The sequence below is a fragment of the Pecten maximus genome, chromosome 7, assembly GCF_902652985.1.
Source record: "Pecten maximus chromosome 7, xPecMax1.1, whole genome shotgun sequence".
Classification (NCBI taxonomy): domain Eukaryota; kingdom Metazoa; phylum Mollusca; class Bivalvia; order Pectinida; family Pectinidae; genus Pecten; species Pecten maximus.
In genome coordinates, this window is record NC_047021.1 from 7,700,127 (window position 1) to 7,772,215 (window position 72,089).

Sequence of the window (72,089 nt, forward strand, 5' to 3'; positions counted from 1 at the left end):
ATGTTGTATTCCTGTGTAGGAGGACTGTTTTTATGCACTCGCCCAGGTGTGGATATATCTACTTTGTATGTTTGTATTCCCTGTAGGACTGGTTTTAGGCTCCGCCCAGGTGTGATATATCTACTTTGTATGTTTGTATTCCCTGTAGGACTGTTTTAGATTCCTCGCCCAGGGTGATATCTCTTAACTTTGTATGTTTGTATTCCCTGTAGACTGTTTTGATTAGCCTGGGCCCAGGGTCTGATATATCTTACTTTGTATGTTTGTATTCCCATGTAGGGCTGTTTTTAGTCCTGGGCCCAGGGGTGATATATCTACTTTGTATGTTTGTATTCCCTGTAGAACTGTTTAGTCCTGGGCCACAGGTCTTGATAGATCTACTTTGTATGTTTGTATTCCCTGTAGGCTGTTTTAGTCCTGGGCCCAGGTTGTTATATATCTACTTTGTATGTTTGTATTCCCTGTAGGACTGTGTTAGTCCTGGGCCAGGTGTGTGATATATCTACTTTGTCATGTTTGTATTCCCTGGTAGGACCTGTTTTAGTCTGGCCCAGGTGTGATAATATCTACCTTTGGTATGTTTGTATTCTCCCTGTAGGACTGTTTTTAGCCTGGGCCCAGGGTGTGATATATCTACTTTGTATGTTTGTATTCCCTGTAGGACTGTTTTAGCTCTGCCCAAGTGTGACATATCTACTTTGTATGTTTGTATTCCCTGTAGGACTGTTTTAGTCTGGGCCAGGTGTGATATATCTACTTTGTATGTTTGTATTCCCTGTAGGACTGTTTTAGCCTGGGCCAGGTGTGATATATCTACTTTGTATGTTTGTATTCCCTGTAGGACTGTTTTAGCCTGGGCCAAGTCTGATATATCTACTTTGTATGTTTGTATTCCCTGTAGGACTGTTTTAGTCTGGGCCAGGTGTGATATATCTACTTTGTATGTTTGTATTCCCTGTAGGACTGTTTTAGCCTCGCCCAGGTGTGATATATCTACTTTGTATGTTTGTATTCCCTGTAGGACTGTTTTAGTCTGGCCCAGGTGTGATATATCTACTTTGTATGTTTGTATTCCCTGTAGGACTGTTTTAGTCTGGCCCAGGTGTGATATATCTACTTTGTATGTTTGTATTCCCTGTAGGACTGTTTTAGTCTGGCCCAGGTGTGATATATCTACTTTGTATGTTTGTATTCCCTGTAGAACTGTTTTAGCCTGGGCCAGGTGTGATATATCTACTTTGTATGTTTGTATTCCCTGTAGGACTGTTTTAGCCTCGCCCAGGTCTGATATATCTACTTTGTATGTTTGTATTCCCTGTAGGACTGTTTTAGTCTGGCCCAGGTGTGATACATCTACTTTGTATGTTTGTATTCCCTGTAGGACTGTTTTAGTCTGGGCCAGGTGTGATATATCTACTTTGTATGTTTGTATTCCCTGTAGGACTGTTTTAGTCTGGGCCAGGTGTGATATATCTACTTTGTATGTTTGTATTCCCTGTAGGACTGTTTTAGCTCTGCCCAAGTGTGACATATCTACTTTGTATGTTTGTATTCCCTGTAGGACTGTTTTAGCCTGGGCCAGGTGTGATATATCTACTTTGTATGTTTGTATTCCCTGTAGGACTGTTTTAGCCTGGGCCATGTCTGATATATCTACTGTGTATGTTTGTATTCCCTGTAGGACTGTTTTAGTCTGGGCCAGGTGTGATATATCTACTTTGTATGTTTGTATTCCCTGTAGAACTAATTGTTTTAGCCTGGGCCAGGTCCAACAGATCTTACACGAAGGTTAGAGATGCCTCCGGAAGGTGCTAATGTGCATCACATAATTGTCTTATAATGCAAAGCATTACAAGTTACTTAAATCAGGAGAAAATTATTACGTAACAAGTAGAAATGATTTTAGCAGTAAAATAAAATACCAATTGGATTTGGTATTTTGAAACACCATTCTATCAACATATATCAATGTATGGATTAACACAAAATAAAGCTATACATTGTTAATATAATTTAAACATTAAATACATAAACAAACAAACAAACAAACAAACATACTTTTGATATGTTCAGTTTTTGACATTGTTATAAGTAAGCAAGCATTATATAGCCTATCAATAGCATACGTAACCCTGGTAGTAAGCATAACTAGAAACCTTAACAAAATATATAAACAACATTGTGTAATCCTGTTATCTATCACACCTTTGTTTGTGACTATGTACAGCATGTGATTAAAATAGTTGTTTCAATTCTCACATCAAACTCTACACACAACAGTTACCCTCCTATGTTCTCATTTGATGATGAATACTCCAGTCATTGGTTTTGGGTAATGTGAGAGTTAAACATATACTCATAATGAGGAACAATTCAACATGACAATGTGGTGCATGGTAATAAAGGGCCATAACTGTATATATTAGAGAATACAACCCAGTATCAACATATATATATATATTAAACATAGATTAATCACTAGATATTAAGTAACAGAGTAAACGAGATACAAAATGATGTGATATTATGGATAGACTGCATCTTTATAAGGAACCATTTAAATCACAGAATACAAACATAAGTTGTTGTTTTTTTCCAGACATCTAGCCTTGAGCTAATCTAAGGATCTGAAGATAATGAAAAAACTTGTTTGGAACTTTGTCTTAATTGAAATATTCCTGTCATAGTGTTTTTCTTTCATTTGTTAAGCTGTGCAATAAGCGACACTATTAACTGGTATTTTCTATTATAGAAGATAGAATAAGCTACATAGATTATTTTGAAGAACAAATATAACATTTTTTTTCTGTCAAGAACAATGTGATTTTCACTTGAGTATTCAAATGAAGAAAAAATGCCATGATTTCCTGTTGAATTCCAGACATTTAATTTGACACTTGTGAAAGACATTTAGCAAGTCTGACACGTACCATGCCATCATTTAATGACAACAAAGTGAACCAGAAAATATACTGAGGTACATTTAAAACAATTTGTTAAGTACAACTGTTTATTTTCCAATCTCTCCTCAATAGGACCTTTTTAACATAATCAGACATGGTGCTCTGTAGTGATGAGATTTTATCAACATGTAACTTCTGGAACAATAAAAATTAGAGACATAGTTAACCATAAATAATGTTGTTATAACTGAAAAGGATAGATAATGATGTATTTCACTTAACCTATACTTAGGTATACCATTCCATCTACACCTTTTTGTATATACAATTTAAACACACAATTTACAAGAGAAATAAATTGTGGTCCTAATGATAATCCTCCCTAGCTACACAGTGTCATCCTTGTCTAACGCTAGGGGCTCTGCCTCAGGAATTGTCCTTGTCGTAGACTTGTTAAATTTACCAGCAGCACGGTAAACAGATAATGTTCCCATAAAGGACAGGCCTATCATAAAATAGAACATCCCGGACCAACCATACCACGTTGAAATCACACCAATGATTGGCCCTTCCATGAAAGTTCCAACACTTCCAAAACCTACAAGATAAGTTCAATGATTAGTGATTTTGCCTCAGACTTGTCAATAACAACAGCTGGAACATCAAGTACATTAAACCACTTACTAATTGATGGATTCTCCATTTACATGGTTTATATCAGCAGATTTGTTCAATTATTCTCTTTTAATATCACTAATTTAGAGTTACAAACAAAACTGCCATAGTTAACATTGTATCACTTTATAATTGTATATAATTTTGTACAAGTGTAGTTTTCTTACCATTAACGAGACCTATTGTGGCAGCAGCAGCATTCCTCCCATCCATCTCACCCAGCTGGGCAGGTATAGCTCCCCCTGGTGGACAGAAGTGTAAACATTATGGTGATATATAAGTAGCTCCCCCTGGTGGCAGAAGTGTAAACAGTATAGTGATATATAGGTAGCTCCCCCTGGTGGACAGAAGTGTAAACATTATGATGATATATAAGTAGGTACCCCTGGTGGACAGAAGTGTAAACATAATGGAGATATATAAGTAGCTCCCCCTGGTGGACAGAAGTGTAAACATTATGATGATATATAAGTAGCTCCCCTGGTGGACAGAAGTGTAAACATTATGGTGATATATAAGTATCTCCCCCTGGTGGACAGAAGTGTAAACATTAAACAGCATATTGTAATGTACTTTTTAGCCAGATGTTCACGCATGACTTTTTCTGGTTTTCACTCAAAATAAGGAAATAAACTTCATATGAATTAAGATTTTCTGATCTAGAGATAGCTACAATATATAGATACATTGACTTCTGCATTGATAATACAGGATAAAATAATGGATTCTAATGTAACTGTGGTGGGGATGAGGTGCTGGTATATCTCCCTCCAGTGGACATAAGAGTAAACAGTACGGTGATATATAAGTAACTCCCTGTAACTGTGGTGGGGATGAGGTGCTGGTATATCTCCCTCCAGTGGACATAAGAGTAAACAGTACGGTGATATATAAGTAACTCCCTGTAACTGTGGTGGGGATGAGGTGCTGGTATATCTCCCTCCAGTGGACATAAGAGTAAACAGTACGGTGATATATAAGTAACTCCCTGTAACTGTGGTGGGGATGAGGTGCTGGTATATCTCCCTCCAGTGGACATAAGAGTAAACAGTACGGTGATATATAAGTAACTCCCTGTAACTGTGGTGGGGATGAGGTGCTGGTATATCTCCCTCCAGTGGACATAAGAGTAAACAGTACAGTGATATATAAGTAACTCCCTGTAACTGTGGTGGGGATGAGGTGCTGGTATATCTCCCTCCAGTGGACATAAGAGTTAACAGTACGGTGATATATAAGTAACTCCCTGTAACTGTGGTAGGGATGAGGTGCTGGTATATCTCCCTCCAGTGGACATAAGAGTAAACAGTACGGTGATATATAGGTAACTCCCTGTAACTGTGGTAGGGATGAGGTGCTGGTATATCTCCCTCCAGTGGACATACAAGTAAACAGTACGGTGATATATAAGTAACTCCCTGTAACTGTGGTGGGGATGAGGTGCTGGTATATCTCCCTCCAGTGGACATAAGAGTAAACAGTACGGTGATATATAAGTAACTCCCTGTAACTGTGGTGGGGATGAGGTGCTGGTATATCTCCCTCCAGTGGACATAAGAGTAAACAGTACGGTGATATATAAGTAACTCCCTGTAACTGTGGTGGGGATGAGGTGCTGGTATATCTCCCTCCAGTGGACATAAGAGTAAACAGTACAGTGATATATAAGTAACTCCCTGTAACTGTGGTGGGGATGAGGTGCTGGTATATCTCCCTCCAGTGGACATAAGAGTAAACAGTACGGTGATATATAAGTAACTCCCTGTAACTGTGGTGGGGATGAGGTGCTGGTATATCTCCCTCCAGTGGACATAAGAGTAAACAGTACGGTGATATATAAGTAACTCCCTGTAACTGTGGTAGGGATGAGGTGCTGGTATATCTCCCTCCAGTGGACATAAGAGTAAACAGTACGGTGATATATAGGTAACTCCCTGTAACTGTGGTAGGGATGAGGTGCTGGTATATCTCCCTCCAGTGGACATACAAGTAAACAGTACGGTGATATATAAGTAACTCCCTGTAACTGTGGTGGGGATGAGGTGCTGGTATATCTCCCTCCAGTGGACATAAGAGTAAACAGTACGGTTATATATAAGTAACTCCCTGTAACTGTGGTGGGGATGAGGTGCTGGTATATCTCCCTCCAGTGGACATAAGAGTAAACAGTACGGTGATATATAAGTAACTCCCTGTAACTGTGGTGGGGATGAGGTGCTGGTATATCTCCCTCCAGTGGACATAAGAGTAAACAGTACGGTGATATATAAGTAACTCCCTGTAACTGTGGTGGGGATGAGGTGCTGGTATATCTCCCTCCAGTGGACATAAGAGTAAACAGTACGGTGATATATAAGTAACTCCCTGTAACTGTGGTGGGGATGAGGTGCTGGTATATCTCCCTCCAGTGGACATAAGAGTAAACAGTACGGTGATATATAAGTAACTCCCTGTAACTGTGGTGGGGATGAGGTGCTGGTATATCTCCCTCCAGTGGACATAAGAGTAAACAGTACGGTGATATATAAGTAACTCCCTGTAACTGTGGTGGGGATGAGGTGCTGGTATATCTCCCTCCAGTGGACATAAGAGTAAACAGTACGGTGATATATAAGTAACTCCCTGTAACTGTGGTGGGGATGAGGTGCTGGTATATCTCCCTCCAGTGGACATAAGAGTAAACAGTACGGTGATATATAAGTAACTCCCTGTAACTGTGGTGGGGATGAGGTGCTGGTATATCTCCCTCCAGTGGACATAAGAGTAAACAGTACGGTGATATATAAGTAACTCCCTGTAACTGTGGTAGGGATGAGGTGCTGGTATATCTCCCTCCAGTGGACATAAGAGTAAACAGTACGGTGATATATAGGTAACTCCCTGTAACTGTGGTAGGGGATGAGGTGCTGGTATATCTCCCTCCAGTGGACATAAGAGTAAACAGTACGGTGATATATAAGTAACTCCCTGTAACTGTGGTGGGGATGAGGTGCTGGTATATCTCCCTCCAGTGGACATAAGAGTAAACAGTACGGTGATATATAAGTAACTCCCTGTAACTGTGGTGGGGATGAGGTGCTGGTATATCTCCCTCCAGTGGACATAAGAGTAAACAGTACGGTGATATATAAGTAACTCCCTGTAACTGTGGTGGGGATGAGGTGCTGGTATATCTCCCTCCAGTGGACATAAGAGTAAACAGTACGGTGATATATAAGTAACTCCCTGTAACTGTGGTGGGGATGAGGTGCTGGTATATCTCCCTCCAGTGGACATAAGAGTAAACAGTACGGTGATATATAAGTAGCTCCCTGTAACTGTGGTGGGGATGAGGTGCTGGTATATCTCCCTCCAGTGGACATAAGAGTAAACAGTACGGTGATATATAAGTAACTCCCTGTAACTGTGGTGGGGATGAGGTGCTGGTATATCTCCCTCCAGTGGACATAAGAGTAAACAGTACGGTGATATATAAGTGAGTACGGTGATATATAAGTAACTCCCTGTAACTGTGGTGGGGATGAGGTGCTGGTATATCTCCCTCCAGTGGACATAAGAGTAAACAGTACGGTGATATATAAGTAACTCCCTGTAACTGTGGTGGGGATGAGGTGCTGGTATATCTCCCTCCAGTGGACATAAGAGTAAACAGTACGGTGATATATAAGTAACTCCCTGTAACTGTGGTGGGGATGAGGTGCTGGTATATCTCCCTCCAGTGGACATAAGAGTAAACAGTACGGTGATATATAAGTAACTCCCTGTAACTGTGGTAGGGATGATGTGCTGGTATATCTCCCTCCAGTGGACATAAGAGTAAACAGTACGGTGATATATAAGTAACTCCCTGTAACTGTGGTAGGGATGATGTGCTGGTATATCTCCCTCCAGTGGACATAAGAGTAAACAGTACGGTGATATATAAGTAACTCCCTGTAACTGTGGTAGGGATGAGGTGCTGGTATATCTCCCTCCAGTGGACATAAGAGTAAACAGTACGGTGATATTTAAGTAACTCCCTGTAACTGTGGTGGGGATGAGGTGCTGGTATATCTTCCTCCAGTGGACATAAGAGTAAGAAATATAAGGGTACAGGTAGGTAACTCTGGTGGACAGAAATGAAAATGTTACACCAAAGTGCTCTAATATTACCTAGTATACTGTCAGGTCCACAGTTGAACACTCCTGCCAGAAACAGGAAGAGACCATTGAACCAGATTCCCCACGAGCTTGTAAGGACGAAACCCAGCAAGGAGATGGCCGACAGGAGGGATGACACAGCTGACCCCGATAGTGAACGGCCCCAAAATACACTGTAAACAAAGAGTATTAATACTGTTAAAGGAATTATCAATATAATCTAGAATTCATTTACACCTAAAATGGAAAATAAAATAAAATAAAGCAAGTTTAACAGTACCATGGGTAGAACAATATACGCCCATCTAAATCCATATAGTGTTATACCAGTATACTTAAATACCATACGCCTGTCTAATACCATATAGTGTTATATACTATAGTACCATGGGGAGCAACAATACGCCTGTCTAATACCATATAGTGTTATATACTATAGTACCATGGGGAGGAACAATACGCCTGTCTAATACCATATAGTGTTATATACTATAGTACGATGGGGAGGAACAATACGCCTGTCTAATGCCACAGTGTTATATGTACTATAGTACCATGGGTAGAACAATACGCCCATCTAAATCCATATAGTGTTATACCAGTATACTTAAATACCATACGCCTGTCTCATACCATATAGTGTTATATACTATAGTACGATGGGGAGGAACAATACGCCTGTCTAATGCCACAGTGTTATATGTACTATAGTACCATGGGGAGCAACAATACGCCTGTCTAATGCCATATAGTGTTATATGCTATAGTACCACGGGGAGGAACAATACGCCTGTCTAATGCCATATAGTGTTATATACTATAGTACCACGGGGAGGAACATTACGCCTGTCTAATACCATATAGTGTTATATGCTATAGTACCACGGGGAGGAACAATACGCCTGTCTAATGCCATATTGTGTTATATGCTATAGTACCACGGGGAGGAACAATACGCCTGTCTAATGCCATATAGTGTTATACTATTGTATCGTGGGGCTGAACAATATACGCCTGTCTAATGCCATATAGTGTTATATACTATAGTACCATGGGGAGCAACAATACGCCTGTCAAATGCCATATAGTGTTATACTATTGTATCGTGGGGCTGAACAATATACGCCTGTCGAATGCCATATAGTGTTATATACTATTGTATCGCGGGGCTGAACAATATACGCCTGTCTAATATGCCATATAGTGTTATATACTATAGTACCACGGGGAGGAACAATACGCCTGTCTAATGCCATATATTGTTATATACTATAGTACCATGGGGAGGAACAATACGCCTGTCTAATGCCATATAGTGTTATATACTATAGTACCATGGGGAGCAACAATACGCCTGTCTAATGCCATATAGTGTTATATACTATAGTACCACGGGGAGCAACAATACGCCTGTCTAATGCCATATAGTGTTATATACTATAGTACCATGGGGAGGAACAATACACCTGTCTAATGCCATATAGTGTTATATACTATAGTACCACGGGGAGGAACAATACGCCTGTCTAATGCCATATAGTGTTATATGCTATAGTACCATGGGGAGGAACAATACACCTGTCTAATGCCATATAGTGTTATATACTATAGTACCACGGGGAGCAACAATACGCCTGTCTAATGCCATATAGTGTTATATACTATAGTACCATGGGGAGCAACAATACGCCTGTCTAATGCCATATAGTGTTATATACTATAGTACCATGGGGAGCAACAATACGCCTGTCTAATGCCACAGTGTTATGTACTATAGTACCATGGGGAGGAACAATACGCCTGTCTAATGCCACAGTGTTATATACTATAGTACCATGGGGAGCAACAATACGCCTGTCTAATGCCATATTGTTATATACTATAGTACCATGGGGAGGAACAATACGCCTGTCTAATGCCATAGTGTTATATACTATAGTACCATGGGGAGGAACAATACGCCTGTCTAATGCCATATAGTGTTATATACTATAGTACCACGGGGAGCAACAATACGCCTGTCTAATGCCATAGTGTTATATACTATAGTACCATGGGGAGCAACAATACCCCGGTCTAATGCCATATAGTGTTATATGCTATAGTACCACGGGGAGCAACAATACGCCTGTCTAATGCCATATAGTGTTATATACTATAGCACCATGGGGAGCAACAATACCCCGGTCTAATGCCATAGTGTTATATACTATAGTACCATGGGGAGCAACAATACGCCTGTCTAATGCCATATAGTGTTATATACTATAGTACCACGGGGAGCAACAATACGCCTGTCTAATGCCATATAGTGTTATATACTATAGCACCATGGGGAGCAACAATACCCCGGTCTAATGCCATATAGTGTTATATACTATCTTGCATTGAAATGAGATTGGTATCACATTATGAGTGGTTAAAGGTGGCATGTTTAACCCTCACATTTACAATGTCAATGATTAATTCTCTATCAGTATGAGGAATACCAGTAATCATGAGTTACTAGGTAGTCTTCTTCTCATTAAACACATCTTGATATCAGGATTATAAAGTGTACCAAGTTTCAAAGAAATCATTAAAAAAATGTAGGATCTCGGAACAAAAAATCAAACACTGATATAAATAAAGAGGAATCACTTTTGCAAAAATAATTGAAGCAAATTGCCTTTCGATCAGGGAAACACAACTTTATAAACCAGGGTTATAAAGCTTACCAGGTTTTAAAGAAATCAGTTCAGAAATGTCGGAGAAAAAAAATCAAATACCTAAATAAACAATAAGGACAATAATTTTTGCAAAAATAGTGAGACAGAGGGATCTCAACTCTCAAGGTAGGATTCTAAAGCTGCGAAATACTTGGCAAGCCTTGTGCTTGGCAACTAAGGAATTTCCCCCCACAGGTTGAGATCATCCTGCTCCCCCCCAAGGTGTGAAATTAAGGCAGAGAGGTAACCTTATCTCAAAAAACTAGCATATGAATCTGAAGTTCATATTCTATTTAAAAAGTAATTTCTGGATGATATTTACGCATCTATAACAAAACCAATGACAGCACTTCCAAAAACTCCTCCCACTTCAAAAATAGTAGAAAACATCCCAGCTTGAGCTTTTGAGTATTTTAACTGAAACAAAGAAAAGAAACAAGAATGAGTCAAAAGACAACTACAGTACATACTCAGACTACCCTTTAATTCAAATTCATTACACTTTTCAGAATTACCACATAAAAAGTAATCATTAAGATAAAAAGAAGTTGAGAGTTTACAATTAAATTAGCAGTGTTTAAAGTGCATGTATAGAAAAAACTTACATGGTCTAATAAATACAGAGGTAGCCACATGTACATACAGTAGCGGACAACCTTGAGACAAAACACAGCTACAGCTACCTCAGCCAGCATCCTAGAAAATCATAAAGAAACCCATCAGCAAAATCTCATTTGAAAATGATAGAAAAATACCACCTCAGAAATCTGACTAGGAAATAAGAAAATCAACTGAAAACTTTCTCTGTGAAATCCCATTTGTCATGTCATCTTTTAAAAAGCAGTTTTAATCACTGCTATGAAGGTTTAATATACATGTATACCCGATTCATTAACCTGAGCAATTATTATATAAAGTTCTTATTATATTTCACACTGTGAAAACATCTTAAAAATGAAATATAAATATTCATTGATTCACTCACGGAATTTTCCATAACTGCAACCAAGAAATCTTTCCAGCAGTTTTGGAAGAAGTTGCATTTGCAGCAGCTGTAAAAAAGAATTTTGGAGAGTGAACACCGTGACCTCATAATCTGTACTCATAATCCTCTTACTGTACTAATCTGTAAGCAAGACCAGCATCACTCAAATATGTTCAAAATTCAGTAATACAGGGCGGGAACTATCAATAAAGGAGCACCTCAAGACATTTGAGCTTGAACGGCCCAAAAGAACTGGAATTATTGCATGGAAACAGATTTTCTTTTCATACTCAGTGACCTAGCTTGACCTTTGGACTATTAAAAAATACAACCCCATGCAAGCACTTGTGAAAAGTAAAAACTGCATGAAAATTGAGTTTGATGGGCCAAAAGGAACATTACCTTGACCTTTGACTTTGGAGCTAAAAAGCAATCCCAAGCCAGCACTTTTTCTAAGGAAGATCTGCATAAAGTTTGATTTTGATTGCCCAAAGGGAACTTAAATGATAGCATGGAAACAAATTTTCTATTTTTAGTAACAGTGACCTTGACTTTTGACATGAAAAGCAATCCCACGTGAGCACTTTTGTTAAGAGTAATGCACAATGACATCTTCTTTGTAATATATCTTTTATTATCATTATTATTATTTTTTTTGCATTCAACGACGATATCAACTAAAATCTCTACAATCCGGAACTCTCTACAAACCGGCTTTATTTTGTGGTCCCAAAGGTGTCCGGTTTAGACAGAGTGCACTGATATAATATAATTTAGATCATTAATATGTTCCCCCGTTCTCACCTTTACCAGGTCAATATATATAGTACTATCAAAGTAATTAACATGTTCCAGTTGTCTCACCTTCTCAAGGTAAATACTTAAAGGTAATTAATATGTACTCATCTCACCTTTACCAGGTAACTATGTATACCAGGTATATACATTAGTATAATTAAGGTAATTAATATGTACTCATCTCACCTTTACTAGGTAACTATGTATACCAGGTATATACATTAGTATAATTAAGGTAATTAATATGTACTCATCTCACCTTTACTAGGTAAATATACATACCAGGTATATACATAGTATAATTAAGGTAATTAATATGTACTCATCTCACCTTTACTAGGTAACTATGTATACCAGGTATATACATTAGTATAATTAAGGTATTTAATATGTACTCATCTCACCTTTACTAGGTAAATATACATACCAGGTATATACATAGTATAATTAAGGTATTTAATATGTACTCATCTCACCTTTACTAGGTAAATATACATACCAGGTATATACATAGTATAATTAAGGTAATTAATATGTACTCATCTCACCTTTACCAGGTAAATATACATACCAGGTATATACATAGTATAATTAAGGTAATTAATATGTACCAGTTGTCTCACCTTTACCAGGTAAATATACATACCAGGTATATACATAGTATAATTAAGGTAATTAATATGTACTCATCTCACCTTTACCAGGTAAATATACATACCAGGTATATACATAGTATAATTAAGGTAATTAATATGTACCAGTTGTCTCACCTTTACCAGGTAAATATACATACCAGGTATATACATAGTATAATTAAGGTAATTAATATGTACTCATCTCACCTTTACCAGGTAACTATGTATACCAGGTATATACATTAGTATAATTAAGTTAATTAATATGTACCAGTTGTCTCACCTTTACCAGGTAAATATATATACCAGGTATATATATATATTATAATTAAGGTAATTAATATGTACCAGTTGTCTCACCTTTACCAGGTACCTCAATGCCAACTTCATCTGGTTGTTGGAAAAACAGAAGCACCAGCACACCTAAAACTCCCTATAAACACAATAATCTTCACCATTAGAACTGTGATGTACATAGACATGACGATTATCTCCAGTGTCATATTTCAAAATCTGCAGAAAATTCGGTAATTGACAAGTCTGTGACTAATGTAAAACAAAGTTATAATTAAGCAAGTCAGGACTAATGAGATTCCAGGTACTGTAACAGCTTTCTGTCCATAATGTTAAAGATTTAATTAAATTGTCTAAATGGATAAAATACAACCTGAAGCATTCCTTTGATTTTCATTTTAGAGTTATTCCCTGGCTTTCAATTAAATCAACCAATAAATTTAAAGTAACTATTAAATTGTACATGTAGGAATTATGATATTATAAATTATATACCACAAAAACTGACGGCAGAAGAAATGCACTCCTCCATCCATAAGCTGATTGCAAATACACCTATAAAATAAAAACAGTAAAATTTGTGTTTGTGGCTTAATACACATCATTATATAAATGATACATAAATAACAATAAAATCTCATTCCACTTCAAACGGAAATCAATGGTGCATGTCCTTCTGACAGTTCCTCTACAGCTGATCTTTGTTTACATGTACATACATGTAAGTAAGTAAATATGATCTTTGTTTACATGTGCATACATGTAAGTATATATATGATCTATGTTTACATGTACATACACGTATGTAAGTATATATGATCTTTGTTTATATGTACATACATGTAAGTATATATGATCTTTGTTTATATGTACATACATGTAAGTATATATGATCTTTGTTTACATGTACATACACTAAGTATATATGATCTTTGTTTACATGTACAGACACGTAAGTATATATGATCTTTGTTTACATGTACATACACGTAAGTATATATGATCTTTGTTTACATGTACATACACTAAGTATATATGATCTTTGTTTACATGTACAGACACGTAAGTATATATGATCTTTGTTTACATGTACATACACTAAGTATATATGATCTTTGTTTACATGTACATACACTAAGTATATATGATCTTTGTTTACATGTACATACACGTATTAGTATATATGATCTTTGTTTACATGTACATACATGAAAGTATATATGATCTTTGTTTACATGTACATACACGTAAGTATATATGATCTTTGTTTACATGTACATACATGTAAGTATATATGATCTTTGTTTATATGTACATACATGAAAGTATATATAATCTATGTTTACATGTACATACATGTAAGTATATATGATCTTTGTTTACATGTACATACACGTAAGTATATCAATTGGTCCTGCAATAAATTACAGCAAATCAAAGGATCTTAGTAATACGTCAGAAATATGGATTTAAGGAATGTAATCCAATCTGTGAATTGACAAGAATCATCTTATTCTAAAAGTAATGTTATTTCATAATCCAGAGTTGTAAAACCTCTGGTGCGTGCATGTTGACGAGTTAAATATAATACATTTGTATATGATGCAATCACTCACCGCCAGCCCCGTCCCCATGATACCACCAGCGAAGGCACATGTTCCAAACATTCCAAATATGGAGTTCCTGACTTTGTCTGGATACCAGGCTCCCAGAGCTTTCATGCAGTTTGGCCAGCATTGTGACTGTAGATGTAATACCCTTACTGGTACACATATATATACACCAAAACAGACTTAAAGGCCTCAAACATACATATGTACACAACCACAAAAGTGGGGTGCACTTACAATTAACTCTTTACAAGGAATGTCCTCCAGGTCAATATACAAATGTATCAAGAAATAAACTGCTTTTTAAAATCTGTTTTAAGACTTAAGATTGTATCGGCAGATCCTTGAGGTAAGAATCTTTTTATAGAATTCAATTTAACACAACAATTTTCTTTCCCAGATAAAATGTAGGAGTGCCTTTATAAAGCAGGTGCTTCTATTCAGTGAAAATTGGAATGTAGCGTACATGTGTCATGTATCACATACATATGTGATCAACAGGACAAAGTTATTCTCGGACATTAATGTGATTGTGATAATCTAAATAGTATTTTGATATTCACAGCAATATGACATTAACAGGTTTGTGATATTAACAGCACACAACGAGAGAAAATAAACCACTACAAGTATTTTGTTAAAGTGTGTACTTGTAGTAACAACAAAAACAAACTCAATGAAAATTAAGAAACCTCATGAACAATAATTTGGCCAGGGTCAATGTTTGAAAATGGGCTATAGATTATGAATCATTATAAAAAACAGCATTATTTTCTTTGGCTCAATTTACATGTAATATTCAAATGCCACAAACAGATGATGTTTAAGGAAAGTAGCATTGAATGTTATGATAATAAAAACATAACTTTGTTGATACCTATATACTATTGTCATTTGTTGATACCTATATACTATTGTCGTTGGATGTACGTACATCACTCTAGCTGTGATAATAAAGTTCAGCTTACCTGTGCAGCTCCGTTCATGAAGAGTAAACCAGCAAACATGTAAACATTACTCCACTGTCCAAACGTAAACTGAAACAAAATAAAAATCCCAGCGTTTAAAGTAATTGAAACTTCTTGTGCTGTGTATGTATATTTTGCTAGTGTTTAAACAGATTACTTGTGAAGTACAGTTGTGTCACTAATACAGGTCATTAGTGTCTACAACTTCATGTTGGTCCTTCTGATGCCTTTGTCCCATATGTATTACAGATTGTTTTGAATGGATTATAAAAAATGTCTGCTGGTAGTTAAACATGCAAAAGTTTGATTGGGATAGTTTTGTGTCCATCATAGAATGGGGAATTGAGACATCATAATTTCCACATATCAAAGAAAAGTCTTTAATTCCATAGCTTTGTTTCAAATGTAGAGCAGACAAACATTCCAAGATTTCCACCCGAAACCCTGTTGGTTATGTGCCATTGTCTCTTTCCATCCTTAACTACATCTGGTTGCCTGGCATCAGTTTAGCCCTCCCTGATCCCTTTGGTTGCCTGGCATCAGTCTGGCCCTCCCCTATCCCTTTGGTTGCCTGGAATCAGTCTGGCCCTTCCCGGTCCCTTTGGTTGCCTGGCATCAGTCTGGCCCTTCCCGGTCCCTTTGGTTGCCTGGCATCAGTCTGGCCCTCCCCCATCCCTTTGGTTGCCTGGCATCAGTCTGGCCCTCCCCGGTCCCTTTGGTTGCCTGGCATCAGTCTGGCCCTTCCCGGTCCCTTTGGTTGCCTGGCATCATTCTGGCCCTTCCCGGTCCCTTTGGTTGCCTGGCATCAGTCTGGCCCTTCCCGGTCCCTTTGGTTGCCTGGCATCAGTCTGGCCCTTCCCGGTCCCTTTGGTTGCCTGGCATCAGTCTGGCCCTTCCCGGTCCCTATGGTTGCCTGGCATCAGTCTGGCCCTCCCCCATCCCTTTGGTTGCCTGGCATCAGTCTGGCCCTCCCCGGTCCCTTTGGTTGCCTGGCATCAGTCTGGCCCTTCCTGGTCCCTTTGGTTGCCTGGCATCAGTCTGGCCCTTCCCGGTCCCTTTGGTTGCCTGGCATCATTCTGGCCCTTCCCGGTCCCTTTGGTTGCCTGGCATCAGTCTGGCCCTTCCCGGTCCCTTTGGTTGCCTGGCATCAGTCTGGCCCTTCCCAGTCCCTTTGGTTGCCTGGCATCAGTCTGGCCCTTCCCGGTCCCTTTGGTTGCCTGGCATCAGTCTGACCCTTCCCGGTCCCTTTGGTTGCCTGGCATCATTCTGGCCCTCCCCCATCCCTTTGGTTGCCTGGCATCAGTCTGACCCTTCCCGGTCCCTTTGGTTGCCTGGCATCATTCTGGCCCTCCCCCATCCCTTTGGTTGCCTGGCATCAATCTGACCCTTCCCGGTCCCTTTGGTTGCCTGGCATCAGTCTGGCCCTCCCCCATCCCTTTGGTTGCCTGGCATCAGTCTGGCCCTTCCCGGCCCCTTTGGTTGCCTGGCATCAGTCTGACCCTTCCCGGTCCCTTTGGTTGCCTGGCATCATTCTGGCCCTCCCCCATCCCTTTGGTTGCCTGGCATCACTCTGGCCCTTCCCGGTCCCTTTGGTTGCCTGGCATCATTCTGGCCCTTCCCCATCCCTTTGGTTGCCTGGCATCAGTCTGGCCCTCCCCCATCCCTTTGGTTGCCTGGCATCAGTCTGGCCCTTCCCGGTCCCTTTGGTTGGCTGGCATCAGTCTGACCCTTCCCGGTCCCTTTGGTTGCCTGGCATCATTCTGGCCCTCCCCCATCCCTTTGGTTGTCTGGCATCAGTCTGGCCCTTCCCGGTCCCTTTGGTTGCCTGGCATCATTCTGGCCCTCCCCCATCCCTTTGGTTGCCTGGCATCAGTCTGGCCCTCCCCCATCCCTTTGGTTGCCTGGCATCAGTCTGACCCTTCCCGGTCCCTTTGGTTGCCTGGCATCAGTCTGGCCCTTCCCCATCCCTTTGGTTGCCTGGCATCAGTCTGGCCCTCCCTGATCCATTTGGTTGCCTGGCATCAGTCTGGCCCTTCCCGGTCCCTTTGGTTGCCTGGCATCATTCTGACCCTTCCCGGTCCCTTTGGTTGCCTGGCATCATTCTGGCCCTCCCCCATCCCTTTGGTTGCCTGGCATCAGTCTGACCCTTCCCGGTCCCTTTGGTTGCCTGGCATCAGTCTGGCCCTCCCCGGTCCCTTTGGTTGCCTGGTATCATTCTGGCCCTCCCCCATCCCTTTGGTTGCCTGGCATCAGTCTGGCCCTTCCCGGTCCCTTTGGTTGCCTGGCATCATTCTGGCCCTCCCCCATCCCTTTGGTTGCCTGGCAGTCTTGCCCTTGCTGACAGGTTAAGTTGCCTGGCATCAGTGTTGTCATCCTAAGTTCACCAAGCCTTAATTTGCTACCATCGTTTTTTTTCTCCCTCTCCCATGTCCTCTTGCTTGTCTGTCAGTCCCATATTCAGTGATTTTCATTGGGAAGTCCAGAAAGTGGTTTCTCATTTAGTTCTTAATAAGGTTCATTTGAAGTGGACTTATAATACAGGTGTTCCTTAACACAGTTCTGACTGTAACTTAATACTATAACAAATGTGACTTCCTTGCAGAAACTTGATTTAGCATGTAGATTACTGATTTCTGGTTAGTTACCATCTAAATCATTGTTCATCAACAATGTATAGTGATTACTGGTACCATGCTATATTCATCATCATTAGAATATCATCCATATATCAGATCTGTTATACAGCTTTGCATGGTATACCATAGAAATTGCGGACAGGATAAGGCAGACTCCATAAGTTCTCCGAGCTCCAAACTTGTCCCCCACATTGCCAAGTAGCATCTGAAATAAAAAAAAATATAGTAAACTGCTGATATTACAAGGTAAGAAAAGCTAAAGCCTTTCCTTTCTATCAATGCATTTCACAATGACTACTTTCATTCCAGTTTTGTGGAAATCAAATTAGAAGTCAGTAATATAATGATCAATATTATTTCATGCCTGTAGAATAGGTACTTTCCTTTTGACTACAGAAAGTTTTAAAAGAGTTGATGTTTGTACAGGTTTTCCTTTTGACTACAGAAAGTTTTAAAAGAGTTGATGTTTGTACAGGTATGTAATATTCAGAAGTGGAATAAAGTGTTGATAAGGACAGAGGCCTGTGCTTCCTACAGTTGTTTGGGAATATGGAACTTACTTGTACCACAGCATATGGCAGAAGGAGGGCGGTGTCCAGCCATCCTAACTGTGTTTTGGATATATGTAAATCAGTTTCTAGGTCTGTCTTCACCTTTAAAAATAAATATCAATACATACAAATATTTAGGTTTAATTTTAAAACTTTGTACTGATTATGTCAGCATAGTCTTTTGGAGGAAGACTTAATCATCCATAGATATTTTTGTAAATAGATTTTAGATTTTTCCATGTGGTTTTCACATCCAAACAGGTCCAACTTATGACAAACATATGATAGTAAAAGAAAGATGGAGAAGTCATAACAACAAAAGTATATATAGTAATGTTTGTCATTTATAAAATACATTTGTTTGTCATTTTGATTGACAAAATACATTTATACAAATACAGTATATGTGATTTTTACATAACTTTTGGATGCTAAATATATTTTTCAATTCATTAGAAATGGGCTAAAAAACATGGCATTTGCTTTTCTACTTCAAAACCCTCTTATTGACAATCCAGAGTAATTATTTATATTCAAAGGACATACAAAAATATTGTCTTTATATATGTGAAAAATAGGAAAATTCATTACCACGCCCAAAGGCTTCCTAAGAAAGTAAGTTGATGCATAGGCCATCCATCCCAGACAAAACACCAGTAACTGTCGTCTATATAATGGTGTCTTCAACATAGCAGTTATACAGCAACCTGACAAAAGATATATGTGTGACAAATTAAAGGGAGGTAACTCTGCAACATTGGTAAACTATGGATTATATATAGCTACAGGTGTTTCTGTTGTAAGAGTTAATAGGCTGGTTGTAATATATATACCAGCTAGCTAGTATTTGAGCATGTTGAGATTTTTTTATAATCAATGGAGATAACTGTATGAGATAGATAATTTAGTTAAAACAGCTAAGGTTGGTCAACGTCACATACCTACAAAAATGTATGGTTGATTGCACAACACCACACTCATTGCTTCACTTATACACATATGTAAAAGTGACATTTTTGTTGTTATTGATAAGTGTAGCACTTTGTAGTGCAATCAACCGTGGGTGGGTATCCGGCGATGAAGGTTGAATTATTTAGGTAATGTTTGGTTTAGTTTCAGGTATGTGTCTGTTATGGGCTGGATGTGTTTTATTTTATCATGGTATACATAATACAAATGTATTTTATTCTGCTGTATGTGACAGATTGGTTAGGTGTAGGCCTATTTGATTAAGAGTTGGTCAAGTGACCCCCCCCCCCATTGGCAAAATTTATAAATGTATAATTTCATTCTGAATCCAACATTGACGTGAAAATTATTCTGCACCTTGTGGTTGTACCTGAACATAAATATTCTGAATCCAACAAATGACCCAAACATCCTACCACTATATATATAGCTAGGCTAAAGGGAAATTTCCACCATTCTGAGCTAGTAAGGTGACCTTAATTACTCTCTACATTTACCACCCTGTCCACTTTCTCACAACAAAAATGACATACACAGGCATTTGAAATTCTGACTCTAAAATGAGATATAATACCGTATAAAAAAGGGTATTTACTATTTATATGGTATTATATCTCAATTTACAGTCAGAACTTCAAACGGCTGTGATTTCATACCAATGTTCGGAAATCAATAACTAGACTATACCTACAATATTTTTAGACATTTTAAAATAACATCACTCGATGTTGACTTCATGGAGAGGTGTCATTTTACCAAATATTAATAGAGTATAATTAAAACGCCTAAAAACTGTACAGCATACACATTCACAGACACTAGGGTAGGTCAAACAAATTGTCAGGTCCCTGTGGTCAAATACATCGTCACTCTATATGATAGTCAGTCCCTCAAAATACAATATAATATTAATCTGTGAATTGCTTTCCTACCATCTCGGGGTCCCTTCGGACGGTCAAAGGACCCGTTCATGGCCATTTTTTGGCGTGATTAAATAAGAGCAAGCGTTTCCTAAGCAATAGGATCAGGCCGGGCGAGTTTGGGTTTGTTGACATGTGTAAAAGTGTTTTACGGGATGTCGTAAATCATAAGAGTAAATGTATCAGAATTCCAGAACCGTTTAAATCAATTTTTGCACACACTATCATTTTTCTAAGCTAATTAAAAAATATTGTCAAAATATATCAAGACATTTCCAGCGTTCAATATTAGCAGCATTCGAAAACGAGAACAGGGCAAACCGGAAGTAAACAAGTTGGTTGGTTCACAGGTGACAGGTGAGAACCGAAAGTAAGCGTTTCGTTTCATTTTCCCCTGCAAGTAGGAATGTATTGAGAGAAAAGGTAAACATGTATGGAATTGTTTAAGTTATAATTAGCATCATTAACTTAGCACAATCTACCATAAACGCGAAACTTGATGCACGGTACGCACGGGGTCGCTACGTAGTACAGTGTAGATTACAGTAAGTTAGTCCAGGGACATTATTATACGTCCCTGGTTAGTCCAATCTGTACTACATAATGTACGTAATAACAAAAAATATCTTTAAAAAAGATAAACGGTATAGTTTTAATGCTGGTGGTTATAATGTAAAACTGATGGTGAAATAAATTAACGAACTAAAGCGTTTTAGCACGAATAACAAAATTATATCAGTTTGAAACATTTTTGGTAATAATAAGACTGCATTTGAATCAGGAATATGATTTTATTAATGTGTCATTTAAAAAGATAATCTACTTATTCAGCTTGCATTCATTCTTATCTTTGTTTCGTTTTTAACTGCATATCTGCATTTTGCATTGACCGCTACATTGACCAATCACATATACTTCATCTTGACCAGTAACGCCACCTGTCGCGTCATATTCGGGGCCAAAAGAAAATTATACGGCTATGCCGAAAAACAACACAACACAAACGTCAGTTTGCCAGCTAGCGCCCCGTGCGCTATGGTTTAATTAGTATGAATTTCTAAACATAACATATATAAATCAACATTAAATTGACAAAATTCTCTAAATCAACATTAAATTGACAATATTCTCCCCTCTACGTATATGTATATTGAACTATGTATATACTTTCCCGATCTTGCCAAAATGTGATATATATATACGTACAGTTGCATAAAATTTACCAAAGTTTCAACAAGCTAAAGCGTCCGACGCACTAGAAAGGCGGCTAGAAAATGACCCCGGTACCCCCGAACAGCATACACGTACCACACATGCTGCGTACAAGACCAATCTTTTGCTCGGAACACTGTTATCTCCGTACTGAACTGATTAGACAAATAATTCCCGCTATTCTCTGAACCGTGTGAATATATTGGTGTCGACGTCGACAGGTACAGTATCTTTCCGGATTTCCTCATACCTCTTCATTTCCAGCACTAACATTAGTACAAGTCATCAGGCCTATTTAAACAGTGATTGAATATATAGCAAATATTTTTTTTTTTATATTTCTTTTATTTTTTAAACATTTTGCATGATAAACATCAAACAGGTTACATTTCACAAGTACATTTATATAATTACTTGCTCACAAATTTTCTTCATTCTCTCATTTGAACAGTTTAACTGATCACACTAATACTTACGTTAGATCCAACCCACCTTACATTCACACTCGCATACAACATGAAGACATACAGAATCAGACAAAGCACAAAGAAACAGCAGAACAAAAATATAACACATATAAAAGAGCTATAGTAAAGAAAGAGACAGAAAAGAGGGGGGGGGGGGTTGATGGTGATGGAAAAGATAGAGAAGATAGGGAGATAGGGGGATATTAGGGTGAGAGGTGGTCAGACTTTTGGTTTATATATAAAAAATATTAAATTTAACGTTTTTGATCAGGCAAGTTCAACAAGTTTTAACCATTTTTTCCATTCATTATTTAAAACATTGAGGCACTGTTCACCTTTTCCCTGAGCAATATACTTTTGGACTTTGTAATAATCTTTTATCAAATTTACCAATGCCATAACATTTAATGATTTATGAGCGCACCTGGTTTGGTACAGGTATTGTTTAAAAATTAAAATAATTTCATTATCAACTTTATTATAAATGCCTTTATGTTCAAATAATCCAAAAATCATAGCTTGTTTATTAATTGCAAAAGGAATAGTAATGATCTCTAAAAGTGATTCAAAAGTGAACAAAAATTGTTGAACTTCATTACATTCCCATAAAATATGGGTGATTGTCTCCCTGTCACCATTACAGAATGTACAGTTAGGATTATTTGTTAGGCCAATCTTGTAAATAAAAGCATTAGTGGTTAATATGTGATGATTTATTCTAAACTGTAGCCATTGTAGTTTTGTATTTTTTGTTATTCTAAATGGGAGAGAGTATATCTTTTTCCATGCATCATTATTAAAATCAAATATATTTCCCCACTTATTTTGAGCTAAAACAATGTTTTCTTGTTTTATAAGTAGTTTGTAAAAATCTTGAGACCCCTTTTTCTGTTTAAAAATAATTTCTAAATCTAAAGGGATGATCGGGTATTGTGGGGTTCTATTTAGGATAGGATAGTTATTAAGGAACTCTTTTATGCTTCTAATTACTCCATGATATTGTAAGTAGTTAGCTATGTTCCCATATATATTGCAAAATTCTTCAAATGAAAAGAAAGAACCATCACTTTTATCCTTAATTAGGTCATTAATTATTATTATTCCTTTCTTAAACCAGTTTGGAAAAAAGATTACTTTTTTACCCACAATTATATTTTTATTATACCATAACGGTGATTTAAGAATAGAATAACCATCTTTCTTATATATTTCTTCTCTTACTCTAAGATTATTCCAGGCTTTAAAAACATCCACCCAAAAAACATTTTTACAACAAGTCAATATTTTGTCAAGATATTTCCTTCCAGAAACAGCCAAAAGGTTAAGGTTTATTCGGGTCTTAAGAATTTCTAACCATTTCCCTTTTGAATTGAAAATCCTTCTTATCCATCCTATCTTTAAAGACTCAATAAAAGCTATCAAATTAACCATTTTAAGGCCACCATCACTATAATTTTGAATAATTACATCCCTCTTTACTTTATCTGTTTTACTGTTCCATAGAAAATTAAACAGAAGTGAATTCAGTTCTTTTACAAACTTTCCATCTGGATTTGGTAGGGAAATAAACAAATGATTTAACTGTGATATTAATAGTGATTTAATTATTGTGATTCTTCCTATTGGAGTAAGTAACCTTTTACTCCAACTCTTAATTATTGATTTCATCTTAGTAAGTTTTTTATCAAAATTCATTCTAGGTATTTTATGTAAATCTACATGAAATTCAATCCCAAGAAGGGTAAATCTATCTACTCCCCATTTAAAATTCAACTCTGGTAGAAAAATGTCATTACTGTATTTTTTGCTGCCTATCCAAACAACTTGTGTTTTACCTGTATTGACTTTTAGACCTGAAATTTTTGCAAAAAAATCCAATTCCTCAATTGATTTCTTCATTGATTTCTCGGTTCCATCTAGTATTAGTGAAGTGTCATCTGCATATTGAGAGTTTAAAATAGGGCAGTTATTAACATTTATACCATTTATATCTTTGTTATTTCGGATTCGTATTGCCAGAATCTCTACACACATTATAAATAAATATGGGGCGATCGGGTCGCCTTGGCGACAGCCTCGCTTGATATTGAAGAAAGATGACAAATTACCTCCTTGATTAATGGCAGAATTACTGTTATAATGTAATATTTTAACCCATTTTCTTATATCATTACCAAAACCGAAATATTTCAAAACATTATCAATAAATTTCCAAGACACAGAATCAAAAGCCTTCTCAAAATCTATAAGCAAAAGCATACCAGGTATATTATTTTCTTCTGTATATTGCATGATGTCATAAATAAGTCTAGTATTTTCTCCAAGATAACGACCTGATAGAAAGCCAGTCTGATCCGAGTTAATTAGTTTATCTAAGACTGATTTAAATCTACTTGTAATTGATCCAGAGGCAATTTTATAAACAATATTTAGAAGGGATATCGGTCGCCAGTTTTTTATGAAATATTTAGATTTATTCTGTTTAGGAATACAAGTAATAATGCCCTGTCGTTGGGTAATGGATAATTGGCCATTTACAAAACCAAAATTTATAGACCGTACAATAAAATTACCTATCTTTTTCCAAAAACATTTAAAAAACTCTGAGGTAAAGCCATCAGACCCAGGACTCTTATTATTTTTCATATTTTTAAGAGTTACAGAAGCTTCTTTTAAAGATATCATACCCTCTAGACCCAAAGCTTCCTCTCTATCTAATTTAGGAACATCAAACTCATCAAGAAATTCATCAATATTTACTTCATTGGTGTTACTATCTATTCCATATAAATTTTCATAAAAAGTTTTTACCTCAGTCAAAATATCTTCCTGTTTTGTTATTATTTCCCCATTATTTTGCTGTAATTTTGGAATTATCTTCGATGTAAAGTTTCTATTTTCTAAATTACAAAAATAATTAGTGGGTTTTTCCCCTTCCTCAGTCCATTGAGCCTTAGCTCTCACTATACTGCCCTTAATTCTATGTGACCTTATATCTTCCAATTCTTTTTTTTTTAGATTTAAAACTTCAATGTCAACATTATTTTGACTTTCTAACAATTGCACTTCATGTAGGAGTTTTTTTTCTCTTAGTCGACTTTGTTTCTTTTTAAAAGATGAGTAGGAAATAGTTTTGCCTCTGATTTCCATTAAAAGAGTTTCTAGGAATAGCTGATCATTTATAAAAAATTGCAAACATGAATCAGGGATATCAGTTATCCTTTCAGGATTGTAAACTGGAAGACTATATTGCATTTTGATTTGTTCAATAGTGTCATTTATAATTTCAAGATAGTTTTGATCATGCAACAATGAATTATTGAATTTCCATAAGCCTTTACCTTTTTTAAATTCATTAAATTCTAAAGTTATTTATATTATCATTGATAAAATGTTGACTAAGAGCAAGATGTACAATGAAACTCATTGTATGTTTAGTGTATTGTATCCATCACTTTGCAATTATTTTTGCATCAGTTATTGTGTTCAGTAGAAATGATCATGAGGGTAAAAGAACTACATTGTAGAAGGATTTTTCTCAAACTTCATTTGTTGATTCACCTTTTTCCTTAGAGGATTATCTAGGTATTAATGTGTCCATTTGATTTTGAGTCTAATCCACAAAACAAAAAGATCTAATTCCGTCTCTCTTAGAATTGATATGTAGGTTTCTCATGTTATCAAAGTAGATCAGTAGAGAAAAGATCAGTCTTACTTTTACATGTAGAACAATAAAGATCATTCAATGGTAAGTTCCAAGATCCTTCTGGGACCTCTTTTTTTTTTTTTAATTACATGCTTGCCATGCCAATTTGTTTTATTGATTAGTAATTGCCATAAAATGAAAATAACCTTTATTTATCACCGTTTACATGGTTAACAAGTAACATAAGTTCTGTAGAGTTTTTATTACGATGCTGCTGAGGGAACAAATATTTTTGAATGTTGGAAGAAAACTCAATGGGGAAACAACGTACCAAGCAATCACAGCTACCAAGGCACCCAGTGATCATGCCATTATCATGCAGTATGTCAAAAATTTAGTAACATCATGCACTGTTTTATATAATTTACATCTTTAATTTAAAGTTATCTTTTTCAGATTTGCATTCCCCTGTTAACTGAAGAGTTGAAGCAATGTTGTGGGAGTGATGATGTAAGAGATGGGGGGTAAAGCCAGTAGTCTGATGTGGTGTGACCAGCCCTGCCAAAGGTTCCTCCTACATCTACAGCTACAAGTTACCTCCCCCTAGTTTTAACTGCAACTGGACTGACCTTCACTACGCAGCTAGTCATGGAAACATTTCAAGAATACAAGATCTCATAAACAAATCAGGTAAGTCTTGTTGTGTTATTTGAAATTCCACTTATTCTTCAGGTTCCTATACATATCTGCAAGCATATCATACCCCATACCTGACAATTCATACACCATACCTGTCAAGTCATACCCCATACCTGTCAAGTCATACACCATACCTGTCAAGTCATACACCTTACCTGTCAAGTCATTCACCATACCTGTCAAGTCATATCCCATACCTGTCAAGTCATACCCCATACCTGTCAAGTCATACCCCATACCTGTCAAGTCTTACACCATACCTGTCAAGTCATACCCCATACCTGTCAAGTCATACCCCATACCTGACAATTCATACACCATACCTGTCAAGTCATACCCCTTACCTGTCAAGTCATTCACCATACCTGTCAAGTCATATCCCATACCTGTCAAGTCATACCCCATACCTGTCAAGTCATACACCATGCCTGTCAAGTCATATCCCATACCTGTCAAGTCATACCCCATACCTGTCAAGTCATAAACCATACCTGTCAAGTCATACACCATACCTGTCAAGTCATATCCCATACTAGTCAATTCATACCCCATACCTGTCAAGTCATATCCCATACCTGTCAAGTCATACACCATACCTGTCAAGTCATACCCCATACTAGTCAATTCATACCCCATACTAGTCAATTCATACCCCATACCTGTCAAGTCATACCCCATATCTGTCAAGTCATACCCCATACCTGTCAAGTCATACCCCATACCTGTCAATTCATACACCATACCTGTCAAGTCATACCCCATACTAGTCAATTCATACCCCATACTAGTCAATTCATACCCCATACTAGTCAATTCATACCCCATACCTGTCAAGTCATATCCCATACCTGTCAAGTCATATCTCATACCTAACAATTTCATACTCCATACTAGTCAATTCATACCCCATACCTGTCAAGTCATATCCCATACTAGTCAATTCATACCCCATACCTGTCAAGTCATACCCCATACCTGTCAAGTCATACACCATACCTGTCAAGTCATACCCCATACTAGTCAATTCATACCCCATACTAGTCAATTCATACCCCATACCTGTCAAGTCATACCCCATACCTGTCAAGTCATACCCCATACCTGTCAAGTCATACCCCATACCTGTCAATTCATACATCATACCTGTCAAGTCATACCCCATACCTGTCAAGTCATACCCCATACCTGTCAAGTCATACCCCATACTAGTCAATTCATACCCCATACTAGTCAATTCATACCCCATACCTGTCAAGTCATACCCCATATCTGTCAAGTCATACCCCATACCTGTCAAGTCATACCCCATACCTGTCAATTCATACACCATACCTGTCAAGTCATACCCCATACTAGTCAATTCATACCCCATACTAGTCAATTCATACCCCATACTAGTCAATTCATACCCCATACCTGTCAAGTCATATCCCATACCTGTCAAGTCATATCTCATACCTAACAATTTCATACTCCATACTAGTCAATTCATACCCCATACCTGTCAAGTCATATCCCATACTAGTCAATTCATACCCCATACCTGTCAAGTCATACCCCATACCTGTCAAGTCATACACCATACCTGTCAAGTCATACCCCATACTAGTCAATTCATACCCCATACCAGTCAATTCATACCCCATACCTGTCAAGTCATACCCCATACCTGTCAAGTCATACCCCATACCTGTCAAGTCATACCCCATACCTGTCAATTCATACATCATACCTGTCAAGTCATACCCCATACCTGTCAAGTCATACCCCATACCTGTCAAGTCATACCCCATACTAGTCAATTCATACCCCATACCTGTCAAGTCATACACCATACCTGTCAAGTCATACCCCATACCTGACAATTCATACACCATACCTGTCAAGTCATACCCCATACTAGTCAATTCATACCCCATACTAGTCAATTCATACCCCATACTAGTCAATTCATACCCCATACTAGTCAATTCATACCCCATACCTGTCAAGTCATATCCCATACCTGTCAAGTCATATCTCATACCTAACAATTTCATACTCCATACATCTCAAGTCATACCCCATACCTGTCAAGTCATACACCATACCTGTCAAGTCATACACCATACCTGTCAAGTCATACCCCATACCTGTCAAGTCATACCCATACCTAACAATTTCATACTCCATACATCTCAAGTCATACTCCATACATCTCAAGTCATACCCCATACCTGTCAAGTCATACACCATACCTGTCAAGTCATACACCATACCTGTCAAGTCATATCCCATACTAGTCAATTCATACCCCATACCTGTCAAGTCATATCCATACCTGTCAAGTCATACACCATACCTGTCAAGTCATACCCCATACTAGTCAAGTCATACCCCATACTAGTCAATTCATACCCCATACCTGTCAAGTCATACACCATACCTGTCAAGTCATACCCCATACCTGTCAAGTCATAACCCATACCTGTCAAGTCATACCCCATACCTGTCAAGTCATATCTCATACCTGTCAAGTCATATCTCATGCCTGTCAAGTCATACCAATACCTGTCAAGTCATACATATACCCTAACCTGTCAAGTCATACCCCATACCTGTCAAGTCATACCCCATACCTGTCAAGTCATACCCCATACCTGTCAAGTCATACCTCATACCTGTCAAGTCATACCCCATACCTGTCAAGTCATACCCCATACCTGTCAAGTCATACCCCATACCTGTCAAGTCATACCTCATACCTGTCAAGTCATACCCCATACCTGTCAAGTCATACACCATACCTGACAAGTCATACCCCATACCTGTCAAGTCATATCTCATACCTGTCAAGTCATATCCCATACCTGTCAAGTCATATCCCATACCTGTCAAGTCATATCTCATAACTGTAAAATCATATTCCACACCTTTCCAGTCTCAAGCTTCTAGTTAATTTCAGAAGTTGTTGTAATTTTGTAATCACAATTACGCTGGTAACATTTTTTTCCCACAGATCAGATTTTTTTGAAAATAATTTCTATTATTACATCTATCTAATGTGATTGATCCTTAAAATTGAGTTAATTAAACCTGGGGTAAAAATATTGTGGGTGTGAAAAAAGTTATGTAACAAATCATAATTTTCCAGCTTTAAAAGACATTCCAAACAGGAGACTTCCAGTTACAACCTCTTGTTATCATCAAAAATAAAATCCATGATCTCCTGTAAAACTTATATATAATTAATAATTATTTACGAATTGATCATCAATATGGAAACAAATTGTTCAGGCCTTAAATTATTACAGATACAACACAATCATTTTCAATTTTTAAAGTAGAATGAAAATATTTGGGGAACTAAGTCAAATCCTGGTATTTTGTGTTTCTTTGTGATATAATACATGTAGCCTTGATTTGATATTATTGATAAAAAGATATCTGTGTGTAACAGAGCTCATGCTTAATTAGATCTAAATCATTGATTCAGTTATTGATCAAATCTGGGTGTATTTTACCACTAGTATTTTACCAGGGTTACATGTGTTATATTATAATGTAGATATTGGTATTGGTCTTTGAATACTCTGCCTTTTCTGATTAGGAACTAGAAGTCTGAACCATCAGGACTACTATGGTAAGACTCCATTGTATTGGGCAGCCTATAAGGGATACATGTCCTGTGTGGAAGAACTCCTTAAATATGGAGCATTAGTGAACATTCACTGTCGGCATGGAGGGACACCTTTACATGCTGTGGTCGGACTCTACCCTGAATGTGCCTTACTACTTATACAAGTAAGGTTCAAGGTCACTTTGTAAGCTTAGCCGACTTCAAAGTTGTAGTGTTACTTAGTTATATGAGTAATTAAAGGCTGAGTTCAAGGTCACCTTCCTAGTTTTGTGTATAAGGCTGAGTTCAAGGTCATGTTAATTGTTATATATGAAACCCAAAATTCAGGTCACCTTTAATAATTTTGTCAGCAGGGTTGACTACAAGTTCATGCTTTTAGTTATGCAAGCAAGTCTGAATTCAAGATAACATATTTTATTACAAGCACAAGTTATGCTAAGTTCAAGATTACCTTTAAGTCATGCAAGACCAAGTTCAAGGTCAACTTGGCAGTATAATTGTTGCATTAGAAACTTTAAAAAGATATTAGTTTAGCACAAATAAAAATCTTAAGACAGCTACATGTAAGTTTCTAATAGCTTTCTTAATAGTGTTTACATTACAGCATATGAACAAGAATTCCTTGACATGTAAAAGCCATTTTTCATTGATGCATGTACTATTGTGCATAGCCTTTATTATGTACAAAACTTCAAGTTCTCTAACAGCTAGTTTCCCAATACAGCATGGTGCTAATGTAAACCAGGTGGACAATTGGGGTGTGACACCAATGTACCTTGCAGCATCCAGTGGTCAACTGGAGGTCATCAGGTACCTGTTGGCAGCTGGGGCTAAACCTTCATTCAAAAACAGGGTAAGACTCAACATGTTATATATAATGTTCATACTATCAACCACTAATTTCATTATTGATCTCATAAAGTGTCCTAACTTAACTCAAATTACTTCATCAAATACGTGTAAAACATTGTTTTGTTATTTGAATGATTAGTTAACAAACATTAAAGGTAAATATAGATTCAGTTGGTAAGTTTGTGACTCAATGTGAGTTGAAGAAAATTTACAGATTTGGTTGAAGCAATTTATAAATTAGTTTAACTCTAAAACCAAAAGCAGTATTTGTTATGTGATCTACAAGATATACAATGATTAAAGGTAGAATAAATGAGAAAATAAAATGGATTCATTTTTGTGTGTCTGTAGAAAGACTGTATCTGTCAGAGACTTGTTACATGACACCAGTTCTCTAGATTGACCAATTTTCGTTTGTAGAAGACTGTATCTGTCAGAGACTTGTTACACCACATCAGTTCTCTAGATTGATCAATTTTCGTTTGTAGAAGACTGGTGATATTCCAAAACAACTGGGTGTTCATAAGCAGTTCTGTGATTGGCTAGTGAAGTTATCAAAGAACCCACCGTCCCTTCAGCAGTTGTGTCGGACCAAGGTCAGAGAGAGGCTTGGCGAGCCATTGATGCTCAAGATGGACACAATGAACATGCCAACTAAAATAAAGGCTTACATTTCACTGGAGGAGTTCAGCTGGTCTCCATAATCTTTATACGCATATTTATTTTGATAATCTTAATTAAGAGGAGATTGATTTTAATTATATCAATTGCCAGATAATCATACTGTAACTGCTAGGTTTTTTATTTTATCTATACGAATACTATACATGGAATCTTCCGTCGCAGTGTCACTTTACCCCCAATTAGCCCTATTGACATGAGAAGTCCAACTAAAGTTAAAGGCTAAAATAAAGTGTATAATCAGATATTTTTTGCTTGGATGGTAGTAGTGATTACAAATGTAGTTTGTACCTATAACTATACTTTGGTAAACACCATCCATCTGTTATAATTACTACACTGTTGTATGTTGATAATGACCTTTATTGTGACCTGTTCTGTCTGTCATTACATTTCCAGTATTATATTTGTCAACATTTATTATCCTCAAATGTGATATCTTGTTGTCACTGATGTATTGAATTGCTTCTTTGTAAAGTAAATGTATGTTTTGGTATATTTAGTGAATATATCTACTGGTATGTTCAATATGGTCCTTAAGTACATGTAAATCTGTGTTCAGATATCATCCATAAGTACATGTAAATCTGTGTTCGGATATCGTCCATAAGTACATGTAAATCTGTGTTCGGATATCGTCCATAAGTACATGTAAATCTGTGTTCGGATATCGTCCATAAGTACATGTAAATCTGTGTTCGGATATCGTCCATAAGTACATGTAAATCTGTGTTCGGATATCGTCCATAAGTACATGTAAATCTGTGTTCGGATATCGTCCATAAGTACATGTAAATCTGTGTTCGGATATCGTCCATAAGTACATGTAAATCTGTGTTCGGATATCGTCCATAAGTACATGTAAATCTGTGTTCGGATATCGTCCATAATTACATGTAAATCTGTGTTCGGATATCATCCTTAAGTACATGTAAATCTGTGTTCGGATATCATCCATAAGTACATGTAAATCTGTGTTCGGATATCGTCCATAAGTACATGTAAATCTTATAGGTAAGTACATGTAAATCTGTGTTCGGATATCGTCCATAAGTACATGTAAATCTTATAGGTAAGTACATGTAAATCTGTGTTCAGATATCATCCATAAGTACATGTAAATCTGTGTTCGGATATCGTCCATAATTACATGTAAATCTGTGTTCGGATATCATCCTTAAGTACATGTAAATCTGTGTTCGGATATCGTCCATAATTACATGTAAATCTGTGTTCGGATATCGTCCATAAGTACATGTAAATCTGTGTTCGGATATCGTCCATAAGTACATACATGTAAATCTGTGTTCGGATATCGTCCATAAGTACATGTAAATCTGTGTTCGGATATCGTCCATAATTACATGTAAATCTGTGTTCGGATATCATCCTTAAGTACATGTAAATCTGTGTTCGGATATCGTCCATAAGTACATGTAAATCTGTGTTCTGATATCATCCATAAGTACATGTAAATCTGTGTTCGGATATCGTCCATAAGTACATGTAAATCTGTGTTCGGATATCGTCCATAAGTACATGTAAATCTGTGTTCGGATATCGTCCATAAGTACATGTAAATCTGTGTTCGAATATCGTCCATAAGTACATGTAAATCTGTGTTCAGATATCATCCATAAGTACATGTAAATCTGTGTTCGGATATCGTCCATAAGTACATGTAAATCTGTCTTCTGATATCTTTCTTGTAAAGGTAACATCTTAGCTTTAAGGTACATATTTCGAAAATGAACTTCAACCTTTTTATCATAATTTAAAGTTATCATAAGTACAAAAAAATAGATATGAAATGTTCTGAGATGAAGGCCTTTTCAAGTTTGTTAAATAATGTTAGTGTTAACAATGTCTCTGATAACTGGTATTTTATACCAGAATGATAACATACAATAGGTCCACATACTTATAATGTAAACTAGTACACCAAACTAAATACATGTTGCCAGTACTGAAGTTCTTGTATTTACAAACAATGTTAGATAGCAATGTGTCTGTGTAATTGTCATAAGTATGTGTGATATATATAGTCTATTTTAAAATTTTATTTTAAGTATCCACCAAAATTATGTGAATGTGAATGCCCGGTATGCTTAATAATTATACCATTGTGATTGTTATATGTAATTGGAAACGATAGTAACATTGATCATGACACTATTGTAGATCTAAATAATATCTGGGTGTTGCAATAGCTCAGTCTGTTAAGAGTGCCGGCCAAGTAACATCAGGTAAAAATATGAGGTGCATGGTTCAATGCTCTCTAAATGTGTCGGTTTTAGTTTCTCAGGAAGCTAATAAATGTGTTGGTTTTAGTTTCTCAGGAAGCTAATAAATGTGTTGGTTTTAGTTTCTCAGGAAGCTAATAAATGTGTTGGTTTTAGTTTCTCAGGAAGCTAATAAATGTGTTGGTTTTAGTTTCTCAGGAAGCTAATAAATACGCCTTTTTGTGCTGTCGTGGTTCTGTTCTTGGGTTAGACAATTTACTGTACATTGGTCTGGCTGTTCAAGGGACGATAAACCTATCAATTAAACAGAGAATATTGAGTGGTATTAATGTATTTCTTCATGAAGCAAATGTACATGTTTTTTGTGATATGCTCAATGCTCTTATCTGCCAGAGTAGAGGTTAATGTAAGCGTACCTTGAGGTAAAACAAAACATACCTAACAGCCTATATGGCCTAGATGTGTTTTTGTTTGATATATGGATATATCATAACAATTCAGCATTTAGCTTCAGATATTTCATAAAATCATTTTACATGAGGCACACAGCATTTCAATTTAATTCATTTCATGTAAGGCATAAAGTGTTTCACATCAATTATGCTTTTTAGATTTAAGCACCACAATATTGACCATTAAACAAAATGTCATTTTTTCTGATTGGTGAGGGAGATGAACATGCAAGGGAAATTATTTGTTTTCTAAAATATTTGAAAAACATTAAAACATTCCGCTGAATAAAGCATGTACTTTTTTCCATAGAATTGTTCAATTGCATTCAATATGCAGTGTTGCAATTACTCGATTTCAATTTAATGAAAGCTCATGAAAACATTCGGAAGATTGGATTTTCCCATTGTTCACTTTGGTATAGTGCAATTTTCTTCAAAACTTCTTGTCATATTTGTGACTTGTGTGTCTTGGCTATTTGTGCTTGTAAGTTATGTTTTGGATAACCTTAGAATGTTTTGAAATATATGCATTGGCATGTCATAATTACACTCTCACAAATTGGATATTACTGGTAGCATGGAGTCCACCCATGCAATTGAAGTGACAATATTCTACTGCAATTCTCAGAATATGACAGGATTATCCCCCTTTGAATTTATATGGTGTATTTATGTTGCTTGCTTGGAAGCCTTGGTCTCTTTTGTGAGTTGTTTATTAATTTGCCTCTGATAAGATATTTCAATACCATTTCGAGTGAACAGTAATTATTTAGACATTTGGGGACCATGGTTTTGTGACTTCAGGAACAACTAACATCCAGTTGAAACAAAGGGGAGTTACTCTGATAGACTAGAATAAGTTTCATATCAAAGGCCATGGTATATTGTGGTTACAGGGCCATACTATATTGTAGTTACAGGGCCATGGTATATTGTAGTTACAGGGCCATACTGTATTGTGGTTACAGGGCAATGGTATATTGTAGTTACAGGGCCATGGTATATTGTGGTTACAGGGCCATACTATATTGTAGTTAAAGGGCCATGGTATATTGTAGTTACAGGGTCATACTGTATTGTAGTTACAGGGCCATGTTATATTGTAGTTACAGGGTCATACTATATTGTAGTTACAGGGCCATACTATATTGTGGTTACAGGGCCATACTATATTGTAGTTACAGGGCCATGTTATATTGTGGTTACAGGGCCATACTATATTGTAGTTACAGGGCCATGTTATATTGTAGTTACAGAGTCATACTATATTGTAGTTACAGGGCCATACTATATTGTGGTTACAGGGCCATACTATATTGTAGTTACAGGGCCATGGTATATTGTAGTTACAGGGCCATGGTATATTGTAGTTACAGGGCCATGGTATATTGTAGTTACAGGGCCATACTATATTGTAGTTACAGGGCCATACTATATTGTAGTTACAGGGTCATACTATATTGTAGTTACAGGGCCATGGTATATTGTAGTTACAGGGTCATACTATATTGTAGTTACAGGGCCACACTATGTTGTGGTTACAGGGTCATACTATATTGTAGTTACAGGGCCATACTATATTGTGGTTACAGAGCCATACTATATTGTAGTTACAGAGCCATACTATATTGTAGTTACAGAGCCATACTATAGTAGTTACAGGGCCATACTATATTGTAGTTACAGGGCCATACTATATTGTAGTTACAGAGCCATACTATATTGTAGTTACAGGGCCATGGTATATTGTAGTTACAGGGCCATACTATATTGTAGTTACAAGGTCATACTGTATTGGAGGTACAGGGCCATACTATATTGTAGTTACAAGGTCATACTATATTGTAGTTGCAGGGCCATACTATATTGTGGTTACAGGGTCATACTATATTGTAGTTACAGGGTCATGGTATATTGTGGTTACAGGGTCATGGTATATTGTAGTTACAGGGCCATACTATATTGTAGTTACAGGGCCATACTATATTGTAGTTACAAGGTCATACTATATTGTAGTTATAGGGCCATGGTATATTGTAGTTACAGGGCCATACTGTATTGTGGTTACAGGGCCATACTATATTGTAGTTACAGGGCCATACTATATTGTGGTTACAGGGCCATACTATATTGTAGTTACAGGGCCATACTATATTGTGGTTACATGGCCATACTATATTGTAGTTACAGGGTCATGGTATATTGTAGTTACAGGGCCATACTGTATTGTAGTTACAGGGTCATGGTATATTGTAGTTACAGGGCCATACTGTATTGTGGTTACAGGGTCATGGTATATTGTAGTTACAGGGCCATACTGTATTGTAGTTACAGGGCCATACTATATTGTAGTTACAGGGCCATACTATATTTTGGTTACAGGGCCATACTATATTGTAGTTACAGGGTCATGGTATATTGTGGTTACAGGGCCATGGTATATTGTAGTTACAGGGCCATACTGTATTGTAGTTACAGGGCCATACTATATTGTAGTTACAAGGCCATGGTATATTGTGGTTACAGGGCCATACTATATTGTGGTTACAGGGCCATACTATATTGTAGTTACAGGGCCATACTGTATTGTAGTTACAGGGCCATGGTATATTGTGGTTACAGGGTCATGGTATATTGTAGTTACAGGGCCATACTGTATTGGAGGTACAGGGCCATACTATATTGTAGTTACAAGGTCATACTATATTGTAGTTACAGGGCCATACTATATTGTGGTTACAGGGCCATGGTATATTGTAGTTACAGGGTCATACTGTATTGTAGTTACAGGGCCATGGTATATTGTAGTTACAGGGCCATGGTATATTGTAGTTACAGGGCCATGGTATATTGTAGTTACAGGGCCATGGTATATTGTGGTTACAGGGTCATGGTATATTGTAGTTACAGGGCCATACTGTATTGGAGGTACAGGGCCATACTATATTGTAGTTACAAGGTCATACTATATTGTAGTTACAGGGCCATACTATATTGTGGTTACAGGGCCATGGTATATTGTAGTTGCAGGGTCATACTGTATTGTAGTTACAGGGCCATGGTATATTGTAGTTACAGGGCCATGGTATATTGTAGTTACAGGGCCATACTGTATTGTAGTTACAGGGCCATACTGTATTGTAGTTGCAGGGCCATACTATATTGTAGTTACAGGGCCATACTATATTGTGGTTACAGGGCCATGGTATATTGTAGTTACAGGGCCATACTGTATTGTAGTTACAGGGCCATACTGTATTGTAGTTACAGGGCCATACTGTATTGTAGTTACAGGGCCATACTATATTGTAGTTACAGGGCCATACTATATTGTAGTTACAGGGCCATACTATATTGTAGTTACAGGGCCATGGTATATTGTAGTTACAGGGCCATACTATATTGTAGTTACAGGGCCATACTATATTGTAGTTACAGGGCCACACTATATTGTGGTTACAGGGCCATGGTATATTGTAGTTACAGGGCCATGGTATATTGTAGTTACAAGGCCATGGTTTATTGTAGTTACAGGGCCATACTATATTGTGGTTACAGGGCCATACTATATTGTGGTTACAGGGCCATGGTATATTGTAGTTACAGGGCCATACTATATTGTGATTACAGGGTCATGCTGTATACAGTGTATTGTGGTACCATGTTCATGAATCGTTTTGATTGACCAATCAAATGTTGTGTTACATTTAAAATCAATCAGATTTGTTATTGGTGCTTCAGTGTATTTGATGGTTATTTGTTTTTGTTTTTGTTTTGTATTATTTCATTGTGTATGAAAACACCAATTTTATACCATAAGCTTTTTGCATACATTGTTACATTTGCTTCATTTACATTGTTAGCTTTAAGTTTGAATCACATCTTGTTTATTTTTATTAGAATTATGTACATACATTGTAGCTTTAATTGAAATACAGACAATTGTTGTAGCAGGTGCTTGGTTATCTTAGATATATGGTGTGACCATAATAACTTGTTATTGCTATGACTATTTAATAGTCCAGGAGGAATATATCAAAACAAAGCCCATCACAGCTGGCCATGAGGTAACTCGTGTTTAGGATGAATAGGTATATTGACTTGACACTTTGGACTCCAGTCGAATGATATTTTGGCATATGGGGCCCATTGTTTATAGTTCTGGTACAAAAGTGATTCCATGTCCTTGATAATTTTGTCTAAGTTTTGTATATTGTATGATTACTTTTGATGATTTGTGAAATTTATTTGTAGGCTCTTCTTCGTCTCTAGCAGTGCATCTTAAATTCAGTGAATGGTCAAAAGACGAACATCGTCATATTTTGTGATTAGATCAGAAAATTATGTAGAGGAAAGAGATGACAAATACAGAAAAGTAGTGTAGGAAAGTCTTACATAAAACCATTAATAATTATACAATGGGAGCATTTTACTGTGGGATCTATTGTGGAGTGGCTCTTACCATCTACATTAATCAATAGTAGATTCTCACTAATCAGAACTCTTTGAACGAGTGAATGTCTCTTCTCCCTGAAGATGTATATAGTTGTATACTTTACTTTTGGATGGTTGGAGATGTCAGACATAATAGTGCAATAGTGCAAAGTATGAGGGTCATTCAAGGAATTGTGTGATTTATATTGAACTTTTCTGTGACAATCTCTCTCTTGTTTCACCATGAATAGGCTTTATGCCTATCTGCCATTGAGTCCTGTATGTATTTGGAAACTTTTTTAATAATTTTTTTTTTTGACATTTTAAACATTTTCCCCCCGATAAAATTTGGTTTTGATAGATGCCTTCATTAGGATGGGGAAAATGGCATAACTTTATTCAATGTTTAAAGTTGGCAACAAAGGCCTTAATACTTTATTTTTGACAACTACTGCTGATCACATATGGATATATATCGTTTTTGGATTCAAAGTATTACATCAATTTTTGGCCCACTGTAACACAGAAAGTATTATTGTGTTTCCATTAAAATATTTTTGGAAGGATTTTAGAACAATTCAAATACTTGGCCTGTTGTTAAGAGAAGAGTAAATATGGGATCGATTGGATAAAAAGTTTGGCTATTATGTGCTGTATGCTGAAAAACAGCTATCTCGGAAATAGCTTTATGACCATTCAGTAACCAGTGTGTTTCAGCAACGATGCTCTTTTTGATGCCCCGCTGTGTTTACTCTTCTTCAATTTACTTATCCAACTGAAAAAAGAGTTCCGAATATGGTGACAGAAGTGCCATGTGTACTACACAAGTCTAGATGTCTATTTTGGATGCATACTTTTTGTAGTAAAACAAAGCGTGTTGTAATGTCGGTGCATATTCAAACTTAATCTCTACTTACAGCATTCAAAATTATTTCATTGGTCAGGAAAGCATACCCAACTTGCTCAATTCTTGGTGTGGTGACAGAATTTATTGAACGACCCTCGTATGTACTCACAGTGATATCATGGACCCTGTTTACAAGTGTAGACAATCAACAAACACGTCGCTAATAAATGGGTATTAAACTCTGAACTATGACCTTTTCTTGTTTTTGTATCTTTTATGTAAGGTAGTAGTATGTTATAGATGGTATATGTTCATTGATTGCTGTACCTATCTCCGTCGACATCATCAACATAAGTCACCCATCACTTCCGGTGTATTCTCATTATCACAGGGACTTGAGAATTAGTTACAGTATACATGTTTTTGAACGGGGTATCATTTTTACCGAATTTTAATCTAGCCCCCCCAAAACGTCTGAAAATGTGCTATACATTTTGTACATGTAGACTGTAACTAATTCTCAAGTCGCTGTGCTCATTATGACGGCCGTCACAGTGGTCATCGTGTTCCACACTAAGTACTCTGCTCTTTACTTTGAACTTTCTCTCGATTTGTTTGCCAGTTTCTTCTCGGTGACTGGGCTGAAACGTCGCTGCAGCCTTTCTCCACTGGATATTTTCTCTATTTGTTTGTCAATTTCTTCACGGCAGCCTTTGTCCACAAGATAATTTCTCGTTTTGTTTGCCGGTTTCGTCTTTACAGCCATTGGATAATTCTGTGACTTGTAAGCCGGTTTCGTCTCTACAGCCATTGGATAATTTTGTGACTTGTTTGCCGGTTTCGTCTCTACAGCCGTTGGATAATTTTGTGACTTGTTTGCCGGTTTCGTCTCTACAGCCGTTGGATAATTCTGTGACTTGTTTGCCGGTTTCGTCTCTACAGCCGTTGGATAATTTTGTGACTTGTTTGCCGGTTTCGTCTCTACAGCCGTTGGATAATTCTGTGACTTGTTTGCCGGTTTCGTCTCTACAGCCATTGGATAATTTTGTGACTTGTTTGCCGGTTTCGTTTCTGCAGCTTTTCTCCACTGGATAATTTCTTGACTTAGGTATCCAACATTCCAAAACGAAGAAATATATTCTGTTGTAATTACGCCCCGCTTTGCGCTATATTTTTGAGTAAATTACCCTGATTATTTACCAAGTTGTTCTTTAGTTGATACATTATCCTGGATTTCCGGCTAGACATTTTGTTGTCATTCAACGTTAGAGTTAGAGTAGGGGGTAAAAGTATTTTCTTTTTTTGAGGATGTTTGGAATATCTTTGAGAAGAGTAACCACTAGATTAATAAAGAATCTTATTTAAGAGTGTAGAACAAGTAAATGTGTAATCGTTTTTGTTGGACTGTCGAGTCACTTTAATAACGTTAACATCACTTGGAAATATCATATCAGGCGTTATATTTTTTCTAACATATATCTATATTAAAACTAAGACTATGCCCTTATTACCAATATTAAAAGTATTCGTATCCATGTTTTGTAACAACTACATTACCACCAATAATTAAGTAGAACCCTGCGCATGTTTTTTTAGGACCGTCAGCTTGATTAGGCTATGCAGTCGCGTCACGTCTTATTTAAGAAAACGAAACTTGTCATGTTACGTCATTAACCAAATACTGGTTAAACAAATGCAATAATATTCTTCCACTAGAAATGCTTAGTAAGGTACCTGTGGGTCGGACAGTGAGTATCTATGGGGCGCCGTTTTACTATTTATTCCCATTTGGTGATATCACCTATTCGAATAAGTGATATCACCTATTCGAATAGGTGATGTCACCTATTCGAATAGGTACTATCACCAATTCATTTTTCAAATTAGTGATACCACCTATTCGAAAAGGTGATATCACTTAATGAAACGAATAGGTGATATCACTTATTCGAATAGGTGATATCACTCATTCGAATAGGTGATATCACTAATTGGAATAGGTGATATCACTTTAAAATATTCTTAAGTGATATCACCCATTCGAATAGGTGATATCACTTATAAAAAATCTTAAGTGATATCACCTATTCGAATGAGTGATATCACCTATACGAATAGGTGATATCACTTGTGAAATTTTATCAGTGATATCACTTATTCGAATCATGTGTAACATGTCTTATTTGGGAGCAGTCGTTTGTATTGATTCTAAAGTGATATCACTTATTCGAATAGGTGATATCACCAAATAAATAGTAAAACGGCGCCCCATAATTATCATCTTCTACACGTGTCTTTGTTTACACCTACCTCGTAATCCATAGTAATGGCGGCTTTGTTTACAAACATCAGTCGAGGTAGACAGTGTTTGTAAACATATGTTTATAGAGTATATTTTACTATATATGCTCGTGTATCAGTATATTTTAACCCATTTCATCGTTAATAAGAACAAATTATCGTTTAATGAGTACGAAATCTAGTTATGGTATTTTGGGTTGAATAAATCCGATTCTAATGAAGGCAGGAAATACTGAAAAAAACATCCATTTTACTTATTCCATTGTCCAAATAGGTGCAAAGATCGAGTTAGCAACACGTTATAACAACATATGCCATCTACTATCAACATTATGAATATTGATCAATCAAATGTACATATCAAACAGTTCACGTGATTCTAATTATAGAGAATGATTTAACATGTGTTCCCGTATACACTGAGGGCCCTAGGCCGTTCAATTACGTTAAAAAAAACGTTCTGTTGTAGAAAATCGTTAATTTATGACAATGTACCTTTCATAGTTCGTGTCTGCCGTTCAATCTAGCAATCTACTGTTCATTCTTCAAATCAGTGTTCACCCTTCCCGGTACACTGTTCATTTAGCATTCTACCGATCATTCTTCAAGTTGGACCGTTCAGTATTCAGAAAGTATCTATTTTTCACGGACAGCGTTCTCGTGTGAAGGAACCGTGTATACCTCGCGGATGCTGTTCTGTTTGCAGGTCTACTGCTGAATTTTGAATTCGAGTGTTCAGTCTTACGAAATCATTCAATTCCCGCGACCCACCGTTCAGTTTTCGGCATATCGTTCAGTTTTGGCAACACCATAAAGTTTTCATGGCCCACCATCAGTTTTTGGGTCACTGAGCAATTTATAGTTTTGTTAGCCTCGGGCTAATCCATCGACCAGCAACGCCAGCACAGCCAGCCATACGCGCTGCCTCCTACTTTACCTGGACAGTAGTCATGCGTGACGACCTATCTCAGATCAGTGCCCAGGGAAACAGGAGTCACCTCGGCATGCGCGCTTTTCAGTGACGCTGCCTTACCACAGGTAAAAATGATAACTGGATTATGATTCTTTAACTTCTGAAAATTGCACAAAATCCGTGTTGTATACTCTTCACTAACTATTCATATGACTAAACCAATGCCGTCATATTTCTTGTACATCAGTGTGCAGATATATATACATCAAATTGATTGCACATTGGCAATGCAAAGTGGTAATTAACATTTGTCGTTTTCAAGACAGCACAGACTTTGCATTTATTCATATTGGTCTTCAAATGACAATGTTCAATGCAAACAACAATGCACCCGTGGTTGAAATAGAATGCGTGTAATTCTATGCGTAACAATTGTTCCGTCTTGCAGTATTCGCGCATGAAATGACTAATACCCGCTTATGAAATAACAATCAAACAGATCACTGTGTATCGCAATACTACATAAGACATATCTTTCTATTCCTGATTGTTTCGTCTCTTTTACAACAATCAGCTAACCAGATATCTTTGAAAGGACCACGTCATTTGTCTTACAATATATTACCTGATCACCCCGCTATTCTGAATAATGACCACTTTGGACAGTTCCAAATACAACTAATTAACGTTAATTTACCCCATCATTACGACCATTCAAAAGTGGATGAATTCACAAATTTAACTGGTGTGCAACGAACCGTGAGCAGCTTACCGCGGCATGTCAAGCGTTTTTATTTAAACATTCGTTCATTTTATTTGCTTATACGGTCATGTAACAGAGTGACATAATATAGATAACACAATGTTACATTATGATGCCATACATGCAGTTAACTGCATTGTTGTGCAGAGATTAAATAAAGGAACTTCACTCAATATATAATCAGGGACATACATAAGAACGTCATTAGAATATTTTGCTGCATTCATGTTTGGCTTGATCCTTATATGATTAAAACACGTAAATTAAGAATGTAAGATTGTAATGTAACCATTCATTGTTTGAGATGGGATAAATTGAGTATTTTTTGTATCGGTCGCTTCAGTTTACGTTTACTTTTGAGAGTCCTTAAGACCATAAATTAACGTTAATTGACCCCATAACTCATTACGTCAGGCCAAAACATCGTCATTTTAAATACACACAGAAAGCACATCGTTTTATTTTTCCACTACAAAAGTTACCACATTAACCAAAAGCTCAAATTTATGGGATATAGTCTTATTGATCATGCACATTGTTGTCATTTATCCGTATTTTCGAAAATCCATTGGGTCCTATTCGACATGTCCAAGTTTGTAATTAGCCGCCATTACGTCAGACCAAAACATCGTCAATTTTAAACACACACAAAAAGCACATCGTTTTATTTTGGCCACTACAAAATTTACCACATTAACCAAAAACTATCATACTTATGGGATAAAGTCTTATTGATCATGCACATTGTTGTCATTTATCCGTATTTTCGAAAAAACATTGGGTCCTATTCGACATGTCCAAGTTTGTAATTAGCCGCCATTACGTCAGACCAAAACATCGTCAATTTTAAACGCACACAAAAAGCACATCGTTTTATTTTGGCCACTATAAAAGTTACCACATTAACCAAAAACTATCATACTTATGGGATATAGTCTTATTGATCATGCACATTGTTGCCATTTATCCGTATTTTCTAAAATCCATTGGGTCTTATCGACATGTCCAAGTTTGTAATTAGCCGCCATTACGTCAGACCAAAACATCGTCAATTTTAAACGCACACAAAAAGCACATCGTTTTATTTTGGCCACTACAAAAGTTACCACATTAACCAAAAACTATCATACTTATGGGATATAGTCTTACTGATCATGCACATTGTTGCCATTTATTCGTATTTTCGAAAATCCATTGGGTCTTATCGACATGTCCAAGTTTGTAATTAGCCGCCATTACGTCAGGCCAAAACATCGTCAATTTTAAACGCACACAAAAAGCACATCGTTTTATTTTGACCACTACAAAAGTTACCACATTAACCAAAAACTATCATACTTATGGGATATAGTCTTATTGATCATGCACATTGTTGCCATTTATCCGTATTTTCTAAAATCCATTGGGTCTTATCGACATGTCCAAGTTTTGTAATTAAGCAGCCATTACGTCCGACCAAAACATCGTCAATTTTAAACGCACACAAAAAGCACATCGTTTTATCTAGGCCACTACAAAAGTTACCACATTAACCAAAAACAATCATACTTATGGAATGTGGTCTTGATTATCATGCACATTGTTGCCATTTATCCGTATTCTCGAAAACCCCATAGGGACTTTTCGAAAATTGGAGATTCCCGCCGACCTTATCTGCGCTGTGCTTGACTTTCATACTCAAAATACAAACACTTGGACAGCAAATTGTGATATATTTCATATTGATGACACTTCTGCACTTTGATATTTATAAAATTAACGCATATAATTGGATCTTGGTGATGATTTCAAATAGAAATTATCGATAATTATGTGTCTGGTTTTCAAGTTTTCTCCAATATGGCGTCTAGTGAGGACTGAACCGAGCGACCGCAAAGGATTCTGGGAAGGTCAGGGGCCACTATGTAAACACAAGGGCAAATAGAGAGCTGCGAATCTCTCTGTATATATGTCTCTGGTGCTACATACATTTACATTAAAATTGCGCGATAAAAATTATCGACAACAATCAAACCGGTCGCATATGTTAAAATACCTGGTGTGCAGCGAGCCGTGAACAGCTTCACCCTTGCCACACGGTGACAAATAAACAAATTATGGGATTAACTACCTGGACTTGGAGGTTGTTAAAATTAATCTTTTGTTTACTAATCAGGGCATTGACAGGTCATGGTCAATATGCAACACTGTAAGGTTTGTGATCATTTTGCAAAAAATATATAATATAAAGATGAAATTTAAATGAAAAGAAAACTAATGTTAGACTGAACAGATTCTTATATATTAATTATCTAAAATTGGACAATTGTCCGGATAGCTCAGTAGGTTAAGCCTAAGCTTTCTACCATGATGGCCGGGGTTCAATTCTCGGCGGTGTAGGTTTTATTTTGAAATATTTTTTTGATGAATATATACTTTATATATCTATCAATAATTAGAGATATTTATATACACATATGCGTGTATAATTGTTTAAATTCATATTTGCTCGGAATGTAAATGGTCTTTAAACACAAACAACAGTAAGGCTAAGCTCTACAAGTAGGCTAACGATATATATAGTACTATCTTCGTAGCTCATTTGCAAATATGATTTTATGATTATTTCTATATCTTAAATCAATGCATCGACGCAGAAAAACATAATTTCACGCATGATTTCTGCAAGACGCTCGTCAATTTGACGCTTCAAATTTTGACTAAGACAAGTGTTTCATGTCAGGCAATATACAGACTCATCAATGTGTATGTTAACTATGGTCGTTTCATTCCCACTCAGCCAACATGTTGTTTTTGCTATATAAACATTACTTGAGTTTACCTATGGAAAATGTAGGTATAGTCTGTTTCAGTATACGTATACAGTAAGTAAAAAAAGTAAAAATAGTTTATTCAAGTGTCACATGTTTCAATACAATACATAAAATACAGTTTTCATCACTGAGTTATTAAAACACCCGGCCGATTTCGACCTATGAGACACTGTCATATCATCATCTAATAAGAGCTATGCATTAACTAAATTTAAGAAATACATGCTAAAATATTCTAAAGTATTGTCACATTTGCTTACAATATATTACAATTTTAAAATGTACAATAAACCTGATCCAATTCATAAAATATTCAACTATGATAAAATCAGATAAATCTGACACAATTTCTAAAATATCTCACCCTTAAAAGCATTGCCGTCTTCTGTACATTTTATATAAAACAGATGATAATGAGCACTGTAGTGCATTATTATTCATTAAATACATAAGTTTATGTTGGGAGTCAAGCTCAAAAAAAGTAGGATTAAACACTCCTGCTTGCTCCAACAAAGTATTTCTTAAATCATCGTAAAAATCACAATCAATCAGGAAGTGAGTTTCATCTTCAATATGGTTTGAACTACATAATCGACAAACTCGTTCTTGTAATGGAGTTTTTGGAACAGTGTACCGACCGGTCTCTATATTCAATTTTAAGTTACCACAGCGAAATTTCGCTAAACATTTACGGTGGTGCCTACTGATAATCGTGGTGACATAATATTCAGGTGTAACACAATATTTATACTTTCTGTAAGTTCTAAGTTTGTTTCCGTTCTCATTACCAATATCATTCCATAAATCTCTATACCAGTTTCCTCTATCCTCATTACTTAATACTATTTTAGCAATATTTAAACAATGAATTTTATTAACATCATGTATTAAAAAGTCTGTAAGATCACGATCCTGGAGAAATTTCTTAGTTTTGGTTTCCCAACTCTTTGGAGTAGACAGAGACCATGCATGTATCTTATACGTTATTCTGTCCATATCTGTACTACGAAGTCTTAGCCACAATCTACACACTTCAAGTTTTTTGTTTCACCATACAGGAATCCCAGCCCATGTCGCCACGCGTTGCGATATTTGATGCGTTTTTTCCACAGCCAAGAAAGTATCTACATGCTCTGTTTTGAACAGTTTGTATAAACTTGTACGTATTTAGGCCCCATATACCCGCGCCGTAAAATAAAACAGGCTCAACCAGCGATTCATACAATGATTTAAAAACTGAATATGTCATTCCACCAGCTAGTATAAATTTAGTATATAGGGCACATAAAGCTCTACCCGCTGATTTTGAGAGTTCACGTGCAGTAATAGTCATATCAAGGTGTTCAGTGAACCATAGTCCTAGGTACCTATAACGGTCCACGGTCGAAATGTCAAGGTCGCCACAGGTAAAGCTCACGAGAGATTGAGGCACCGACGGGTTTCTGAAGTGAATCACTTTGGTTTTTGACTGATTAACCTGTAAGCGCCACTTTCTACACCACTCGCCGAGACTGTCTAACATACGTTGGAGAGAGTGTTCATCCGGGGCCATCAGCGCGATATCATCGGCGTATAGGAGGAGTGAAATGTAAATGCTATCTACCGGTATGCCACAGTTCAGACCATTTATGTCATGCACAAGGTCATTGATGTATATAGAAAAAAGTGTCGGGGAGATATTACAGCCCTGTTTTACCCCTTGTGACACAGTGAACCATTCCGATAGGTGGTTATTAAGTCTCACTGCACATTTAACATCACGATACAAGGCTTGTACTGCTCCCAACATTTTCCCGGAAACACCAATGGATAGCAGCTTGAACCAAAGACATTTTTGGTTTACAGTGTCAAAAGCTTTCCTCGCGTCGACAAAACACACGAATGTCGAAAGTTTAGATAATTTACGGTTATTGACGATACTATACAAGGAGTGTAAATGATCCAAACAGCTCCGCTTTCTTCTAAAACTATTTTGTTCATCGGAAATGACGTTATTTCGCTCTAACCAATTGTTGAGCCGTACTCCAAGAATATCGGTGTAAATTTTACTGGGAATAGACAATATCGATAATCCTCTGTAGCTCAATGGATCCCTGGCATCCTGCGTATCCGGTTTCGGGATTGGATTAATAATAGACTTTGACCATTCCGAAGGAATAACACTGCGCTCAAAACAATATGAAAATATTTTGAACAACATATCAACACAGGCTTTGTTACGAAGGACCTCCGCTGGGATACAATCTGCACCGATGGATTTCCTGAGGTTTGCTCGAAAAACCGCACTTCGAACTTCCTCATAATTAATTGGAATGTTTAACATAGATATATCAATATTACTTTGAAAATTATGCTCCTGTAACTGACGATTTACGTTATCCAAATGTACATCATCAAAACCAGAATCAACAGGCGTCGCATTGTAGAGCGACTCATATTTAGACTTCCAACATCGGAGGACACCCGGAACGTCACAAATTACACTTCCGTCATTGACCACTTCCATTGGAATTTTAGACATTCTATTATTGGCCATGCCAAGCTTTCCTATTTCCCGCCACATTTCACCGGAGTTGGTTTTATGTAAATCATGTAGTTTTGCTTGCTCACTTAGTTGGTACCGACGTTTGGCTTTTCTATTTAAACGATCAAATGTTGATCTTTCACTACAATACACTTCCTTTAGCCGTCTTTTATTGGAATTGCTATGTTTACAACAAAGCCATTCCTTTTCACATTTACACACTATATCCCACTGTTGCTGTAACTCCGTATTCCAGTAAGGCTTCGCTCTAGATTTACCACCCGGACGACGGTTGCCTGACGAGCAGCTTACTTTAATTCTTTTATCCATTTCACCGGACACAAGGGCAATAAAATCCGCATAGGCTGAGTTGACATCGTTCGATGTATGGAGATCGTTGTCGATTTTGTCGATCGTTGCTTGGATGAGATCCCGCGTCGCGTCATCTTGTAAAAAGTCGTGTGGCGTTGTAGACATAATATGACGTTTACGCTCAAGGCCCGGTTCCTCGATAGTTCCGGAAGTGGAATTGCATGTACACATTACCCATTCTAAAATGGAGTGATCCGATGCGCTGTCTGCCACCAAATTGGGTATTTGATTTATCACAGAGGACATAATGTGTACTTTAAAATCTGTGTATTGCGTATACTGTTCGTGTGGCACCACGACATAGTCAACAACGGACCGACCTCTAGTGGACACATGCGTGAAGTTATCATTTGATCCTAGTCTCCCATTTAACATACACATGTTGGTGTCAACTAAAAAGTCGATGAACGCTACACCAAGACGGTTCTCGCCGTCGTCTATATGTGCCCGGGGAGTAACAACATCCACTCCCTCAATATAGTCCGAGAGATCACCAGTTCTGGCATACACACGGATCCCAAATTCTGGAACGAATATACGTTTTCTAACAATGTGCCATAGAATTTATCACTGTCCACGGGTCGTGTAGTTCCTTCTGGAGGAAGGTAACATACACAAAGGTAAAGGTCTCTGTCGATGTTGTTCCTAAATCTCACCCATAGTATATCCTCGTTAGACTTGTCAACAACATCCACTGTATATCTTGCATATAGAGAGTTTTTTTATTAACATTCCTACCCCACCACTTCCACGTCGAGCGTTGCGATGAATAGATGTACGGTTATTTCCTATCCACGTATAACCGTCTAAATTGATAACGTTATTATCACGTAGAAACGTTTCACATCAAGTGAAAACGTCACAATCCATAGAGAGAATAGTAGAGAACCGGTAACGAGAATTATCATTGTCACTCATAGATAGACCACCAACATTCCAGAAAGCGAGTCGGAATCTGTCCTACCTCCTGAAAACACGTCGGTTTTCTCCGTTATCCCGCCAGCGTTGTCCGTGTGGTGATTGGCTCCTCCGCCCCTGGGGATCTTGCCTCGATGGAGACCGTCCACCCTGGAACCGACCAGGATTCCGTTGTGGCCCATGGCCGGAGGTTGCTTCACCGAAACCATCTCTGTTTGTTTTAATTACGCGGTTACCGATAAGTTTGAGGTCCCGTTCCTTCCCTACCTCCTTGATAATTGTTCGAAGATTGGACTGAGTGTTAAGTTCCTCTCTGGAAAGCACATGGTCAATGTACACATTTTTATAGTTCCGTGTTGACCGGAGAACTTGCTTGGTTTTCATAACGTCTTCTTTTTGTTTCTGTGTGTGAAATGTTACCATCACAATACCAGGTTTGTCACCTCTGGAAGCTTTCCGCTGAGCAGTTTTTACGTTTATACTAGCCAGTTTTAATCCGTCGCGGACCATCGAGTTCACCTTTCGCAGGGTTATCGCCGCTCCGTTCTCCGACGTCTCGTCCCTTTCTTCGTGCAGATTTCGTATTATCACACTACATGTTTTTGTATCAGCTGGCGTTTTCACTACGGCAGCAAAAGTTTGGTCTATATGTGTTATTTTGTTCTTGAACTCACTTAACTCATTGTTCATTTCTGTCGTTTTTCAAACATAGTATTCACCTTGTCAGTTAGGGTTGACACAATGCGAGTCAGCTCATGTATTTCAGTAGAACTTGTAACTAATTTTCGGCCATTGGGGGGGGGGGGGGGGGGGGGGGGGGAATGTCGCCTGGGTGAGGGATTGGGTTAGAATGAACACCTTTTACCTTTTTGCCTTTTTTAACCTTTTTGTGGGTGCTTTCGGTGTCACTGTCACTAGATAATGCACGTTTCCGTCCACCGGAACCATCGATGTGTGTCATTTCAGTAGATTGCGTCTGTTGGAGTGAACTTTGATTGGCGCCATTACGCTGTTCACGAAATCCCGTGCACCCTCCTGTACTCATAGGTTCCATGGCTGTATTTGCAAAGATGTCCAATGATTCACAATAAATACTTCGCTGATTGTCACCAGGAACATATACTAGACTTAAATTGTCACTTTTAACTAATATTCACCTGTTAAAACTTGCTGTAAATCCGTATTTTTAACTCGAATTTCACTGCTCGTAAAATCACGTCCGCCTTTGCACACGCATGCGCACACATCAACATATACATGGGACTCAAAGCTTAAAAATTAAGGTGACCAACAATAAAAGTGAAGAAAATGTTTAAGAATACCTCTAAAAATATACATTTATATGTACGTATTAATAACAGAATACATATACTGATAATTATTACTTATATTAATAGTGATAGTACACAACATTTTAAAAATGAAATAATGGAAAAAAATCTTTCAAAATTAAAAATGCACCTTATACAGGTAACAATGATATACAGTGTACTTTCAATCATTTTTTTCTTGTTTTTCCCCTTTCAATTAGATATGATTACTATGTTATAATAAGCAACTAATTCTTACAAATTGAATTATTGTTTCAACAAAAATAGGTGCATTTTGTTAAAATCACATAAAGAGTTAACGGCATCAACTTCAATTATATGTAGTCAAAACTGTTTACAAGAGTATGTGTATGTAACCAACACAAAAACAACCAATTGTTATTCCCTCAAAATTACAATAAACAGTATACACCTTGGTCCAATCATTTTACCAATTCCATTAGTTATTTTTCTCTAAACACTTACTGTACTTGACGTTCCTGGAAATAGATTATAGATTGCTATGACAAATGCCCAGATTAGGGTTGATTTCTTGGAGAATGGTAGAGTATCAAGCTGGAGCTTAACCATGCGCAAAGAAGAGGAATATCGCCAACCAGAATCGAGACTCTAGACTCTCAAGATGACACGATGGATGTGACCGCATATGCTGATGCAGCTTCACATCTTGTCCACTTGGAGTATTAAATCCAGGATAATTACAATTATATACCCGTTTATCATATGCTTGTGCTTCCTAAACATTAGCATTCAGTTTCATAAATGGACCTAAGTGATTATGATATACTTTGAGAAATTGAACTTGTGTATACTAAACATTATATACAAGTGTAATTTAACATTCAATTTCAACTTGAATTTGCAAGGGCTATGATTACCATATACTTGTGTTAAAGAAAGTGACAATTATATATAGACTAGTATTTCTTTGTAATAATAAGATTGAACTATTTATTACGTGAATAATTTCGTATGTGAAGACTGCATATATGGAACCGCCGATATGTTTAATTGACTTTGGTGATATTTTTTTCTTTATCCGTGATTTCTAAGATTATACTGATTTGTGCTTTATTATTCAATCAGTTTCATTATCATACATGATTTGTTTTACTTAAATTATTAAAATGTCGTTAAAGTCTTTTGTTTTTAATCGTTTTCTCTAAAGTACATTATATCAGAGACTTGTATATCAGATATACAAGTCTCTGATGAAACAGGTAACGTTGACTCAAACTTATTGATAATGTGACCTTTCAATGTAAAGGTTAAAATTGAACAAATGTATTTTCTGTTTTATTTATAAAACATAATTATTATGATAAAGTGTGAAATATGTAACAATGAAAGATATAGAAAAATGAAATATTTTCACTAATTTAAGACAATTTGAGTTATTCTATTTTAATATTTTTTAATTATATAAAAGTATTTGTGATATACATATTTAGTATACATCATCTACAAACTGCTAACAGCATGTATCACAGGTGATACAGGTAACCTGAGAATCAATTACTTCTCCAAAACAGGCTATAACTTACCTGTAATTAGTGCCTATTGTTCTCTATTGTTCCTACCCCCAATGTTAAAATGGGATAGTTCAAGTTCAAGTTCAAGTTTTATTTTATTTGAGTGTCACATGTCAATACAATACTTGATTAAAAAATGTACATAAGAACAATAAAATACATATTGACATCCAGCCATTATTGGCTTATGAGACACTAATTACGAATAAAATCTATTAAAAGCTATCAATTATGCTATCCGTTATTGTTAAATTATACAATGATTAAAATATAGAGATTATCAATGTCACATACTTATTTTTTGGAGTTCAGAGACTAACACTAGTCTGTAAAATAGGATATGTTGGCTGAGTGGGAAGACACCCTATTGTCAGTGACACTAATTGACCCCAAGGGGTTAATTACAAGAGTCAGTCAACCGTGACAAAGTCCGACTGTCGCCAAATTGGGTTACAGGTGAAGTTTCCAATTACCAACTTTACCTGAAGTGAAATTATGTTATTTGCAACGAAGATATATTTCAATTTATTAAGAATATTTGGATAGACCTGCAGCCATTCTCTCACAATCGGGACTATGCTGTTGGCTGCGGCCATGGTTGTTGTGATGAGTATTCTAAAAGTTGATCTCTCTTTCTCACAGTAAAATTTACAACTAGTTAAAGTTATTATAAAGACAGTCTTAGGGAAATTCTGGGTATATCACGCAGGTGAAAACGGAGATCAAGGTGTGACATCCCTTTGTTTCCTGGACAGTTCAGGTAATACCCTCAGGAAATCTTTCAATACACTGGCCAATTAGAGTTACACAGACATGTCAATTACAGTGTATCTTCCCGGTGTGAGAAATTGATCTTCATATATGGTGGAAATCACTTCCATGTTAGTAGGATGGAGTAATTTGCAATAACACGCTATAATAGCAAGGAAAAACAGAGACCTATATACTAGTATATAGGTCTCTGGGAAAAGTAACAAATATTTCATATAGATATTGAATCTAAGTAGTCAATCATATATAGTTCATAATCTTACTTACGTAACATTATACTGTGCCATGCACTCATTATTTCTTGCATATTATGATATAAAATCAGTTATCACTTTTAATTCTTATTTTGTTTTAAGAGGATGTTGGATTTATCAAAAGTGTAAAAAAAAATTATTTCGTAACATGTGTATAGAAATAAGTTTCTTAAAAGTTAAACGGCTGTGGGACAAATCTCGCGATAAAAATAAATGCGGCGAGCTATTGTTGGTCGGATAGACCATAGCTGTCGTGCAGACATGGTCACATGGTTTCAGTGTTTCCGTTGGAGGGGTCACTACTCTTTGTCAAAAATTTCCGATCTAAGAAATAGTCCATGTAAAAAGATATTCGAAATTTTGATACTTGCTTGTAACACGAATCATTGCAGTTTAAGTAAATTAGCTATTGTTTGTTTGTTGTACTTACAATGAAACAAACGCGAATAAATACAAGCAAAAAAAGCCAAATTAATATATTAATACACCATTCATGACTTCCGGCTGGTGTACCTGTGTACCACTACGTGTGTGTCGTCTGCTACAAATTGTCCTGTTGTCTTTGTATAGTATGCGTGTACTTGTGCGTTTGGTAGGAAGTTGATAATATTGGTCATAAATGATCTGTGGTAAAGTTAGAATTAGATAATTCAGTTTAATAAGGTATATTGGTATTAATGATTAAGAGTTAGTAATCATGTCATGGGTCTGAAGTGAGAATCTGATGTGCTTTACTTTTACATTGTATACACGTGTCACATTATACGTATACGTATTAGGCTAGCTAGTGTAACACTGTGGGTTTGCTAGAGTGCGTGAACCTGCCTTATCACCTCGAAAAAAACCATTAATTAGGGATTTCCATTTCGGATGGAAATCCCTATTGTTATTGTTATGTTTTTTCTTCTTCTTCTTCTTCTTCTTCTTCTTCTTCTTCTTCTTCTTCTTCTTATTATTATTATTATTACAAGCTAACCGGTAATAAGTATTTATATATTTTAAAAAAAAACTACTGTATCTATCACCTGTGTCCATTGAAGAATAACACAATCTGTGTAAGATAGTTTTTTATTCGGGGAAAATAAAGTCTTTCTGCGATAAAGCACTGGACAAAGTCTGAGTGCATAGAATCCAACAAAAAAGTGATGTGCATGATTTTTTTTCTATTTATAGTAACATTATCTTTGACCTTTGACTTTCAAGCCTGAAGCTTAACATGTAGTATTCTAAGCAAATACTTTCTTTAGTAGCAGTGATCTTGACCATCGGGCCCTTATAAGTTATCCTTGAAAGCAGGCACAAGGTAGAACTTGATAACTTGTAATAAGCATAATCAGCTCAGCTGAATTCATAATATATTGTACTTCAACTGATTTTCAATTTATAGAAATAGTGACATTGACCATTGACCTGCAGGCCTGAAAGAGTAATCAAGGTATCGTGCAGCAACCAAACAAGATTGCCCTATGGACCTGTATCAATGACCTGCTTCTCTGGGCCTCTTGGCTATTGAGAAAAAAGTGTTTCAATATTTTAGCATGTTTGACTCCTGTGACTGTGAATGTATGTCAAGGTCATTCATTTTAACAAACTTTGTATCACTTTACCACAGCATACTACAGGCCCAATATCGGGTCACTTTGCCTCTGGGTTATTAAGTAGTGCCCTATAATGAAGGTAAAGGTCATTCATTCAAAAAAGCTTGGTAGACTTTCCGGCCTGTGATTGAGTTGAAAATAGACGGACAGACAGAGACCATTTCATTTTAGGGCACCACATCTCCTGATTTGGGACCATAACTACAAAGTGTCCCTTAAAAACATTTAGTCCAGCTTAGTAATGCTTCAGAACAAGTTTGAAAACATTGTGACCATCAAGTTGGCCATACAGAAGAACAAATTAAAAGGGATGTTCTCTTAGACTATTTGCTTTAATCCCCACCACAGATTAATTATGTCTTCTATCATAAGCTGTCACAATTAGATGTATATCCCCTAGGAGAAAACTGTTGTGTAACCTTAAGAATGAAAAAGCAAAAGGACATGATTATTGATGTGATAAATATAATGCAATTTCAATTAAGTACATGTATGTGCTGATCTGACAAATCAGCAAATTCAAGATGTCCAACACTATCAGTATGGGAAGTTTTAAGGAAACTCAAACATTCAACACAAAAGGAAGTGACAGAGCATGTCTATATTTATTATAGCTATGCAAAATATTGATGTATTGCAAAACAAAAAGGAATTCTGCAAAACAAACAATTCTCAAAATTAACCTAAATATGACCATATTTTATCCAAAGGAAACTGGGAACATATATAAATGAGAAGAAAAATATTTAACAGAAACAAATATAAAGAACCTTCTGAGGGACTTTAACTAAAGAGATATTATGAAAAAAAAATAATCAGAAATATACAAATAAGAAAGTGGGAACCTTACTATATAAAAGTTATATCTGATTGTATTAATAAGTCCCCTATCCCAACAATGGAAAGTTAAACAAACATAATTAAATCATGGAAACAGAAATGACATTGTAAAGTTTCGAATCTTCTGTAACTTTAAGATTTCTTGAACTTGATGAATTTGAGAAATGAAGTCAATGAGACTAAACAAAATAACGAACTTCATTTTTCGAACACTTCTAGATACATATGTATCATCAGATGTATATTAATTATGAAGTGCAGAACAATGGGGGGGGGGGGGGGGGGGGGGGGGGGGGGGGGGGGGGGGGGGAGGGGGGGGAAATGAACGATAAACTGCTAGAATAGCTAGAACTGTATAAGATATATATAGGAAAGAAAATAAAGGGACACAACTCTTCAAGTTAGTGGAAATCCAGCCCTGAATTAAATTTTGTGATGATTGTCTTTTGAGAATGTGTTCCTAAACCAAAGTCAAGAGAGCTTTCAATTCAATTCAATTCAATTCAATTCAATTTATTTCTCTTTAACCATACATAACAGTACAGAGAAAACATATTTACACAATACAAAAGTTATATACAGTTGTTCAGCCAGTGTATAAAGTATGCACACGCAGACTGTATCAATTAGTTTATCAAAACATCTGATATTTAACCATATCGTTACGCATGATACCATTTTATATAATTTCAAGAAAAAAAAAAAAAAAAAAAAAAAAAAAGATCAAGTCAAGATGAACATGATGTGTAACATCATGCTATGGAGGACACATTGCTAAAGATAATACTAATGAATTTACAGAGTTTTTTCAATGTATTTACGTGGTTTGAGTTCATAAGATCTCTAAATTTTAATATGTTCGGCCTTGTATAATAATATTTATTTAGATATAATTTTCTATGCGCAGCTAATGACTGGCATTCTAGCAGATAATGGAATTCATCTCCTATTGTATGTGTCTAACTTCCGGTGTTTGGGCCAGAGGAAACTCTGGCTACTCATTCTGATCAAGGGTCTTTGACCTGTTAGAAGGCGAGATTGCCAGATCTAATAATAAAATCTGATAAAAGGTATTGCAGTGTTTTTGGATGGATCCACCAATGTTAATACAATGTTTAACAAAATTATTTTCGTATTATTAAAGCAAACTTATATATTTTCTGTAATTATTTTCATAACAGATTTCAGAACTGAAGGAAATGCTTATGTTTGAGTTGATCCAAGAGATATAACACAGTATTCTAAAATATATGTGTATTAATTATAATTGTCACAGAAAAATGTCAACACACAATATGATGTGGAGTGCATTGGATGTTGAAAGCTTCATTCCTGCTCTGTAGTCAAGTAGTAAAGAATCATATCCTTTTACATACAATGTATATGTATATATTTGACTTTAATAGTTGTAGTGAGGATTTATAACAAAGCAAAAAGAATCATTTTTTCTACAGAGAATAGTATGGAAATAGAGATGAACTAAATTCAAAAATGTAGATAATACAATCTGGTGATTTGTGTAAAATGAGTTTAATTTTACATCTTCATAATGTGTTAAATTTACAGTCTGTCAGAACTGACAGAGAAAAACATTCCATACATACATATGTTTTCTTCTGCTTTTACTGTTGTCATTAATATTCCCTGTTGTGTCCAGTATGTAACATCTCATCTTCAATAACCAAAGTTTTATTTCTAAAACCATATTTTCATGACTTAGCCTTGATAGGCCAAATAGAATAAAAGCTTTGTAGCTACTAACCCATCTTAACCTTAAAAATATTTCCCCCAAATCAGTTTTTTCCCTAAATTGCAAATATTTTTTTTTATATATTGTTTTTGCCAGATTGTTTAAAAAAAAATCCTACCCACCAATTAACTGGGTACCCTCTTTTCCATTTACCTGTTCGTAGAAACAAACAAGCTTTCCAATTAGTGTGTGTCTTTTTTAAGAGTATCTAATGAAATTGTGTATAACATATGGGTTGACCATGGGTTCAAATTCATGGCAAATCCCTGGAAGTGTAAATAGTAATGACAGCACATAGTACTGAGGTGATTTGTGCAATATGTCAGATTTTTTGCTGAAATTATTCGGGAAAAATTTCCTGTATTTATATCAATTGGGAAAGATTAAATTGACTATATTCTTAATGTAAATGGCAACAAAGGAAAAGACTAGGTGGCCAGTGCTGAAACAATCATAAGTTTCAAATTTTTTTTATAGTAAAAAGTTACAATACTATGTGGCGGATGAGGGGAATTAAATAAATGCAAGGCTAAATCTGCCAAGGTTGAATACAAAATAATCAACCTTTGGTTAGAAAAGACTTTTCCTTCAGCGACATTAATAATATATATAATTATTGATAAACTATATGTCAATTTACGAAATTGGTGAATTGCTAATATTGTATCTATTAAATTTTGTATTATTGATCAGTTAATAAGTAGAGTATAATGTAATAATACAACTACATATACATGTATTTTGGTGAAGTTTGCTAGGTACATGTATTTGGACCGCATGAAAAGCATGTCCTCCAATTCCTAATAACAGTAATAATTGATGAAATTGACATGTGCTTATAAAGATTAATCACTCGGATATATATACCGCATTCTTGATTGTCAATTCAATGCAAAAAGGCAATGGTGAAGCAAAGCATATTTGGAACTGGTTGAATATTATAAACATCTATATAGATTGTCAAGGCTGTATTGGATCTTTGAACTTTTAAGGATAATTACATTGTAGTATACATGTATGTATGTATAATAATCCGTTTTGAAGTATCTCTCTTTTAATCAATATATCAATAGATAATGTTGTTAAATCTAATGTCTTGATGATCCATATAACTTCCATTAAATAGAGCAGCTATTGTCCATTCATTCCTTACAAGTCTGTCATTTCGGATTTTAATTGTGAATTTCTGTTAACATAATTCTGAGTGTTCTTGGGAAGTTTTATGATGTTATATTAACAGCAGAGGTCATTTAAAGTGTACCCTGAACGAAAAACGATAATCAAATATGTTATTCTTTGTAACCACCAAAGAAGAATGTCGCAAACCGCATCAAAATCGGTTGGCCGAGTGCCGAGATATCGCCCATCGAAGTCTGAAAATGACCGCTTGGTTAACACAGACTGGTGTAATAATCGGTCAATCACCAATAAATGTATATTAGCTATGTGTTTACCATTTCTTACTCATTACCAAAGAAAGGAACACAGCATCAACATTTTAAACTAAAATAATGTCCAATTTCATTCGCAAATTAATATTCAAATAAACATACCAACAATACAACAGTTCTGGATACTCTGGTTTGTGAGAAAAGACAAACACACGTACAGTAAAATCATGCGTTATATTCTATACAAAACCCGCTTCTAGTCATGAAGAACACTTAATTTAGAAAGTAATACATGTATATTGTAATCATCATGATCTACAATATACTAAATCTCTCTCCCGTATGAATACCAGTGTTGAATTCTACAACAAACTTCTACATATACAGATTTTATCCTGGGTATTTTACATGCCATGGTCTCAGGGATTAAGGACGATTAAATGCTTGAGAAAGATATAATTTATATACGATCGTTGTCAGTGAAGTTATATCAAAGTGATTCGCAACAACTACACCAGACATGGTGACAGGGCCAGAGAAAACTCGGGCTAAAAGCATAGGTACTTATTAAAACCATCATTTTAGCTCCTTTTTTTATGATAAAACACATACAATTTATTTCATCGCGACTAATCATAATTAATACTAAAACTTATAAATTCGTAATGATTTTCGTGTATGATTTTTTTTCTTCAAATTTTATGTATTTTTTGCTATTATTTTTGTGATTGTGTCATTATTATCAGAGACCTATATACTAAAGTATAAAGGTTTCTGTTATTATGAAGTGATCGATATCCTTGTGGTTTTGCTTTCCATTCGTGTCGCAAGTCATATCTTCACTTAAAAAGGGACTTTTAAAAGATGTATAAACACGTTCGGAGAATTACGAATTCTCATGTTTGAATGGGTTAGTATACCGCTAAACAATTAACAGGTGTGAAATTACGGTCCACAAGCTCGTCACACCTGTCACTGCACCACAGGTGTCCGTGATTTCTGGTGTTCTAATCGGCACACGCCGATAATTGCTTGTGAGTTCACGCGTTTGGTTTCCATGCACTTCAAAAATGTTCCGAAGATATGCTTTTACAGGTTGTACGTAAATTGAGCTTGAACTTTATACTATAGGGAATACGTTTTCAAGTTGTTGAAATCAAACACATTATTTTTGGAATTCAGTGAGTTTTGTTTTCCTTACAAGCGAATAAAATTCGTATCTCAAAGGTTTGTCTATATAATAATTAACCTAAGTTGCTTCATTCATATGTATACCCACGATGTTGAAAAGTTACTCTATGAATCTTGTCTAAGAGTTACTGATCTTTCATGGACGAGTTTTATCAATTTCGGACAATTATCCGAAAATCACAAATAACGGTATCTTCAAGTGTATTTTCAACGTATCCATTGCTGTTTTGACTAATAAAAACTCAAAATGTTTAGATTTTATTTCACATCGTGTATGAATTTCATTTTAAACTTCTATTTCTAGAAGTATTATAACCGAAATCAATATTTGTATGTAACAAATCGGTCATGCCCTCATAATAAAGGCTATATGATGTAAGTCGTTATAAACGGCCCGTTATTCAAATGTCATACATGTTACAACGACCCGTTAAAATAGAAAATTATTCAAATTTTATATGATATATATGACCTGTTGTAATAGAAAATAAATAAGATGATACACGTTGTATTTGGCCCGTTATAATAGAAAATTAGATATTACATGTTGTATATGGCTCGTTATGAGAGAAAATCAGTGAGATGCTACATGTTATATATGGCCCGTTATAATAGAAAATCATATGTCCCTGGTTTCGGTAGCACTTTTAATTAACTAATTAGTAAATATAACTCAAACATTTTATTCATCAATTTCATTATTGTTGGCTAATTTGCATTAATTGCAGGCACGTGTTCGCGTTTGTTTCTATATATTACGGCCTTGGGCTTCAGGTGTGTTTTCGAGAAAAATCCCAATTACTCTAAAACTAAAGTTGCTATGAAATTCGGACTTTCAGCATTTTAAGTTTCAGCCTAAATCACATTTTTTAAACTTTTCATAGCAAATCGTTCCGGGTACACTTTCAGTAAAAGCATTATGCCCCCGAGTAATGAGTATAGGAACTTTCCAACACTTTGATACATTTTTTAAGAAATAAAATGAAAATTGTCTGTGTAATTTTAGGTGAAAATGGCACAATAAGTTCTCTGAAATTTTCGAAGTCCAATCGCTGTACCATTCTGACAGAGTGAAACGAGGGGAAGTTACTCTGATAGATCAAAATGCTACAATCGCAACATCTCGGGGACATTTCCGGCAACACTCGGAAATCTATATTTCCGAGTGTTGCCGGAAATGTCCCCGAGATGTTGTGATTGCAAAATGGTACTGTAGAGGTGAAATCTCTTACCATACCGCCAAGGGGACGTAACATTAAGTGCGTTCCATAAATTTACAGAAGAGAGTAGCGAAGAATCTTTATAGATATTAGTTCTGATGTTATGAGAATGTATATTTGATAGTGACAAGCGGGTATAATGTTGGTTAGGTAAGAAGGGCACTGACTATGAACACAGTTATGAAATTTGGTAGTTTTATATTTTTATCCTCCGTACCAAGTCAAGTTTCTTGCTTAGTCATTATTACATTTTGTTTCAGACAACTTGTGAATTTATAATTCAAAAAGTTGGCGGTCAGGCTCAACTTTGGTCTTTTATTGTCACGTATCGTCAGTAAATAGTTTTTTTAGTACAATTGATGTCTTAAGATAAGTATGGTGCCTGATTTCGCCCATGTCGCATTGGCGCCCCGCTATGCGAAGAGCGACACCATGGCCATGCGAAGAGCGGCAGTGCGCCAAGAGACAAAATTATGCGATAGTGCGACATGAAAATGCATTCGCCCTGTCGTTTTTGCGGGTACTTTTATCGCAAAGCGCATTGTCGCTCTTTGTATGGTCTCTGTCACTCTTCGAATGGCGCACTGTCGCTGTTTGCTTGGCGGGGACGCCAATGCGGTAGCGAAATCAGTCACCATATGGACAATGTCATTTAACAAAATATAAAAAAGGTAATGGACCTTAAATTGATTCCTGGGGAACTCTTCCCGTAATGTATGCTAGATGGGATTATTTACCATTCATATCGACACGTTGACAGCGATTATGTACGTCGTATGATAACTAGGTAAAACAATCTATGACACTAAAGATCTTATTATAGAAAGATATCACAGACACTTTGAACGATTACCTTTATCGAAAGCAGAGAGAATGTCATGAGAAATAGATACGAGTTTATGTATAGTGGAATCACCGGAACTGAAGCCAGACTGCATGACGAGGTGTTGTTATAATTAACATTTGTTAATTAGATAGTTGTAGACATATTCATGTACACATCGTTCCATCATTTCCCCAATAATTGATAGTCGAGAAATATAACGATAATTTCTTAAATAAGTAGATCTTCTTTTTTAAACTGGTGTGAATATTAGCACTTTCCAAAGATGAATACATGGAGTGAGCGAAAGATTCAATAATTTAGCGGGTAGCTTAGAACATCGACAACTCCTTAATTTAACGAGGACTTACCAGGTCAGGACGAACGGTCTTGGCGTCAAGGGTGTGTATTGCACCGCGAACGTCTTGTCGAGATATAACAACGTCAGAAAGTGTATGAATTTGAGACAAGCTTACCACAGGGGGTCAATATTAGTGTCATCAATAGAAGATTATGATTTTTAAACAATTGACATTATCTAGATCGTCGTATAAAATGTGGCTTTTGTCAAACATAGGAGGGATGACACTTTTTTCTTTTAGCGATAGACATACAAAATGTATACAAAAATGTAGCATTAATAATTTCCCACCATTCCCTGGCACTAGTATCATTACTATGTAGTTAGATTGGTCACAGAGTTTGTTAAGATATTCTTGTTTGGATTTACAAACAGCATTTATACTAGTATTTCTGTATTTTATAATTTAGACAAATCATCTACTTTGCCAAATTGCTCAGCTTTTCGATGAAAATATTTTCTTTTTTTCCCGGATCAGTTTCCTGATGGTTTTGTTCAGCCATACAGGAGCGGCACTCTTACAGTTATAGTCTTATTAGATATACATTACATAGCCAATATAAGTACTTATTACAAAATATGTCACCCATGATTAAGATTCATTTTTATTGTAATTATATTAAATATAATGTCAGTAAGTAGGTCGGCACTTTTGTCCATGTCATTACTATCTAAAGTGCCGCCCCAGTTGATTTTAGAAAGTTCTTTCTCTGTATTCGTCATTGTGACCAAGGTCATCGTCATAGTTACCAAGGTCGTATAGCCAAATGTTACGTTTGAACCATGATTAAATTAATTTGGAGATTTTTGAGAGTATTATACACAAGACAATGGTAATAGCCTGATTAAGGAAGTTTCATCGACAAGGATGGATCACTTGTACCAACTATGTCTGGGAAAGGGGAAGACAATTCAGCGCAACGCTCTGGGTAAGATTGAAAGAAATTGTTAAGGTGCGTAAACTGAAGCAATTGGTTACCACTATGAAATAAAGTTCGATAGAATGAACAATTGGATTCCAAGAAGATACTGGTTCATCAGTTCATCAAATTTCCACTTATGGCATGTTTTGTGCGTTTTAAGCACAATATAAATAAAAAAAAATCAGCGTTGGAGAATGTTACCAGGCGTAATATTGTTGTAAAATGTTTCCTTTAACTCGGTTGGGTTTGGTTTATTTTGTTTTACGTCCTATTAACAGCTAAGGTCATTTAAGGACGGCCTCCCGTGCGTGCGACATGCATGCGTGTGGTGAGTGCGTATGTGTGTTTTGGGAGGCTACGGTATGTTCGTGTTAAGTCTCCTTGTGATAGGCTGGAACTTTTGCTGATTTAAAGTGTTACCTCACTGAAGCATACTGCCGAAACACCCAGCAGCACACCTCACCCGGTCACATTATACTGACAACGGGCGAACCAGTCGTCCCACTCCTAATATGCAGAGCGCCAAGCAGAAGCAGCAACTACCATTTTTAAAGACTCTGGTATGTCTCGGCCAGGGGACAGAACCCAAAGCCTTCCTCACAGGGGCGAACGCTCAACTAAAGGCCAAAAGTGAGGCAGTGTCAAGGGAGACATTAGGAAGAATAAAGTTGTCAAGAAAGAAGAGAAAAAATAAGATCCCAAATTTAGTCGCCTCTTACGATCATGCAATGGGGGCAACAGGTACAATTCTAATGCCCTACCTGCAGGGCAGCTATAACTCGGTCTTTCCCTTAATTACGAAAACTAAGTGTCCACAGCCGTGTTTTGTAAATACAGTACATTCCAGTTAATCGGGTAACGCTTAATAGGGTATTTCGTTTATTGGGGTAAAAATTCAAAAACCAAAACCATTTTCTCTGGAATCATGTTAAAAAAATCGTTTAATTGGGTTGGAAAAGTCGTAGTTTTCGGTTATTTGAGTACGATAATTTGACAAAAAAAAATAAAAATTAGAAATGCTCCGATTTTAAAAAACGGTCTGAAATATGTTACCGCTTGTTAGCAGAACGTTGTGCACGGACTCGTCACTCGCACTCACCTGCTTTCTTTCGGCTCTGAAAAAAATCAAAATATTCAAAACTGAAGATATTCGTCTTTTATATAACATAACTACATAAATCGCTACGAGTTACGCCGATCAGTCTGGCTTTTTCAATTCTGTAGCATGATTTTTTGTGACGTCAAAATTACACCTAATGCAGTGACGTCAGACACAAACATTGTTCTTCATATCACTACACTAATGATAATTTTTTTTTTTTTTTTTTTTTGCTTTTGTTTGTTTTTTATTTGCAAGTTCATTTAGTGACAATACGGAGCAAATGGAAATATTAAAAATCATGATGATATATTTGATATTTATTTATTAATTTCTTCCCGATTAAATTCATCTCCTGGATTCGCTGTACCCAAGTTAACACAGTCATATTTACATGTAGTAAGATGCTATATACATGTACATGTATACTGAAATTGTTATTTTGTTTTGCAGCCACACTGGCATGTCTAAAGTCTACTTTCTTTTTTTTAAAAACTTCCAAATCTCATACCGTTATAAATATATCAATTATGAATTTTCTTTTTTAACAACAATCTGGCTAAGCAAATAACATAGAATTACATTCATCACACCTATTGGCCGGGATTGAAGCGCGCGAGGGGTCACTGGGAAGAAACCGGAGTGTTACCACTGTACCACGCATCCGATCATAGGAAAAAAATCAAACATTTTGTAAGCATTTTCTTATTTTGAGCTATCTTACTGGGTTTAATTCAAGTTTACAACATATGAAGACTTTACACATGAAAGCTAGGGTTTCCATCACCAAATAGTGATCATAAATAGACTATTTACAATTTAAAATTAGGTAGACTGCTGTTCAAAAACAGGGATGACTATTGTTGACGGGTATATATTTTTTCTTTATTATAATAATTATTATTATTTTATTTTTTTGTATTTATTCATTTTTTTATTTATTATCTATTTTTCAAGCAGAGGAAATAACGTAGAGATCTATATAAGCAAATTATATTACTTAAAGGATATCGGACACACAAAAGTGGGCCATATTCATAAAAAATATCAATGTCGTCTCCGTAATACAAGCAAACATGCTGTGTGTGTTCTGTGTATGTAATGTTTCCTAACTACATGGTTGTTTTTAGTAATATCTATCAACTGGCATTATTTATTTTCAATTTATTTTCAATTTATATTCGTCCGTTTTATTTTTGTTATGAAAATCCGTAAATTTACATGTAATCTGTAAATTTGTACAACCCAGTACACCAGTTGGACTAAGACCACAATTAAGTCCTCTCCTGTAGTCAGACCACAGGGACACGTTACAATAATAATGTATGTATAAAATATATGGGGGGTCGATATAAACATAACACTTATGTTTATATCGACCCCCCATATATTTTATACATACATTATTATTGCAACGTGTCCCTGTGGTTGAACCAGCTTATGCTGCACTGCCCTCCACCCCTCTTCTCTGCCTATGGCTGGACAGCATAACAGTAATTGTAAACAAGTGCTGGCTAGTGTGTCTATTGGTGGTCACTCACTGTGGTTGGTCACTGCAAGTCTTTATTGTTGCACTAAGATTATTTCTTGTCCTTATGAGACCTGATTAATGCTTTGAAACAGCTATGATATCAGTCTGATAACAAAATTAGAATATTTTAAAGCAAAATTTTAAATTCTTTAAAAATTAAAGTTAAAATTTGAAATTGGGAGCAAACTATATATAGTTATATGCAGGGAATATCAAAGTTTCTAAACCAGTTTACAGAATTGAAATATCTCAATTATTGAAAAAACTGTTTCATTTTATCTATCACATGATATCAGAAATATACATAGTAGCTGTATGTAGAATTGTGTCTTGATTTTCAGTGTCAATAGGGTGTTTTTAGATCTCTGTAATTCCTGTTTTATGTGTCATAGAGTAATTCTGTTTTCACAGCATGATTTCAAATAGCTCAAAGTTTATGAAAATAATTATTTTAAATTTTTGACAAAAATAGTGTCCTATAATATGATAGGCCCTGAAATCCATGTTTTTATTTGACAAATCCACATTTTTTAGCCGATTCTCTTAAAATTTGACATGCTTGTTGACAGTTATATTTGTGATTAGTTAGTAAAGCTATTTTTCAAATTTAACATGAATTTAACTTCAAATTAAATTTTAAAATGATTTCTTATGTTATTTGTTTTAGAATTTTTTAATTATTTGTGTATTGTTTTTTATTTAAATATTTGACATGGTCATGTATTCTATAGGGACTGATTGTTAGATTTGAAAATTTAAAACATATTTATTTTAAATTTTTTTAATTGTTTTGAGGGTATTGTATATAGCTATTGTATCCAGAGACACAACATTCCCGACCACCGCCACGGGGAGGCTCCCTCTTTAGGTAGTCATATATATTTGTATATGTAACTTTTTTGTTGTTGTTACACATTTGTTTTTGAATTTTGAATTCAAAGTCTTATTTTCAGGTTTCCCACTGTCTCTTAAACAGTTTGTTTTGGCTTCTCAACATAGATGATCCTGAAGCTGATTGTCTCCCCTGCATTTGCTGGATCTAGCTGTCCTCTCCTGTAGTCAGACTTCCGAGCAGACTTGGACCTCTCGCATGATCTTTGTGCTGTTCTACTAGTAGCGATAGGGTTCTCTTTTTCATTTTAGGTTTATACTTTGCTGTATAGTTCTTCTGAGCTCAGTTGAACCAGCTTATGCTTTACTGCCCTCCACCCCTCTTCTCTGCCTATGGCTGGACAGCATAACAGTAATTGTAAACAAGTGCTGGCTAGTGTGTCTATTGGTGGTCACTCACTGTGGTTGGTCACTGCAAGTCTTTATTGTTGCATTTAGATTATTTCCTATCCTTATGAGACCTGATTAATGCTTTGAAACAGCTATGATATCAGTCTGATAAAAAAAATTAGAATATTTTAAAGCAAAATTTTAAATTCTTTAAAAATTAAAGTTAAAATTTGAAATTGGGAGCAAACTATATATAGTTATATGCAGAGAATATCAAAGTTTCTAAACCAGTTTACAGAATTGAAATATCTTAATTATTGAAAAAACTGTTTCATTTTATCTATCACATGATATCAGAAATATACATAGTAGCTGTATGTAGAATTGTGTCTTGATTTTCAGTGTCAATAGGGTGTTTTTAGATCTCTGTAATTCCTGTTTTATGTGTCATAGAGTAATTCTGTTTTCACAGCATGATTTCAAATAGCTCAAAGTTTATGAAAATAATTATTTTAAATTTTTGACAAAAATAGTGTCCTATAATATGATAGGCCCTGAAATCCATGTTTTTATTTGACAAATCCACATTTTTTAGCCGATTCTCTTAAAATTTGACATGCTTGTTGACAGTTATATTTGTGATTAGTTAGTAAAGCTATTTTTCAAATTTAACATGAATTTAACTTCAAATTAAATTTTAAAATGATTTCTTATGTTATTTGTTTTAGAATTTTTTAATTATTTGTGTATTGTTTTTTATTTAAATATTTGACATGGTCATGTATTCTATAGGGACTGATTGTTAGATTTGAAAATTTAAAACATATTTATTTTAAATTTTTTTAATTGTTTTGAGGGTATTGTATATAGCTATTGTATCCAGAGACACAACATTCCCGACCACCGCCACGGGGAGGCTCCCTCTTTAGGTAGTCATATATATTTGTATATGTAACTTTTTTGTTGTTGTTACACATTTGTTTTTGAATTTTGAATTCAAAGTCTTATTTTCAGGTTTCCCACTGTCTCTTAAACAGTTTGTTTTGGCTTCTCAACATAGATGATCCTGAAGCTGATTGTCTCCCCTGCATTTGCTGGATCTAGCTGTCCTCTCCTGTAGTCAGACTTCCGAGCAGACTTGGACCTCTCGCATGATCTTTGTGCTGTTCTACTAGTAGCGATAGGGTTCTCTTTTTCATTTTAGGTTTATACTTTGCTGTATAGTTCTTCTGAGCTCAGTTGAACCAGCTTATGCTTTACTGCCCTCCACCCCTCTTCTCTGCCTATGGCTGGACAGCATAACAGTAATTGTAAACAAGTGCTGGCTAGTGTGTCTATTGGTGGTCACTCACTGTGGTTGGTCACTGCAAGTCTTTATTGTTGCATTTAGATTATTTCCTATCCTTATGAGACCTGATTAATGCTTTGAAACAGCTATGATATCAGTCTGATAAAAAAAATTAGAATATTTTAAAGCAAAATTTTAAATTCTTTAAAAATTAAAGTTAAAATTTGAAATTGGGAGCAAACTATATATAGTTATATGCAGAGAATATCAAAGTTTCTAAACCAGTTTACAGAATTGAAATATCTTAATTATTGAAAAAACTGTTTCATTTTATCTATCACATGATATCAGAAATATACATAGTAGCTGTATGTAGAATTGTGTCTTGATTTTCAGTGTCAATAGGGTGTTTTTAGATCTCTGTAATTCCTGTTTTATGTGTCATAGAGTAATTCTGTTTTCACAGCATGATTTCAAATAGCTCAAAGTTTATGAAAATAATTATTTTAAATTTTTGACAAAAATAGTGTCCTATAATATGATAGGCCCTGAAATCCATGTTTTTATTTGACAAATCCACATTTTTTAGCCGATTCTCTTAAAATTTGACATGCTTGTTGACAGTTATATTTGTGATTAGTTAGTAAAGCTATTTTTCAAATTTAACATGAATTTAACTTCAAATTAAATTTTAAAATGATTTCTTATGTTATTTGTTTTAGAATTTTTTAATTATTTGTGTATTGTTTTTTATTTAAATATTTGACATGGTCATGTATTCTATAGGGACTGATTGTTAGATTTGAAAATTTAAAACATATTTATTTTAAATTTTTTTAATTGTTTTGAGGGTATTGTATATAGCTATTGTATCCAGAGACACAACATTCCCGACCACCGCCACGGGGAGGCTCCCTCTTTAGGTAGTCATATATATTTGTATATGTAACTTTTTTGTTGTTGTTACACATTTGTTTTTGAATTTTGAATTCAAAGTCTTATTTTCAGGTTTCCCACTGTCTCTTAAACAGTTTGTTTTGGCTTCTCAACATAGATGATCCTGAAGCTGATTGTCTCCCCTGCATTTGCTGGATCTAGCTGTCCTCTCCTGTAGTCAGACTTCCGAGCAGACTTGGACCTCTCGCATGATCTTTGTGCTGTTCTACTAGTAGCGATAGGGTTCTCTTTTTCATTTTAGGTTTATACTTTGCTGTATAGTTCTTCTGAGCTCAGTTGAACCAGCTTATGCTTTACTGCCCTCCACCCCTCTTCTCTGCCTATGGCTGGACAGCATAACAGTAATTGTAAACAAGTGCTGGCTAGTGTGTCTATTGGTGGTCACTCACTGTGGTTGGTCACTGCAAGTCTTTATTGTTGCATTTAGATTATTTCCTATCCTTATGAGACCTGATTAATGCTTTGAAACAGCTATGATATCAGTCTGATAAAAAAAATTAGAATATTTTAAAGCAAAATTTTAAATTCTTTAAAAATTAAAGTTAAAATTTGAAATTGGGAGCAAACTATATATAGTTATATGCAGAGAATATCAAAGTTTCTAAACCAGTTTACAGAATTGAAATATCTTAATTATTGAAAAAACTGTTTCATTTTATCTATCACATGATATCAGAAATATACATAGTAGCTGTATGTAGAATTGTGTCTTGATTTTCAGTGTCAATAGGGTGTTTTTAGATCTCTGTAATTCCTGTTTTATGTGTCATAGAGTAATTCTGTTTTCACAGCATGATTTCAAATAGCTCAAAGTTTATGAAAATAATTATTTTAAATTTTTGACAAAAATAGTGTCCTATAATATGATAGGCCCTGAAATCCATGTTTTTATTTGACAAATCCACATTTTTTAGCCGATTCTCTTAAAATTTGACATGCTTGTTGACAGTTATATTTGTGATTAGTTAGTAAAGCTATTTTTCAAATTTAACATGAATTTAACTTCAAATTAAATTTTAAAATGATTTCTTATGTTATTTGTTTTAGAATTTTTTAATTATTTGTGTATTGTTTTTTATTTAAATATTTGACATGGTCATGTATTCTATAGGGACTGATTGTTAGATTTGAAAATTTAAAACATATTTATTTTAAATTTTTTTAATTGTTTTGAGGGTATTGTATATAGCTATTGTATCCAGAGACACAACATTCCCGACCACCGCCACGGGGAGGCTCCCTCTTTAGGTAGTCATATATATTTGTATATGTAACTTTTTTGTTGTTGTTACACATTTGTTTTTGAATTTTGAATTCAAAGTCTTATTTTCAGGTTTCCCACTGTCTCTTAAACAGTTTGTTTTGGCTTCTCAACATAGATGATCCTGAAGCTGATTGTCTCCCCTGCATTTGCTGGATCTAGCTGTCCTCTCCTGTAGTCAGACTTCCGAGCAGACTTG

The 72,089-nt window shown here is 35.9% G+C and overlaps 2 protein-coding genes across 3 annotated transcripts; one reads left to right on the forward strand and one right to left on the reverse strand.

Moving 5' to 3' along the window:
- Positions 1–689: 689 nt before the first annotated feature.
- LOC117331487 (putative glycerol-3-phosphate transporter 5) lies at positions 690–20,923 on the reverse strand. 2 transcript variants are annotated; one of them, XM_033890222.1, is made up of 14 exons: positions 20,805–20,923; positions 19,495–19,610; positions 18,913–19,005; positions 18,477–18,557; positions 15,717–15,785; positions 14,755–14,880; positions 13,634–13,693; positions 13,205–13,277; positions 11,412–11,478; positions 11,032–11,122; positions 10,749–10,843; positions 7,731–7,891; positions 3,746–3,820; positions 690–3,501 (listed from the first exon to the last, which is right to left on the reverse strand). In XM_033890222.1, exons 1-14 carry the CDS (start codon positions 20,848–20,850, stop codon positions 3,290–3,292), a joined length of 1,365 nt encoding a protein of 454 aa, XP_033746113.1. In that variant the 5' UTR covers positions 20,851–20,923; the 3' UTR covers positions 690–3,289. The 2 variants fall into 2 exon arrangements, with proteins under 2 accessions (XP_033746113.1, XP_033746111.1); XM_033890220.1 differs by having other exon boundaries at positions 13,193–13,277.
- A 189-nt stretch (positions 20,924–21,112) lies between these two features.
- Positions 21,113–34,521, forward strand: LOC117331488 (ankyrin repeat, PH and SEC7 domain containing protein secG-like). Its single transcript, XM_033890223.1, has 5 exons — positions 21,113–21,215; positions 26,574–26,807; positions 30,406–30,599; positions 31,160–31,288; positions 31,776–34,521. Exons 3-5 carry the CDS (start codon positions 30,477–30,479, stop codon positions 31,989–31,991), a joined length of 468 nt encoding a protein of 155 aa, XP_033746114.1. The 5' UTR covers positions 21,113–21,215; positions 26,574–26,807; positions 30,406–30,476; the 3' UTR covers positions 31,992–34,521.
- The last annotated feature ends 37,568 nt before the right edge of the window (positions 34,522–72,089 follow it).

Bases quoted from the DNA above. Each gene is read 5' to 3' on its own strand.
- LOC117331487 (XM_033890220.1), bottom strand. From the start codon at position 20,850: ATGGCCATGAACGGGTCCTTTGACCGTCCGAAGGGACCCCGAGATG. The intron at 15,786-18,476 runs GTATACCATGCA...ATTTTGTTTCAG, and splicing joins TCCTGTCCGCAATTTCTATG to TTTACGTTTGGACAGTGGAG. The intron at 3,821-7,730 runs GTAATATTAGAG...TCTGTCCACCAG, and splicing joins TGGACCTGACAGTATACTAG to GGGGAGCTATACCTGCCCAG.
- LOC117331488 (XM_033890223.1), top strand. From the start codon at position 30,477: ATGTCCTGTGTGGAAGAACTCCTTAAATATGGAGCATTAGTGAACATT. The intron at 30,600-31,159 runs GTAAGGTTCAAG...TTCCCAATACAG, and splicing joins GTGCCTTACTACTTATACAA to CATGGTGCTAATGTAAACCA. The intron at 31,289-31,775 runs GTAAGACTCAAC...TTTCGTTTGTAG, and splicing joins AACCTTCATTCAAAAACAGG to AAGACTGGTGATATTCCAAA.